The 72,089-nt window shown below is 31.1% G+C and overlaps 4 protein-coding genes across 6 annotated transcripts in view; 1 reads left to right on the forward strand and 3 right to left on the reverse strand.

Annotated features, from left to right (window-relative positions):
- LOC18106260 (uncharacterized) overlaps positions 1–1,866 on the reverse strand; it is a 5,608-nt gene extending 3,742 nt beyond the window's left edge. Inside the window, exons 1-2 of the mRNA XM_006373864.3 lie at positions 1,586–1,866; positions 1,337–1,506 (exon numbers count right to left, since the gene is read on the reverse strand). Coding sequence (XP_006373926.2) covers positions 1,337–1,506; positions 1,586–1,737 — 322 coding nt within the window. The 5' untranslated portion in view covers positions 1,738–1,866. The remainder of the gene's footprint in view (positions 1–1,336; positions 1,507–1,585) is intronic.
- Positions 1,867–30,343: 28,477 nt separating this feature from the next.
- Positions 30,344–33,837, forward strand: LOC7468797 (ras-related protein RABC2a). Of its 2 annotated transcripts, XM_002322873.4 has the most exons (6): positions 30,346–30,823; positions 31,278–31,346; positions 31,708–31,773; positions 32,499–32,620; positions 32,786–32,914; positions 33,314–33,837. In XM_002322873.4, exons 1-6 carry the CDS (start codon positions 30,694–30,696, stop codon positions 33,422–33,424), a joined length of 627 nt encoding a protein of 208 aa, XP_002322909.1. In that variant the 5' UTR covers positions 30,346–30,693; the 3' UTR covers positions 33,425–33,837. The 2 variants fall into 2 exon arrangements, with proteins under 2 accessions (XP_024443244.1, XP_002322909.1); XM_024587476.2 differs by lacking the exon at positions 31,708–31,773 and having other exon boundaries at positions 30,344–30,823.
- Positions 33,838–41,159: 7,322 nt separating this feature from the next.
- LOC7486512 (uncharacterized) lies at positions 41,160–43,946 on the reverse strand. Of its 2 annotated transcripts, XM_024587467.2 has the most exons (7): positions 43,616–43,946; positions 42,345–42,436; positions 42,173–42,251; positions 41,958–42,052; positions 41,551–41,646; positions 41,414–41,469; positions 41,160–41,347 (listed from the first exon to the last, which is right to left on the reverse strand). In XM_024587467.2, the coding sequence occupies exons 1-7, from the start codon at positions 43,782–43,784 to the stop codon at positions 41,341–41,343; spliced, it is 594 nt and encodes a 197-aa protein (XP_024443235.1). In that variant the 5' UTR covers positions 43,785–43,946; the 3' UTR covers positions 41,160–41,340. The 2 variants fall into 2 exon arrangements, with proteins under 2 accessions (XP_024443235.1, XP_002323496.1); XM_002323460.4 differs by having other exon boundaries at positions 41,160–41,469; positions 43,616–43,945.
- A 12,160-nt stretch (positions 43,947–56,106) lies between these two features.
- LOC7468798 (zinc finger protein ZAT5) lies at positions 56,107–57,350 on the reverse strand. The gene has a single exon (XM_002323461.4). The coding sequence runs from the start codon at positions 57,163–57,165 to the stop codon at positions 56,278–56,280; it is 888 nt and encodes a 295-aa protein (XP_002323497.2). The 5' UTR covers positions 57,166–57,350; the 3' UTR covers positions 56,107–56,277.
- Between the last annotated feature and the right edge of the window lie 14,739 nt (positions 57,351–72,089).

Below are 72,089 nucleotides of genomic sequence, written 5' to 3' on the forward strand. Positions count from 1 at the left end.
ATGGTTGGTTGGGATGATGGGTGCCAATATAGAGAATAATATTGTACAAGATGATGAATTGGTGTTAGATGGAGACACTTTAACTTGGGGTGACGTGGCAAGGGCAACTGGAGCTGGAGAACCAAGAACCAATACTAGACAACAAACGAAGTTGAGAAGTATAGGAACATCAAGTGCTAGAACTACACAAAAAAAGGGATTAAGTTCTAGTTTTAAACAAGTGCAATATGGTTTAAAAGATGAAGATTTGGATTATAATCATGAAATGGAGGATATAGAGGACTTAAGTGAAGGACAGGAAAGCATGGATGAAGATGTTTTTGAAGATTAATGAACAATAATGATGATATTTAAGTTTGCGTTTTAATCTATTTGGCTACTTGCTACTTTAAATTATCTTATTTTGTTTTAAGGGTGAAAAATGTAACTTTATATTTGGTATTTTATATTTTGAATCAAAATGATCTAATCTTAATTGGTATATATTTTAGATTTATATATTATAATATAATATTATATTACATGTAATTTTTAAAATCATATAGGTTGAGCACCTTGGTTCATTCGGGTGAGCATCTAGGCATGCGCCTAGCGCCTCGGGCATTTTCCAGGCTTGGCGTGTTTTAGCGCCTTTCGCCTTTGACAACACTGCCTGAGACAGCAACCAAACACCAAGGATGGACAGTTTTAAGTTGAATGGAAAGTTTGAGCCCTAGACAACTCATAAACAACAACTTCCACAATACCCTTGACCTAATAAAGCTATAACAACTGCGAGCTAAACCATATATGAAGATACAGTACCACTGGATATTTTCCTTTCCACCAAACAGCATTACTGTCGGCATAGGTTTGAAGTATAACTAAACCCAAGTTCCAAATTGAATATTTCTAGTCAAGCCATGCAATATGTGTAGCAGAAACAAATCCTAAGAAACCACTTTTGGTTCTAAATCGAAGCCTTTAACTTGTCACCTAAAACCACAAACAATCAATCTCAAGAACTTGACCCATTTGCTTTCATTCACAATCTTTTTTAACCTTTGGCCTCAACAAGCTACCACTGTTTATTTTCCAAAGCCCTTTCATTAGATCTTAATCTTATAAGAATCAACATAGTCCATGCAATATGTTTTACTTTGAACTCAAAATATCAGATTAAGGAGATTAATCAGATGTATACTATTCCATTTTTCAGCACCAAACCAGTCAACATAGTTTCTATCAACTACATGTAAAAACGGAAATTAGAAAAAAAACTCAGCACAACCTAGAAAACCCTATATATATATATATATATAAAAGAGAGAGTCAAAAGGGATAGAGAGGGAGAAACCTGTCTTGCGAATGTTAACTTTGCGCTTATTAGGCTGAGGAAGAGCAGGAGCATCCTTAGCCTCGCGAGCAGCTCTCTTAGCCAAATTGGTCTGATGCCGCTTCCCTTGAGTGTGAGCCAAGTAGTTCCCTTCATTGTTGTGCAAAGTCAGACACAGCTTACACTCATAACTACAAATACCTCAAACAAACAATTAATCAATCATGTTAAAAAAAAATACAATAAAAAATTACAAAACTTTTACTATACCTGCCGAGGTGGTTGCGCATGAAATAGGGATCTTTTGCCAGATCGATTGTCTCCAGGGCAAGACGTCGGAGACGCTCGCGGCGGTCGATTGCCTCGTTCTGGGCGGAGGCGGCGCCTCCGCTGCCTGGCTTCGAACCCCATTCTCTATCCATTGATTGTTCTGATGTCTGCTTCCTCTCTTCACTTCTCGGAGCGTGAGATAATGAAGGTCTTATTGACGCCTTTTCTCCCGCTCCCAAGCCGAACTTATGACACCTGCTATTTCTTCCCCCCTCTTCTGTTTTTTATTCCCGTATTATATAGTTTGGAATAAACAAATCAATCCTTTTATTATAATAATTATTATAATTATTTTCTATATATAAAAAAAAACCTTCACTTTGGTGTCTAATACCTTATTTTTCTTAAAGCGTTTCCACTAATTTTAATTCTAATTTTAATTCTAAATCTAATTTTAATTATAGTTCTAATTATATGTAAAACTGGTTTTATAACATATCTTTTTATATAATAATGAGGGTATTCAATTAACTAACTAAACTTTTTTTAACCATCAAAGTTGTTTTAGGTCAATTTTCTATACAAAATTAAGTTCTTAACTTCTCATTAAATGCAAAAAATGTTGCAAAATATTAATTAATATGAATTAATATTTAAAATATTAATATATATTTGTTGTATGATTAGTTATACTTTATGGTTATGATACGGTAACTCCTATAATTAATGATAATAATATTAGTTTAAATACAGCTCATTAAATTATTAATTGACAAGCTCATGTTGCGCGTATCTGTATACATATAAAAAAAAAAAACAATGAACAATGTCTTTTCTTCTCTCTTTTTGTTATTTCAAGGTTTAGGTGTTTTTTTTTTTAATTTATCATTCAATTGTTTTGCTTATACCAATCTCATTATCTAAGTTATTAGTTTGATAAATTAATTTAGGTTTTTCAGTTAATTTTATTTTTAAAATTTATCCTTCTATATATAATTGATTTTCAATTAAACTTCATAAAAAATCTTATTTGCTTTATGTGAAGTTATTTTGGTCTTATTACTTGGATTACAGGTTTAGTGGGCTAACCTAGTTTGACTCGGGTATTGTTTATGTCTTTTATTTATTTGATTTTTTTTTAATTTTATCATTTAACATTAGGTTTGTTGGAAATTGAGCTTCATAATTTATTTTGATTTATTTCATAATCACAGTCACATAAATCAGGTTGTGGGTTTGATAGGTTAATTTAGGTTGACTCGAGTTATTTGTTATTTGGTCTTTTTTAAAATAGATTTTTTTTTTCAATTTCATCCTTCAATATTGGGTTGATTGGAAATTGAGTTTCATAATTTATTTCGATTTGTTTTTTATAGGATTATCTTGGTCTCATGATTTGGATCGCGAATTTGATAGGTTAACTCGGGTTAACTGGCCCAATCTAATATATATATATATATATATATTAGACCAAGTCAGATCGGGTCACTCCCACATAGTTTAAATTTTTTTCTACTAGAAAACACGTTAGCAACACTTAGTTTTTTTATGTTAAAAAAATGATCTGACCTGTAGTGTAGTGCGGGTAACTGGTTTTTATTTGCTTTCGATAGGGTTTTTTTTGTCTCAAACAAATGTCTCGGCATGAGGTTGGTGCTCAATTTTATGAAAGTCTAATTTTTTTATTATATAATTAAATAAAAAATAGTTTAAAAAAATAAAGTTATTAAACTTTATGAAATCCATGACTTGGATTGCGAGTTTGATTGGATAAGCTATAAAGTGAAGTCGATCCAATATATCTTGGTCTCAATAAATTTTTTAAAAAATATATGTTATCTTGAAATTCTTTTAAGGTTAAACCATATTTTTATCAATTGTCCAAGTTGTCTTTTAATCTGTTGAGTTAAGTGGGTCATGTCAAAACAACCTCCGCATGGTTCATTTTAAAACATGTTGGCCTATTAGGCCAAGTTTAATAACAATATAAAAAAAATTCATGTGGGCAAGAAATTTATTTACATTTAAAAAAATTTCTCATAGTGAAGTAGTTCCTTATTTGGTCCACGTTCTTACGCTTAATTTGAAACTTCTATTTAAGGTAATACAAGTTATATCAACCTTATATTTGTGTAGGCTACATGATTTTTTTTACATATAAATATCTACCCTGCATTCATGAGCGTCCATCATATCAAAATCAATTCGTAATCTTTAGGGTTTACCTATTTATTTAGTTTCACAATCTTTTAATTGTTAAGATATTTTTGAATTGGGACTTCACATGTTAAAAAAATGCATAAAGGATATTATAGATTTTTATTAATCGAAACAATAAGAGCTTACACAAATGGGTTGCATGGCTTATAAAAGTTGAAGAATATTCAAAGAAACAATGGAGTTCAAAGTGCTGAAAAATTAGTGGTTTTCTAAAAGTTAATATTAGGTGAAGTGAGAGCAACATTGAATCCATCACTATGAACATTGCTACTACTCATTAAGATCTTGGCGCTTTTCAAATCCATCACCATGAACAATGCTACTACTCATTAACAAACACTACTCGTTGTGAAAAGTGAGATAAAAAAAAAAAAAACCTAGTTTAATAACTATAAACATTGAGTAATTATCAATTTAGCGATCTCTTAACTATCACATAAGAGATCTAACTATTGATGTTTCTTACAAGAAAAAAGTGTATTGTTGTCTTAAATATCCTCTCGTGCAAGAGGGGTGTTTCCTCTCTAATGATATCAGTTTAGCATGCCTTAATCTCTTTGAAATTTATTCTTTATGACATGATATTTTTTTTTATCAGGTGAAATAGTCTTGATGATCGATCATCATCAATCTTTTAATCAATCATTGATTTCTTAATAAATATATTATTTATTCTTCATTTTTTCATTTCAATGATAAGAAACTATAATTAGGAATTTAATCCTGAATAAAAGCAAATAATGACCTCGTTAGTCAAACAAAATGTGGAGTTCTAAACTTAACCCTAATAGGTTTAGAATAAAATAGGGTTTGCTTCAAAACTATTAGTAAACAACTATTATTCTTAATCATACGAATGATGGATAAATTATTTTTTTATATAAATAATGTTTCTTAAATTCCTTTATTTAAGATAAGTAAAGGAATATTGACTTATCTTTTTATGTTTAAATCCATTAACAAATCGACCATGAATGACATAAATATCAAGCATTATTCTTTCAAAATATCAACCATATTTCACTTTCTAACATGTCCACTAATTAAACAATTTCAAAATGAAATATTTTCTGGTTTTAGGTGCAACGTTTAGGATTACAAGAACTATAACGTTTAAGTTATAATGAATTCACCAATTCTTTAATTAATAAACAACACTCTTTTTTTCTTATCAAATCCTCAATTCTTCTCAACAAACACCAAGTGTTTCCCAAACAAAGAAGAGAATCAAGAACCTTAAACTTCCATTACTCTTTAAACATTAAAAACAACATCTTCAAGCTCTACTCATCAAAATCTTTCCCTTATCACCCATTTTCAAAACTATATTGATTGTATCCCCTACGTAAACTGGTCTATAATCATTAATGCACTAATAAAATATGATAGAAGAATATCTTTATCCATACTAAGAAGAAATCCCACAAGAAGGAGATAATATATCCCTTGGAAGTTGTTGCTACCTAATTTTTTACTTAATTTTTGATAATTTTTTGAAAAAAACCTAAAAATATATTTTTAACATATTTGCGTCGATTGCGACGTCTTTTCCTAAGAATTTAAAATTAAAAAAAATTCATTTAATTTTTTTAATGATCTAATTGTAATTGTGGAATGGAGAGGACCAATTTGAAAATTGAAAACCCTCTCACCAAGCAATTCATCTTTTTTAAATCAAATGGTCTACAATCAATTATTGAAATTAGCAAATGAATAGTTGTGATTTACTCTTGAAATCCAATTGTTGATCTTGATTTGTTTTGCCTTCAAGCCAAAGAAACTTTTCACTTATAAATAGGTGGTTACAAAAGCAAAAGGAAGGGAGGGCAAAATTTTGGAGAAATTATACGAGAGACCAGAAAATAAAAGAAAAACAAAACAAAATTCACATATTCCACACTTTCGCAGCTCACACACTTTCCTATAAAAAAAACACAATACAAAAAACCCTAGACCCAAGTAATCTAGACCAGTCGTTGTCAAAACTAAGGAACCAATCACACCAGTCAATCAAACCCCCCCATCATCTTCCTCAATGCTAAGCCACCAAGAAACCAAAAAAAAAAAAAAACAGGCCACACCCTCCTCCACTACACGCCAGCTTACCATTCACCACCCATTGTGTCCCTCGCCAACACCTATCTCTTTCTCAAAACCAACAAACCCAGCAAATCACCATCAGGAGAAGACCCAATCATCATTGGAACAAACCTCTCTAACCTTTCCCAAAAACCACCAAAACTATAGCTTCCCTAGCAGAAGCCTTTCCTCATAAGCTGTCAGCACCACCATCATCAACCTTAACATCAGTTTCCCCTCTCGGTTACCACCAACCCAGCTTAAAAAAAGCAGTAACAAACCCAACTATCATACCCTGCCATAGGCCTTAGCCTCTTCTCTGGTTCCCCCAAAATGACACCCATTTTCTATCATCCTTCATTCATGATGTTTTCCTCTGTCTTTCTTTTTCAACTTCTACCGAGAACCGTACATGACAGCTCCTCCACATCTCAACCGATGCTGCCTCAGCTCGTCTAGTTGACTATAACCAAGTAAGATCAATAACACCAGATGACATAACAATCGTAGTTGATCACCAAACTATCCTCTGCCATCCATAGCAACAATAATGATGATATATCCTCCTGCAACCCACAACAAACACCACAACACTAGACAACCTCCATAACAGACCCGTAGCGGTGTACAATAGAAAAGAATAGTAGATGAAAAAACCAGTAATGAAGAAGAAAGAAACAAATCTGAAAGAAAAAGAAAAAGCCTAGAGAACCAAAACTTTGCTTATGGATTTTTCTATCTTTACAGATGACGGTGAACTTCACCGCTAGTATAGTAAAAAAAAAAGAGGTAACACTGCTCTAGATCCACTAGGCATGGGCCTTCCATGAGCGGTGGTGTGTGAACTCATACACCTCCAGTAGCAGTGGCACGTGGAACCCACGCGTCGCTACTGTTTCTCCATTTTTAGTATCGTGTAGCAACCTCTCCAAGCTATCCTCAGCATTTAAAAGGTCCATTTTGGGATTTAGATTATTTTTTTGTCTTTTTGTTATGATTTATGGTTAATTACAATGTTGTGTAAATATTTGTAATTTGTATAGGTGAAAGGGTTCATTAGTAAAAAAAAGATGGGTGTGTATGTTTGTATTTTCTTATATGTTTTTGAATGTATAAAACTAAAAAGTCAAAAGGAATTGAAAGTTTTAATTGCATATGGCCAAGTCTCTTAAAAATATAAAAAATCATATCGTTTAGTATTTCTATATGAAAATTCAAAAATAAATACTTGCATGTATTTTGGGATTTAATAACTAGTTTACTGAATCCATGAGAATTTGACCAATATTTCAATACTCAAATTTTAATTCATAAGAATTAATGGTTAATATTCTGGTATAGAATGTTGGATCTACAAGTGAGGCTGATATTGGAAATATCAGTAGTTGATTGGAAAAATCTCAAAATTATTCTAAATATACACCAATTTTAATTGGAAATATTTTTCACCATAATATACAAATTACAAAAAACTTTTTTTCATAAGAATTTATTTAGGTACACGAGCCCGTGATAAATTCTTAACACTAAATTTATTCACGCGAATAAATCTCAATCCTAAGCCACAGATAGACCATCGATCAGAAAATCATCAAAACCTTTAAACCATATCAAACCACATTAAACACTAATCTCAGGCAAGGTGCGTTAAGGGTGTTAATACCTTCCCTAGCCACAACCAGTCTCTTATCCTCAAAATCTCTAATAAAACCAATACTCGGGTTTCCTAACGACCCTAAACCAAATAACTAGGCGGCGACTCTAATGACCCCCTTCGACGTCGTGCGCCCACAAGCGACAGAAGTTAAGAGAGAGACTTCCACTCAATGATGACCATGTGAATCTTAACATATGAGGAAAAAAAATCTATTTGACTTGTTATAACATTTTCATTCTAGATTATGTCAAATGGCTTGATAGAATGCAATAACACTTTGGCAAAGAATAAAAATATTATAGGTTTTCTAAGCAATCTAATTATCCAGGATTTTTACCAAGCTGAATAAAGAATTTCTTACCCTTGCTCACTTATGGTCAAAGTCCACTAATTTATTCTTATTCTAGTATGAGATGCAAACCATCTTTTTATTTGATTTGGTATTAATAAGAGGTATATACCTAACATATGGGAAGATTTGTGCCTCTATATAAGTAGTTACAAGTCAATTTGATACTCCTAAATATAATGCATTATTTATGAGAAAAAAGAAAGAAACAATTTTTCCCTCATAAAGAGAATATATAGCCTTTTTATTGTACTAGGATAATATAGATATCTAATATGTTTTAGGTTTAAGAAGCCAACCAAGACTTATTTAAATATGACAATACCTTAGTTGAGGATAGAATATTTGCTTTAGAAACTTTTATACCAAGTGATGTAACTATATTATTCGATAGTTTCACCCATATCTACCTAATGTTTTGTCCATGTTTTATATATAAAATGCCTTGATATTCTTTGTTTTATGTTTTGAAGGCACTTTTGGATGAAAGATGCAAAAAGGAGTAAATTGGAGGTAATTGGCAGATTTGACGTTCAGTCGATGTTTTGTGCAGAGCGTGAGTTCTAGAGATCGAAATGAAGCGATTCCAGTGGCACTAAAAAGCTAACATCCATACCTTTCTGGAAATTTAATGCAAGAAAAGTAAAAAGAGAAAGATCATGGAAATCACATCCTGCAAAGTCAAATCTCGCATTCTGACAGTGTTGACCTTTGGCCATTCAAAATTTAATATCTGGAGCAACAGAAGTCCAATTGATGCAAACACAATTGTTTTGGATTCCTAACGCAAAGACCTATCAACGTTCCAAATATCAGCCAAAAACGATGTCATATGAGGGAGATATGATTTTTCAAAGATGACAACTGAATTCTGCCAGCAAACAGGTTTCGTGAAGAAACGAGTTCAAATTACATTTCGAAGCATCTAAACCGACATCCAAGTTTTTATATCAGCAATTTAGCTCCTCTAAGTCAGAGCTTGAAGATTTCATGCAAGGCTATTTCTCCTCTTTAGGGAAAATAGTTATTGAAGTACTTAAATGTAAACTGCCAACTTAAGGAAGGACTATTTTGTAAAATAGAGACTAGGGTTTCTTAGCATATAAAAAGAAAGAGAGAAGGGGCTGGCAGTCAGCAGAAAAGAGGGAGAGTAGAGGGAGGCAGCAGCCAGTAGAGAATAAACACAAATTCTCTCCTCTACAAACCCAAAAATCATGCTCTCTTCAATCTTTAGAAGTAGTTGTTCAATAGTTATGCAAGGCTAAGCTCTTTTCTTGGTTGCAAGGACGCAAAAATCTTCAGATTTCAAGAACCGTGAGAGTTATTCTTCCTTTTATTTTCAGTTTATGTTATGAATGAGTATGATTGTTTTCCTATGCATATTTCCTATGATTGTTGTTGATGATTGCTAGAGCGGACTCTAAGTTATTGTTGTGAACAATCTATTGCTAAGTTTAATATCAAAACCGCAGTTGTGATATATGAACTTGTGAAGCAACTAAGCTTGATAATTGTGGCGGAACTACGTTATTGAACTTAGGGAGAACATTTGAACAAAGTGACACAAGCTGCGGACAACTTGTATGTTAATCTTGATGAAATTATCTAGTTCTTAAAGCTGCCATTAAATTGAATCATTAGTGCGGACACTTTGATTGTTTGCTAGTTAGGATTAGTTATACGGCGGATCTGTTAATTAATCAACGTTAAGAAAAGATAAAATTTCAGAACATAAACTGCAATTTTCGTTTCAAGGATCGGTTCTAATATTCGTAGGTGGATGTGTGCTTGCGACCAAGATTTGTTTTCTTGATAAGTTTTGGTTTTAATTGATTTTGTTTGCTAGTTTAATTGCTGCAATAGTTTAGATAATCACAAACCAAATCCCCCCAATTACATAACGTACAACATAAAAATCTGACTTGAAACTTCCTCGTGGGATCGACCCCTTGCTTACTCTATACTATCTTGTGTGTTGTGTTTTAAGCTAGGGTAATTAATTTGTGCGACCGTGACATCGTAACACCAAGTCACACATATAGGCCATAAGGAGAATGCAAGCAAAAAGTGAGGATTACCCTTTTATGATGAAGGGTAATATTTATAAAATCTTATGGTGCGTTGAGCTACCTATTTTCAAGAGTTTAGTAATATTCAATTAAACTTAGACCCATAATTAATTTATATAGGGGAAAGTTTGATGAGGACCCTTTTCTATGACTTTTTTTATAAGGTATATAGAGACCTTTCTAGCCATGATAAGTAGGAGTGATTTATTCATGGATCACATAACATTATTGAAACAAGAAATAGGTGGTTATTGATTCCTTAACATCAAAAGACCAATGTTGAAGGGGAAGATAACATTATATTTTCGAGAAGTATTCTAAACTATAAGGATCTACATTTTAGGCTAGTAATAAATCTAGTTTAAAAAAACAATTATTGTTCTTGTGAGCACTAAAACCTCTATTTCATATCTATATAATTGGGATTTGTACAATGTATTTCATTCTAAATGTATTATACCATGAATAAAGATGGTCTAGATAGAGAGATTTTTTAGAATTTAAAAGAAATGGAGGATTTAACAACAGTGGTAGAACATGAATTGAGACACTATAAAGTGAGGAATTTCTCCATAGATATGGATCATTAGTTTGGGTTCTTCTTCTTATACAAGTGATGCTCTTACTTTCTAATTGATAAAAAGATCAAGGTTAAGTGTCTTGTTTAAATTAAATTCTTATTCTTATGTTACTTCTTTGATACTTGTACTTATCATTTTCCCTCCTTGCTTTTAGGTACCAACTCTTGCATTTGTTACCATTCATACCGCTACTTCTACTACTTTACCATTACTTCTTTTACTCTACCATATGTTAAAGTTAGATCTTTTTTATTATTTTTAAATAAATCTTTATAACCTATAATTGCTTTCCTTTCAATCCATGAAGAGCTTATGAGATGCGTCTATTACCCACTAATTACCCGCATCCCAACATGGATGCAATCTTAGAAAGACAATCCTTTTTAATTAGTGACTTTGGCATGAATAAGGATGATGAAAAAGAAGTCCAATGTGCTAACATCAATGCGACTTCTAAAATAGAAATTATAGAAGGTGTTTCTTATATTGATAAAGTCCCTTTGATACATGAAACTCTGTATTATTATTATCTTAACATGAGATGGACTTGGAAGGAAATCTAATATTATAAGAAGAACTTATATTGGTTGTTATTTCACCCCTTATTAATCAAGAAATAACTATTTATTATAAAGATGTTAGTCCTTATACTGTGTTCAAGCAAGGCTTAGTTATGGGTGTTAAGAAAATTGTTATGGATTCCCCTTTCCCAAGTCAAACATAATCTACTTTTATTAGTCGAGTTTACTCTTACTTAGTTATAAGTAATTTTTTGAATTAAAACATCTTCTTTTCAAATACTCTAAATGACTTGATGGATCTTCTATCTTTTACAGCTAGATGGGAGATGTACATCCTATAAGCAAATTCTAAAGATGAGCAGTACAAGAAAAATCTACTAAGGACTGCTAAGGAGGTTTAAAGCTCTTAAAATAAAGAGTGACATCTTTAATGACTAGAACATTATAGAGCATCTACAATAACTTTTAAACAAAATTATATCCTAAAGATTTAAAATTTCAATAAGTCAAGATACATAAAAGAGCTTGAAATAAATTCAAGAAGACCCAATTTTTCTCAAGTCCATAAAGTTTATATACTAGAGTTACTAATTAGTAATAAAGCATTATAAGATTTAATATTGTTGTAGAAACATTTATAGGGGGAAGAATGTACTATTTCTTAATAGACCCATCTTATTATGAAGAAACTCTCAAAGAATATAGAATCTTATGAAGTTGAAGCAACTTAGTTGAGATAAAGACTAATAAAAATTTAAGGGCTAACTGTAAACACCCAACAAAAAAAAAGTAAAACCAGAAATGAGTTCACCATCGTTGCCGATTTCTGATTTGGGAGCGATACAGTTTTTAGTTGTCGATTTCTTAATCGGTAGCGACACAGTTTGACTGTCGATTTCTGAATCAACAGTGACACAGTTTTTGCTGCTGATTTCTAAATCGGTAGCGACATTGTAAAACCCAACAAAAATTAGTGTTGGACCGGCCTATCCTAGGGGAGAATTGGAACAGAAACTAGCCCAAGAATAATCCAAAAAAAGGATAAGAACGGCCTTGTCCAACACCCAAACACCCCCACCTCATTTAAGAGGGGGAATAAATGCAAGGGAGAGAGAGAGAAAGTGACTTTTCCTCTCCCCAAGGTCCAGCTGCAGGCTGCTAGAACCGCCCCTCTCTTCTTTCTAAAAGAAAACTAAATTGAACAGCTGCATGCCCACCTTTCTTGAGAGTAGAGTGAGAAGAGATTAGAGGGGAAGAGAAGTGACGCAACTTAAAGGAGGAAAAAGCCTAGACCTCCTCCCAGAATCAGCTGCAACCATTGCTGCAACACAACCCCTTCTTTTCAAGAAGAAAAACTAAACAGAACCAGCCTGCATGCAATCTTCCTTGAGAGTTGAGTGAGAAGTGAGCTAAGTGAAGAAGAAAAAAACAAAAAAAATAGAGAATGAAGAGCCTAGAGGGCCGACTAGACAATAGGTGAGAGAAGGAAGAAACTTGACTGAACGAGAAGAATAGACCACCAAACCTCTTCATAGAGCTATTAAGAACCGTGAGGTATGAACCAAAACTCTTCTCCACCATTCTTGTGATTTTGAGACCATCAAGAAAGATGAAAACCCCAATTAAATGACCTAGAATTTTCCAGCAACTGCTAAGGAAAATTTGAATAGGAAGAGGGATGAAAATGGGACTGAATATGGGACCTAATTCCAGAACATACAACTAAAGAAATGAACAATTTTGATTGAATGCAAAAAAAAAAAAAACTTGGAGAGATGGCCGACCATAGTGAGGGCTAGACAAAACATGGATTAAAGGGATAAAATGCAAAAATGATGACCTTGTTAGAGTTGCTTAATTATGTGAAACTAAAATAGAACTTATGCTTATGTTTATGATAGAATTTCTGCATATGTGAATGATGAAATTACGTGAAAATATGTTAGAAAGTGTTATGAACAAAATTGTACTATTATTTGAATCTTAGAAGTATATGGAAATCAGAATTGAATTCACTCTATGTTGATGCCTTGAGTTTGTGTGTGTAATGGATGAACTTGTTTAATTAGGAAGCAAATGGTTATATGTATAAGTATGATATATTGTTGGCTATACTATTATGTTAAACTTGATGAAATGCATACGAACGATTGGATGAAAGAGGCATATATGCTTCGACCAAGAATAGAAACATTGACAAAATCTCACATGATGAACCTCTATAAGTTGGTGTGAAATAACATGAATGTGGGACTTGTTTATGTGTCGTTGAATTGCTATAAATTGTACTGATGAGTTTTAGATAATACCATTGAGGACTTAAAGTGATGTTGGAAGGGATGAATTGGGGAAAACCTTGCTAAATGAATATGTGTTGATGTTTGTGTTCTTTGGTGATGAGTAATTAATGGAGTGTGATTTGATGAGGTTTTATGCCCATCTAGGGTAAGAAACATTGGTAGAGGGAAGCCTAGCGTAAGCCTTACGCTTGGCGAAAGGGAGTGAAACCAGAAACAACTTCATCGTCATTGCTAATTTCTAAATCGGCAGCAACAAAGGTTGCATTGATGATTTCTGAGTCGGCAGCGACTCAGTTTCATCAGTAATTTTTGCTTTGGCCGTAAACCATATGCGCTGATGATTTCAGCGTTAGCCAAGAAACTATGTTGCGTTGATGATTTCTAACTCGGTTTTTGTCAATAATTTCTGAGTCAGCGGTAGCCCATGTGGGCTGGTGATTTCTGCCAAGTAGGTTGCTCCCAGCGAATCAGTTTCGCTACCAAATTATGGTGTCAGCAGCGAATCAATTTTTGTTATAGTGTTAACAGTGAATCAGTTTTGCTGCTACATTGTGATGTCACTAGTGAATCAGTTTTCGCTGCCGAATTTATGGAGTCAACAGAAATCAGTTTTCGCTGTCGAATTTACGAAGTCAGCAGTGAATCAGTTTCGCTGCCAAATTATAGAGTCAGCAACGAACCAGGTTTCGCTATCGAACTGTGTTGCCAGTAGCGAACTTGTTTTCACTGCTGAACTATGTTGTTAGTAGCGAATCAGTTTTCGCTGTTGAATTCTGTGTTCTAGCGAATCAGTTCGCTAACGAGTTTGCATCACCAGCGAACCAGTTTCGCCGATGATTCTGTATTCCAGCGAATCAATTCGCTGACGAATCTGCGGCACTATTGAACCAGTTTCGCTGACGAAGTTCTGCGGCAAATTACATACCAAAACTTGTTCAATGATTAAAATGATTGCATTGTATGATTGTAATATATAAACGCTAGCATGTGAACACGTGTGTTCTTGAAATTTGTATAGTGATGAGTTGTTTGATTACCAAAATGCAAATGTACTGATTTGTGACTATTGATATGTTAGGTGGTGCGAACATGACCCGATCTGCGACCGGACAAAGACATCACACGGAAGGAGCAGGTAGGTGACGTCCACCTTCTTCTAGCATAACGTTAGTTTCTGAAGTGAATTTATTACGAAGGATCTATTGTTGTGCTATATGAAATGCTAAACTGTCACGAATGGTTGTATGACTATTACAAAGGATTTATTGTTGTATTGTACTGAACATTAACTATCATGAATAGTTGTATGAATATTACGAAGGATCTATCATTGTATTATACTGAATGTTAATTGTCACAAATGTTTGTATGAGTATTGCGAAGGATTTATTGTTGTGTTATACAAAATGCTAATTTGTTATGAAATGCTTGTTTGAGTATTACAAAGGATCTACTATTGAGTTATACTGAATGTTAAACTATTATAAAATGTTTGTTTGAATATTACAAAGGATCTATTGTTGTGTTATATAAAATGATATATTGTTATAATATTTGTATGAGTATTACGAATGATCTATTATTGTATTGTATTGAACATTAACTATCATGAATAGTCATATAAGTATTATAAATGATTTATCGTTGTATTATAATGAGTGTTAATTGTCATGAATATTTGTATGAGTATTGCAAAGGATTTAATGTTGTGTTATGCAAAATGCTTGTTTGAGTATTACAAAGGATCTGTTGTTGTGTTATACTGAACGCTAAACTATTACATAATGTTTGTATGAGTATTACGAAGGGTCTAATATTATGTTTTAGTGAAGGTCAAATTGTTACAAAAAGTTTGAAAATGCATTACAAAGGATATATTATCACGTTATAGCGATTTCATAAACCGTCTATGAAATGTTTGATTGGTTGATGATTAGCTTTGGTTAATGGCATCCGAGATGAATGACTGGGTTATGATTGCTGATTAGCTTCGGCTAATGGCATCCTAGAAGAATGATCGGGTTGCGTTTGATGATTAGCTTCGGCTAATGGCATCTGAGACGGATGACCGAGTTATGGTTGTTGATTAGCTTCAGCTAATGGCATTTTAGAAGGATGAACGGTTTGAGTTTGATGATTAGCTTTGGCTAATGACATCCTAGAAGGATGACCGGGTTGTGTTTGATGATTATCTTCGGCTAATGGCATCCGAGACGAATGGTTGGGTTATAGTTGTTGATTAGCTTCGGCTAATGGCATCCTAGATGTGCCAACTAACTTCAGCTAAGGGAATCTTGGAGTGATGACTGGTTTGAATTTGAGGGATAGTTTCAGTTAACAGTATTTGAGATGGATGACCGAGTTTGATTATTGTAATTAACCTCGGTAATAGACGAATTATTAAGGATGGTATTACGTAAGTAAGGAGAAATGAAAGAATTGTACTCTTTTGGGCCATAAATGAAAAGTAACATTAATATTCCTTTAATTATCCATTTCTATGCTTTTAAATTATTTATAACACTTGAAATTATCTTGTGTTGTAACAGAAACGTCACACCAACAAGGTGTGTAAGGAAATTTGTTCCATGACTCACCTTCTGAAAAGAATTATATTCGCTTGTTATCGGCGTTATGTATTTTGTAGGAATAGATGTACTAGTTGTATAGTTACCATTCGACACTTTTGAAATGACTAGTATTGATAGTTGTAATGGAACATTAACGCGAATGTATGGATGTGTAAACATGATGTTATGAATTCATGTATGTGGTATTCCTTTTTTGAGGATGTTGTATGGTGAAATTACTTGAGTATTGTACTACACTAAGAAATAAATTCTATTACGATAAACCCCTAAATACTGTTGCAAGAATGTGTACTATCATTATTTATAGGATGTTGATTTACATTACCCTATGTGGGTTGTGCCTTACAAATAAATGGAACACATTTATAAATTCACAAAATGATATTGTTAAAGCATCAATAACCTGATGAAAAAAAAAAAAAAAAACTTCACCACCAATTTTGGCTTGGAAAAAACGAGGTTGTTACACTAATGTTTGATACTAGAGCTTCTACAAGTAAAACAAAGATAAAAGTCATATGTCATATAATGAAGTTCATTTTCCTTCGAGCATCCAAGGATATTACAACGGTTAACTTAAGACAACAACAAGCATTAAGGAAGAAAGCTATACAAAACTTTCAACATGTAATTTCATCTTTAAGAGACTTAAGGCTAGATTTAAAAGGAATCTGTCTTAGGCTTTTGAAAGTGTAATGGATAATTTTTATTATATTAAATAATATTTGTTTTATTTTTCAAGATTTTGACAACTTCATGTATGTAACTAAAATTCTTATTTCGATAAATATAAATTTATTTATGTATGAAATCTAAATTTATAGTTATCCATTTCTTAATAATTATTCTTTCTCTTTTGCACTGTTGAAAAACGTTTGTTCTCTAACCATCTAACTATTTGTACTTAATAATCAATTTAGATTTTTGTTATTGAGAACCAATAATAAAAAAGTTAATTATATAACAAGAATAACTTAATTATAAAGCCCTCGAACAATATAGAGATAGAGTATTTTCACACTTATGATCTTCAGGACAATCCCTAGTTTCCTTAGGAATCTTAGATATTATTGTATTTCTTATATACGAGTAATATATTTTGGTTGTCAACCATTGATCGATAAAAATAATGCAACTCTTCATCTTAGTTTGCTAAATGAGATGCACCACCTTTGAGAATTTTTGTAATGACGAATGGATCTTTCCTAATTAGTAATATAGTATTCCACTTCAGATCACCTTCAAATAAGCTTTTTTATCAAACATGTCTATTATTTACCCTTTCAGCCCTCTATTTTGTGAGTTAACAAGTGATCTAATACATGGAGTTTTACCACTTTAAAATCCTTTAATTCTACAACATTGCATCATAACTATAAGTTAAAATATGAAGTTTCTAAGATAATCTTCTATGAAGGCTTGTATGCTTGTAACACTTTTGATCATACATTATTCCAAGTCTTAGGATTAATTTTTTACTAATTTCTCTATATTGAGGATTAGAGTTTTATTGGTCGACCATGTTTACTTATTGGTCTAGGCATAATAAGAAGTAGAATGAATTATTCTAATTTCATACTCATGCGCAAATGTTTTCATATCCTCCCTAGTTAATATTGTCTCTTAATCAATACTACTTGTTTCTAGGAGTCCAAATCTATGGATAATTTATTCTTTAGTGAATTTGATCGTAGTTTCTTGATTGATGGATTGATAAAGGGATTGCTTCAACTTACTTAATAAAGTAATATGTTACAACTAAGATATAATAATACTTTTTTCAATGATGTCCTTTGTTTAGCCTATGAAAGACAATTATTTGACTGTAATATTAAGAGTAGTTGATAGCAAATGCTATATTGAGCCAAACTATTGGTATGATTGATATCCTTTTGCATAACTAATTTAATCTTTAGTTATGTCTAACCAATGAAAGTTATAGTTCATGATTAGCCATCTCATCTTGATTCCACATTGATGATCTTTACATGGTCTTTTATGAACTTCATTTATGATTAATATTTTTTTTATTCCAAAATATTTGAGTAAAACACTAGTTTTATATCTCTTATATAATATGTTTTCTAGGACAACATAATTCATCGCTTTTAATCTAAAAGATCTTGATATTTTCTGTGAAAGGTCATTTAAATAACAAAATATTTAGGCAAAATCATGCATCAAGATGAGTTTAAGATATGATAAGGCTTTAATTAATATATTTCACGTAAGAGAAAGAGTTCAGAAAGCCTAGTAACACAAGGTTATGTGGTTTTGGGCTTAGTGTTTCTAATGCATAGTTTTACTCTAACAAGCATACCTTTCAATTAGACTATTAGATCAAGCTAAAATTTTACTATAAGATTCTAAAGGCCTTATTTCCTATAGGATTAAATTTTTATAGTGATAGGACATTACAAAGGCTTTGTGATAAAGCCCAAATGCTACTGTGTAAGAATTTCATTGTTTACCAGGTTGGTTTAGGATTATTTTTCCTATTTTATTTAAAAATTTAATGTTATTTTTAAGCCTTGTATATGATGTTTTACAAATAGAGTTATTTAGATTGTATTTAGTTTTTTTAGACTTAGTTTTATTTTAGAATAATATTATGTGAGTGCAAGGTTGCTCATACTCTTGGTTTTTCATCGAACTCTTCAAGACTTATTAAAGATTAATTGCCTTTATGGAATTCAGTCTTATAATTTCAGTTCTTGATTCTTTATAATCAATAGGTTGAAGTCTTTCATCCAATAACTTTGACTTATTTGTTCAAGTTGCTTTCTATCTTCATTCTTATAATTGGGTCAAGTTTTCTATCAATATGATTTTAGTTTTCTTAGGATGTTTTCTATCTTCATCGTGGGTTCTAGGGTTCTTACCCTCCAGTTTTGCATCACCTTAATGATTAACTTCTTAGTGTAATTATTATTATTTAATTAAAAAAGTTATGATTTAGACACTCGAGCATGGAATATATATATACTCAAATCATGTTTAATACCATAGTCATTTATTCATTGAATAAAATTTGAAACTCTTTTCAAATCTTATTCCACCTTTTGCAAGAGTTTCCCAATCAATACTATCTAAGAACACGGGAAGCATTTTTCATAACTCACTTAGGATGATGAATTCTCTCTTAATCACTCAAATACCTTTATATAATTCATGTTATATCCAATATTTGTTTGTTTATTACCATTGATTAAGGCAACATATAGTCAAGATTATAACATAACATTCTCTATATAAGATAAGTTAGTGATCTCAAGTCTATAAATTATTTACACAACTGTCACGTGAACTTTTCTATAGACATATTTGATCTCTTCACATAGAATCCTTATATGGGTCAGTGTACATGTCATTAGGAAATCACCTACATATTAGTTATGAGTCTCTCATACATTGGCTTATGAGAACAATTGTTTTCTTTCACAAGGAAAAAAATATAATATATACTAGTCTCAACAACTCTAATAAATGTTTTATCTTAATACAACATTGATCAATAATATTTAGAAATAATGCTTTAATGCAAAAAGAATCTCATAATTATAATCACTTTATAATTTTCTTTGTAAAATACTTGTCACAATGACTTTATCTTTATTATAGACTCACTAATCAAACATTAATGAATATTAGAGATAAATAATGTCTTTACTAATAATAAATATGTTCTTACATGAATAAAGTTAGTGTCACATATAACCAATTGATTGGCTACCAAACATATACATTAACATTGTCTAGGCTAGGTTTCTCATCATAACTCCAAACAAAATAGTCTTTATGAGTATCAGTAATGATACCAGATTTTGAATATATTCTTCTAGGAAATAGTCTTATATAAGTTGGTTTAGGCTCGTCTTACTTTCCAAGTTGATTTATGTTAACAAATCCTAAACTTTAGCTTTTCCATCACCAATATTTGACCGTGCTCCGGTGTTAAAGGAAGACTTGTTATATCAAGCATGATTGATTGATCATCTTTACTAAACTTTAATGAATAAATTTTGTTCTTATATATGATATTGTTGTTGTTAACCTTCCTCAAAGACTTTATATGGGTAAATAAGTCATCGTGACTCATTTAATCCTCTATTTCAAACTCTTGACCAATGTTTTGCAATTATAAAGCACTTGACCTAGAAAGTCAATTGTTAATGGTCGTATTCAAAAAAAATTTCTGCTTATAGAAAAAATCAATAGACAACTCATATGGTCGATGCCCGTGAGCTATACTGCACTAACATCTACCCTGTAGAGCAATGCATCTACCATTTCTAAAATCACCATGAATGGCTTATGATTAGCTTTGAAAATTTTAATAGATCTATTAGGTAGCAAAAATATTAAGACTTGATGTAGTGAAGATGACATGTATCCAATCTCACATAAGTAAGGTGTTATAGTTTGTCTTTATTTCGACCATGAAGAAAGTTATACTAGAAGTCCTGGACAACTATTAAATCCATTTTTTGTACTCTTGTAGTATCCCTAACTCTTGTAAAATCTGACATTACTACTTTAGAAGGAAACATATCAGCTTTTCTATAACCAGTATTCTTGATTAATGATAAATGTATTATGTTGAGCATTACACAATTATCAACCAATACCCTACCCATTATATTAATACACTATTGAAACTGGTTGTTTTATACAAAGGTTTAATATGCTTGCCCATGACCATTGTTAGCTTAAGGAATGTTATACTTAACCCCTAATTGACCGCATGTTCTAACTAGTTGATTTTATAATTTTTACTTTTTATCTACACTATCTTCACAATCACTATCAAGATAGAATAATTGGTTACTAGAGTGAAAATACTTTCTTGATACAATATCATTATAGTCACTCATCTCTATTGTAGAAGGGATTTCCACCATGTCAACTTCTTTTATTGCATCCTAGTCATTTATTTATTACATCTAAATTGCAAACTCATTGACTTCTTTATTTTCACATTGTACACTTCTTTTAGAAAGGATGGTTGTTCTTTTTTCTAATATATCTCATTCTAAGAAGGCATCATTGTCATTTATAAGATCAACTTATTTATTAGGTTGTGCATCTTTGTCTGTATAAACTTTCGTTGATGCAAATTTAGACTCTAAAAAGTTAATTTGGATAGTACTGTTGTCCTTAATTTTATTACCTTGTTTAACTGTTACTATACTTATGATAACATGAAATTCTTCTTTAGTTTAGGTAAGTTCCCCAATTCTTTTAATATGAATGCCTCCCTTTTACTTCTTATAAGTGATCTTATAGCTTGGGTGGCATGGTTTTAGGTCATTGTTATACTAATTATTTTCTTTGCTCTAGTTTCTAAGCTATTAGCCTAGTATGCTGAACAATTTTATATTGTTTTTCAAGCTCAATATTTGGATTACCTTGTATATATAACCAATACCTTTGTTTTTTTTTTTTGTCATGGTCGGTCACTTCTTTCATAATTTTTTATTATTTTCATGATGATCTACCTTCTGGGAAATTTTCTTAGAAATTTATCTCTTAATCTGTTGAGGATTTGAAACGACCTTCTAGGTGGACGAAGATGACATTTGACTTGACATCTTCCCTACCTTTTCTGCCAAAGGCTTTTGCTACATAGTTATCATGTTCTTAGCATAAATTAACCACTGCACATTATTGTTGGCTTGTTTTGGTGCAAGTTTAGGCTTATTTTTTTTAACACTGATTGTTTATGTGGTCGATAATAAATATCACATTTTAGAAATTTAACAAATATTTGATTTTGACCACATATTAAAAAAAAAAGACTCGTTTGACTTTAAATTATGAAAACATACCATTATTTTATGTATTATTTTTAGGCATTGTTTGATTACTAGAAAGTATTTTTTCTTGGAAATAACTTTCTTGATTTTCTCATGTTTGACTACATTAAGGAAACTAGTTAATGAACACTTTTCGATTAAAGAAAAGCATATGCTTTAGGTGGAGGAAGATGTTTTCTAGTTTAAGAGATTGGAAAACATTACATACACATATAATATTATAGAAAATAATAATTTATAAATATATTTATATATGAAATAATATATTAGGATATATTAATAGATAATATAAAATTATATTAATTTGATATATTGGAGCATATAATACTTTAATTTAAATAATATTGCTAAAAAATACATTTAAATAATACTTTCCTTAATTTAGTTTAATTTGAAAGAATATTTATTCATAGATTTGATATCTTGAATACTTATAATCAAAGGAGCACATTATCAAGAACGCACAGGTGAGGATACCGAGGGACGGGTTCCTCTTATTGTACACAGAAGCATATAAATAATTATATGCATGCATATAAATAATTTGATGACTAATTTCATAAGCATGGCCAGCGTATTCTTCACAGAAGCAGGGACAAAAAGAAAATGGGCAGTGGTTCCACACACATGGCCAAGGATCCCAAGCACCAAACTTGGTCTGCAATCTTGAAGAACACAGCAATGTTGAACGTGCAAACATGGAGTCCACAATTTTAGGCCAAAAGCTTATGAAATTACAGATTTTTTGAGGAATAATACAAAATTCAAAGGTGTGATTGTGGTAACTGTTGCTATCGTCATGTTGGTGAGGTGCTGCCTTCTTCGATTCTTGAAGAAAGAGACGCCCAACAAACTCAGCCCACCGAAGGGACCAAAGCATCTGGGTTCTTCTTTCCATCCTCCGTTTAGCTTTGTTCTGTGAAGGAAGCAAGACAATCAAGTGTGGTAGAATCGACGCAAAGGTTTTGGTATCTAACCCAAAGCCATCGTCAAGCTGTAAAGCAATCAATTGAAAACTTTTTGGGTTGAGCCCATAAACAAAACTCGCATTCCAATTGCTAATTTTAGTTCAAAAGAAAAGGATATGCTATCAATAAAGTTGTGGGCAGGCGCTTCTTTATTAAATTAAAAATTAAAAAATATAAAAAAAAAATGAGAAGTTACTATATCACCAGAGATATTTAACAATTTATTGAAATAGTCATACGATAAAATTGTACCTAACTCAAAAAAATTTAATTCCCCTTTTACTATTACTATGACATAATTATCTTTTACAAATTATATATCCAAACTATGACTATGACATAATTATCTTTTACAAATTATATAACTTTATATTGGTTATTTTATTTTTTTATTACACAGTACAATCATTAATACAACCCTCAATTAAAAAAATATATAATGCCTACTACTAAGGTCTGTTTTGATTTTTTTTTAATTTTTTTTAAAATAAGGTATTTACTTTGATGCTTTAAAATTAAAAAATAAAATAACTCTCAAAAGGTTTTTTTTTATCATTTTATATTGGTTTTATTATAGATTTTAAGATTAGTTATAGGTATTTTGATAATTGACATATATTAAATATTATTAAAAAAATAATCTGTTGGCGTGTGCAATGTATGCACTAGCATATGGACGACCCCCTCATCGTTTGAGCAATGCTTGTGGGGTCGTCCAGCAATCAAACACCACCTTTCAAGGCGATGTTTAAAAGGTCTCGGTGCTCTTTACGTGTTAAGGTGGTGCGTGTTTCAAGATTTCTAGTTGTTTGGCATCGACGATCTTTTTTTTCTCTCCCCTTCTTCTCTCTCTCCCCACCTAGATTTTCACACCAGCCCCTTAAAAAACCCATTACAGCCCTTTAATTTTTTGATTCTTCATATTTGGTTCCTTTTCATTTTATTATATTTTTTTTTATCTTGAATAGTTTATAAAATTGGTATGCTTTTTAAATTTCAGCCCTTAATTTTTTTATCTTCAAATTTGATTCCTATTCTTTTGATTTCTATTTGTTTTGTTTGAAATCATTTTTTAAATTGATTTTGTTTTACGATTCCACCCTCCTTTGTTTTTTTTTCCTATCAAATTCGATCATCATTCTTTTGATTGTTATTTTTTTTCTTTGACAAGTTTTTAAAATTCATATTCTTAAATTGGTTTGTCAAAAACCTTTTTATTAGACCTAGATCCAGGGTTTCATGGATTACGAGTTTTAAAGATTTGATCAGGTTGAAGATGTTTGCCCTAATTTGCTTGGTTTTTTATTTTCCTTTGTCCAAGCTAATTTTTTTCTTGTTTCATCCTTTAATATTTATTCAATAAAACACTGTGTTTTATTTTTTCTTTAGCTTGCTTTATGTGGAATTTTTTATTGGTCTTGCAAATGACTTGGTTATCTCGGGACTTTTTATTTATTATTTTTGTTGGTTTTTTTATAATTCTTTAAATTGATATTTTTTTCTTGATGTCATCATTCAATATTTGAAATAATGTTTTTTTAAAAAAATTGTAAGGTTAAAAGTCTTTCTCTATTTCATCCCCCTTTATTTTTTTTCTTTTGAATTTAGTTCTTTTTTTTATTGCTATTTGTTTTATATAAAATCAATTTTTGAATTTTTATTTAGTTATTTGCTTTTTCTAGGATTTTTCACTAATTTTAAAAATAACCTGGATTTTCTCGAGTCTTTTTAATTGTTGTTTTATGTTAGATTTATTTGGCTAATCAATATTAAATTGGCTGAGAATTGAGTTTTTTAATCTAGCTTGGGTCTGGTATTTAATGGTTTGCGAGTTTGAAATAAATTAACTGTTTTTTTTTTATCATTTCTTAAAATTTATTTATTTCAATTTCATCATTTAACATGTGATGTATTGAAAAATAATCTTCGTGCTTTTTTTTCCTTTCCTTTCAAGTGATCCTTTTTTTTTTTTGCTTTTTTTTTCTATGATATTATCTCAATTTTATATCCAAAGTCATGGAGTTTGTGAGTTAACCCGGTTTAACTGAGTTTTATTTTTTATTTTTTTTTAGTTTCACCCTATAACATTGAGTTTTTTTATGCTCTGGATGGGCTCATGTTAGGTTCTGTTTAACTTTTTTTCATTGCTATTTTTTTATCATTTTATTTTTTGTTATTGTATTTTTTTAATTTGTATTATTTAAATTACCAATTGATTCAATAATTCAAATCTCTTTTTTTAGCATTTCTTTTACATCGAAAAAAATTAACCGGCCCGCAGCAAAGTGCAATCCACAAATCTAATGATTCTACACAAATTATAAAATTGCACAGGTTAATGATGTAGTCTTATTACTCCTTTTTAATACTTATGTTTTGTTTGGTAATATAGTTCAACTCGTTTTTAAAATGTTATTTGTCTAAATAAATATCAAATTGATGTTTTTAATTTTTTTTGATAATTTTAATATGATGATGATAAAAATTAAAAAACATTCTCTAATGGAGTGCTATTATTATTATTATTATTATTATTATTATTATTATTTAAGCTTGTCACATTTCTTTGAAAAAAATAACAAAACTAATTTTCTTGGATAAGAAAAATTAAAAAAAAAAGATTTCTTTTGAAAAAAGAGTCCAAAAAAAGGGACCACCAATCCCTAAAATAAATTCAGCAAACGGGATACATGGAAATGAATTTTATTTATTTATGGCTTCGAGGGCACTCCCCTCCATAGCTTTGAACGGACCCTTGTTGTGTAGCCCATAAGTGAACTTAACACTTTGCCTAATCACCCATGACAAGACCCCGTCACCTGACGGTCGGAGCGTGTAACCACGCTCGTTGGATGGGAGACAAACTCCACGTGCGACCGAGTTTAGACACAACACGGTGTTCCGCGAAAACGGCATCGCATCTCGGGACAATAACTGAGAAAATGAGCAAATTATACCGTGGCCCCTAATTTGCAAACCTGATTATAACCTGGTCCCTAATCCGCAAAAACGACCTGATTATAACTTAGATTTTAATGAAATTTTATGTGTGGAAAAAATTTTATTGTTCAGAATTGAATTCTAAATAAATTTAATCTCTAAAAATACTACAAAAATAAATTAGAGATCAACTCCCCTTTTTTACAACTCCAAATAAAAAAATTTTAATATTAAAACTGACTTTTTAAAAATACCCATCTTTTTTTTAGAAACCTTTAAAAAAATGAGATAAATTAACTAGAGTAATATATAAAACAAAATGAATTTTATCTCTCTATTTATCAATTAAATTCAAATTAAACACTGTAATTGAATTAATTACAGTAGTGAATTGGTCCAAACAAACTGTAAAATATTCATTTATTTTATTTTTAAATTGCAAATGTACCTCTCCAAATTTAATTTCTTAGAGAAAAAGCAACACATTAGAGGTATATATAAAAAAAAAACTAATGCTTTCTATGATTATTTGAAGTCTTTATAAATATAATTTTTCAATTTTTTGAAATAATATAAGATATGTATTGGAATAAATACATGTATATATTAGTTTGTAATCATTAAAAATGGTTTTTATTTTTGTGAAGTAAATAATTTATTTTCCTCTCTTTTCTTTCCTATGGTAACAAGCTACCCCTTTTTTATTTTTTATTTTTTTTTATTGAAGTTGCACTTCAATAGCCTACCTATGACAATTGTAGAGAAATTAATCAAATTATAAAAAAAGTAAGATAATTTTTTGCAACATAATAAATGATTTAATTTAATAATTCGTAATCACTTACTTTTTTATTTAATAATTAACATCAATTTATTTATATATATATATATAAAAAAAAACAATGCACTTTGAGCTGTAATTATATAATAGTTTTAGTAACTAATATGACTAGAGTAAATGGTTAACTGACTAAAAAAAGATGAATTGTTACACGACAACACATTTTTAAATTATGAAATCCAAAAGGATATTATTATACATCAATTTGGGGGGGGGGGGGGGGGGGGGGGGGGGGGGGGGGGGTGTTTTTTTTATTTTTTTTACATTTATTTTTTATTTTTTTAAAATTATTTTTGTTGATTTTACGTTTTAAATATTGAGTTGGTTAAAAATTTCATTTTGTAATTTTTTTTTAAAATACTGTGGATTGCTGCGGTGTTTTCCCACATAGTTTTTATATTTTATTATTTTATTTTTCAAAATTATATTTGTCGATTTTTTTAATATTGAGCTGATTTAAAATTTTACTTTGTAATTTTTTTCCTTTAAAATACTGTGGATTGCAGCGGTGTTTTCCCACATAGTTTTTCTATTTTATTTTTAAATTTTTCAAAATTATATTTATCGATTTTTTTTAATATTGAGCTTATTAAAAATTTAGTTTTGGAATTTTTTTTCTTTAAAACATTGTTAATTGTTACAATGTTTTTCCGCATGGTTTTTTTTATGACACTAAATGATTGCAGCGGTGTTTTTTTTTTTTGCTTTATAATTTTTTTTCTTTAAAATACTGTGGATTGTTGCGGTGTTTTCCCACATAGCTTTTCTATTCTATTTTTTTATTTTTCAAAATTATATTTGTCGATTTCTCCGCATGGTTTTTTTTTTATTTTCTTCGAAATTATCTTTTTTGATTTTATATTTTAATATTGAGCTGGTTAAAAATTATAGTTACAATATGTGAGAAAAACACTGTAACTTTCTTCACAAATTACTGTGGATTGCTACAATGTTTTTTCCCACATGGTTTCTTTATGTTTTGTTATGTTTTTTCCTAAAATTATCTTTGTCAATTTTATTTTTAAATATTAAGCTGGTTAAGAATTACAATTACAAGTAAATACAAGTTTTTCCTCACAAAACACAATGGATTGATACAGTTTTTCCTCACATGGTTTTTTTTCAATTTCTTTTGTTTTTTCTTTTTTTGTAATATTTTTTTCTAAAATTATCTTCGTCAATTTTTTTTTCATATTGAGTTGGTTAGAATTTAAATTTGTAATAAAACTTAATCATGTTGGGAAAGCATTGTAGCTTTTCTCACAAAACATTGTGGATTGCTACAGTGTCTTTCCACATGTTTTTTTTTCTTATAATTTTTTCCAAATTATCTTTGTCAATTTTATTTTTTTAATATTGAATTGTTTGAGAATTACAATTACAAGCCATTACAAATAAGGCTAAATCATGTGGGAAAGCACTGTTGCTTTCATCATAAAACACTGTGAATTGCTATAGTGTTTCCAACATAATGTTTTTCCTTTTTTTTGGTGTTTTTTTTGTTATTTTTTTCTAAAATTGTCTCTGTCGATTTTTTTTTAATTTTGAGCTAATTAAGAATTTAGTTTTGTAATTTTTAAAAAAAAAACACTGTGAATTGTTGCAGTGTTTTCCCATATGATTTTTTTACGATTTTTTCCAAAATTATCTTTGTCGATTTTTTTTTTAATATTGAGTTGGTTAAGAATTATAATTACAATAAAGTTAAATCATATGAGAAAAGCGTTGTAGTTTTTCTCACAAAACACTGTGGATTGTTACAATATTTCTCTAAATGGTTTTTTATTTTATTTTATTGAGAAAAACACTGTAGTTTTCCTCACAAAACATTGTCAATTGCTACAACATTTTTTCTCATGGGTGTTTTTTCCTTCCAAAATTATCTTTGTTGGTTTTTTTTTTAATATTAAGTTGGTAGAGAATTTAGCTTTGTAATTTTTTTTTTACTTTTTATTAACAGAAAAGCTAAATTATGTGGCGAAAGCACTGTATCTTTCCTCACAAAACACTGTAGATTGTTACAAATCATTTTGTTCAGTCTCTAAGTTTTTGATCACCAACACAATTTTTTTTTTCCGTCATGAAATATTTCTCCATCATACCTTTAGTTTCTATTACTTATCTAGCGCTGGTTCACAATTATAACATTATCAAATGCATTTGTTTTATAAGCCCGCGGCAGCGCGCGAGCATGTCATCTCGTACTATAACTTAAAACACGTGGGTTTGTTTTTCTACTATAAAGTCAATTATTGTTCATATATATACAAATAATTGTGGATGGCATTGTCATACACTGTGCATTTGTTAAAAATTCATTTTGGTACTCAAAGTTTTTTTTTCTTTTGCTATTTAGTTCTTATTGAAAAACAATTAATTGTGATTTCTTAGGAAAAATTGGGGTTGAAAGAAGAGCTACTTGAATGAAAAATGTATCAAACTAGGGTGGCATGTCATAAGTTTCAGCAACAAATACACTTTGGTTCCCGAACTTAAACAATAACACAAAATATACAATTTCGGTATCTCAATATTTTTTAAGTTCAATTTTGATACAAATAGTTTATTTTTATTATTTTCCAATTCCTAGATAGAGAGATGAGAGAAAGAGACCACCGGATTCCAGTATTAGAGAGAGAAAAATATCATTAATACTGATTTAGACCACTAAAACAGTCGATATTTGAGTCAAATAGTTTCATTTGATCAGGGGAGTTTATATTAGGTTTTTTTTTACCCTGAAAGTCCTTGAAAAAATATATATGAGCTTCGTTTGATTTTTTATTTTGGTTTTTGGGGTGGTTTTTTAGCTTTTTAAGGTAATTGATAGGTTTATCACGGTTCTTAAAATGTTTTCTTACTGTTTTGGGTCAAAAATAGGTTAAAAATGGGTTTTGGGTAGTAAACATTTAAAGCTTGATTTTCCACCCACCATAGTGGTTGGAATTTGACAACATCAAACGACGCATCATCTGATTTTATTCAAAAACATTTGACCCCAATCGCCCGGGCTTTCCAGGAAGTACCGAGTGCGGGCCCTGAAGAAATGGGCTAGGCAGGCTAGCCTGGTTCACCAAGGTCCAACATTGCTTGACCTTTATTGTTTTGTTTTCTATTTTTTTCAATTAATGTTTTTTTATATATTTTTTTCAAAATTTTATTTTATTTGTATTTATATTAATACCTTTTTTTTTTGTTCTTTTAGGAAGTCTCTTTTAAATGAAATTTATTTTTTGATTATGCATTTAATTTTTGAAAAGATTTTTCTTATCCATCTATAATATTTTTTTCTTTTTTGTATAGATGAACTTTGTTTTGGAGAGGAGAAAAAAATTATTTACTGATAATAATTTTAATATATGCAGGCTTGTATACTATTTTTTATTTTATTTAATCAATTAATATGTGTCTATTTCTATTATTATTGGATTGAATAAAAAAATTATTTTAATAAATAAATATAGCAAACACAACTAGATAATATATCTCGTCTTGTAAGATTAAATATATTAATCTATATTTCTTAATTTTTTATTTTTATTTTAGTTATTATTTATCGTTTGTTTTTTTCACTTATTAATACATATCATGCTAGATTTATCTAATTACATATGCATAAATTTTTTAATTGTCATTTAAATTTTTTTAACTACAAAAACATATTGAAAAAACATATATATATATATATATATATATTATTGAAAACAATTAACAAATATCTAGTTATAATTATAACACCTTTAAATAACTATAAAAATTGGCTTAGAAAAAGACTTTGGTCAATGATGTATTTTGCTATAAAAAAAAAAGAAAAGAATAACGTTGGTGTCAGTCAGCTGTTCTGTTTCTCTCCAGTGCGCTAGCCGTTTTGTTTAGCCCCTCTCTCTCTCAAATAACCAACATTGATGCCATTACCTTTCTCTCCTCAATTTCTTCTATAAATTCAACTCAGGCATTTCTTTCTTTTTTACTCCGTACTTTTCAAGAGAGAAAAAACAAGAACAACAGTTTTGATCATCATTATAGACAACGCAGATACAGTCTATATATTTTTTTTCTGAAAGGAATTTTTAGTTTAAAATTGTTTTCAAACAAAGTATACTTAATACTTAAAAAAGAAAAAAGAAAAAAAGAGAGACAATAAAGGGCTTTGTTTTTCGGATTGGAATAATAAGAATGGGATCCTCTTCAGGATCATATGATCTATCATTCAAGATCTTGTTGATCGGTGATTCTGGGGTTGGCAAAAGTAGTCTTCTTGTCAGTTTCATTTCCAGTTCTGTTGAGGATCTTGCACCAACTATTGGTATTAATTAAAAACTTCTCTATCATTATTTTGCTTTCTCTTTACTGTTACATGGTTTCTTAGCTAGCTAACAGTGTGTAATGCCTTTGGATCTATCTTCATGGGTTGAAACTTGTTCAGTGATTATGAAACATGGTACCCAGTTTTGAGTTTCTGCTTTTTGTTAATTGCTCTCAATTAGCGATATTAAGTTCTCTTTATTTCTTATGATTTATTAGATGGTGACTGTTATTTAGTAAAACCTGTCTTTGTCGACTACAAGTAGCTGGGGCCTTATTTTTATGTTGACTCCTTCAATGCTTAACCAAGTCAATGTGTGATTAGATGTTAATCATTACATAGAAAAGGGAGTCTCGTGATTTCTGCCTGTAACTTCAATTGAGTGATCAACTGAATAATTGAGTTCTCTATGAGAATATGCATTGAGATTCTTTGTCTCTGTTTTTTTATGAAGGTGTGGATTTTAAGATCAAGCAGCTAACAGTCGGAGGAAAGCGATTGAAGCTGACAATTTGGGATACTGGTAAGTAATGAAATCACAGTATTCTCTTCTTTCTGTTTATATATGTTTCCTGTTGTCTCTGTAAAACTTTTTTGTCTCTATATTTTGACCTTATGAGCTGAGTGATGGAGCCAACAATGTCAAAGGATTCTTAAATATTGATCTCACTAATTTGTAAGTTGCTAGCAATGTAACAGTGGGATATCAATTATAACACAGAAAATTTAGAAAAACTGTTTTCTGTTGAGACATGGAGTGGCTTTTCTGGCTTCAATAAATAGAATTTTGTTTTTAACCCATGTTTCTGTTAACAGTAATGATATCAGCCATTTATGTTCCAGTATGTGTAATTTGATTCATAAAACCATTATGGTTCTTGCAGCTGGACAGGAGAGGTTCCGAACACTGACTAGTTCTTACTACAGAAATGCCCAAGGGATCATTCTTGGTATGAAACAAACACTATCCATCATGTGATTTTGTGATGCTGCTTGCAACTTTCCTTTAATCATCAATTGGCATTAGTGCAAATTCCTTTTATGGGCATGAAAGTCTGATAGCAATATTTGAATCTAGCTGTCATGTTAACTTCATTTCTAAGATGAAATCTATATGTCTATGTTGTTCAAATTTTTTATATTGCTGTACATATATCATGCTAAATATAGAATATCATATTTCAATTTTTTAGGAGATTGCCTTAAAATTTAAAGCAATTCATGCAGCTTACAAGTAAGATAGATGGAAATTTTTAACCCAGCGCATCCCAAACAAGTCTACAAAGGAGGGGGGATGTGGTGCTTTCATCTTTTCCTTTAAATCTCTTTAACGTAGTAGCATACTGATGGCTTTGTCAAATGTATCATGAATTGATCATACAACCAGCTTCTGCACATGCGTCATCCCAGCCTACCAGAATTTCTGTTATACCATCTAGCTCATTTAGGGAATCTACTTTTATGGTCTTGCTCGTCATTGTGGTTGGACAAATTAATATGAATTTCAGCATGCTGAAACTCATTTGATTGTTTCTGTCATAAACATGCTAGTGACTATAACTCCCACCAGTGCTCTTCCAATTATTAACTGATTATTGTTTTGAGATAATCTTTGGAAGCAAACTCCCATTGTTTTGACTGCCCAATCAATAACTGATATCTTCTCTGATTACAGTTTATGATGTGACAAGGAGAGAAACCTTTACAAACTTATCAGACGTGTGGGGTAAAGAAGTTGAGCTCTTCTCCACAAATCAAGACTGTGTCAAGATGCTCGTTGGAAATAAAGTTGATAAAGTAAGTTTTTGGTTTTTATTTTCTCAAGAGGGATAAACTAGTTAACAGAAGGTGATAATATAACTTTGATGCAAGCTTAATGTAGACCAATGCAGTATAATGAGTGCCCTACAACTCCCTTTTATTTCTCTTGATATTATTGTTCCATTTTTTCCATGATTTCAGGAGTCTGGAAGGGATGTAACTAAAGATGAGGGGATGGCTCTTGCTAAACAGCATGGTTGTCTGTTTCTTGAATGCAGTGCGAAAACTAGAGAAAATGTGGAGCAATGCTTTGAAGAGCTGGCATTGAAGGTACTATTGAAGACTGCATGCTCTGTCTGGCAAATATCATTCCATGCCATAATCACAATTTAGATTTTTGCCACCGTAAAAGAGTAAATGATTTGTTAAAATAAGCAGAATTAATATAGTATATTGGTTTTGCAATTGGAGCTTTCATGCAACGTAAATTCATGCTTGACTGTCTGGTATACATGTCCATTTTCATTTATTAGTGTAAAATATTAGTCAGATAGGTTGATGTCTCCTAATGAAAACATTTATTAAATTATTTCCTTGTTGCCATTTCTCTGATAGAAGGATTGGTCCACTTTATCTATGGGCAGGATGCCTGGGAAAACAATCCCAAGGGAAGCTTCTCATGTACCTTTTCTGTTCTCGAAACTGAAATTTAATGATTTTGTGTTTTAGATAATGGAGGTCCCTAGTCTTTTGGAAGAAGGATCTACGGCCGTGAAGAGAAACATTTTAAAGCAGAAACCAGAACACCATGTAGCTTCTAATGGTGGCTGTTGCTCTTAAAGGCTGTAACAGAAGTGGCCTCTACATGAGAATCATGACTTACACATCAATAAAAGTCACAAATAGCACTTCTGATGGCGCCTGTACATTGAATTTCCACCTTAACAAATCATGGACAGATCGTGTATATGGTAATTGCTTTCCTTGTTTCTTTGTGTGTGTGCTGTTCCAGTTTTTAATGAGTTGCCTTAGCCACTACTGTACCATTTCATTGTGGAAATTCAGGCACTGAAATAACATATATTAGCTCGTGTAAATTTGTTTGCCTTTGTTTTTATTGGCCAATCTTTACTCATGTCTAAAAGAACAGTCTATGTTCTATTGATTCAGTTATTGTGAGTTTGTATCTTTGTATTCAGGTGGTTACAATGATCATAATATAAGTAATATGATCAAACATAATTTTAGACCTAGCCAATTATCTCTTATATTATTAGTACTGTATTTATTATATTAGGGTCTATTATGTAAAGTCTATTAGAGTTGGCTAATGTTAGTTGTCTACGTCCTTGTATATATGTATATTTATTATTTAAGAGAATAAATATTGACAATTGTATATAGCTAATGAATTAGTTATATATGACATTAACTTTGTTAATCAATATATATTTAATTTATTAATAAAATTTTATTTATCTTTAATATTCATCAAATACTTGATTAATGAATCCAGAGTAAAGATAAAGTCTTTGCGATAAAAATTCTTTGCAAAGAAATTATAAAGTTATAATTGTGAGATTCTTATTGTATCAAAGCATGCTCCTAAAATATTTCTAGTCAATGTTCTATTAAAATTTAATATTAATTAGAGCTGTTGAGACTAATACATATTATGTCATTTTCTTTGTGAAATGAAACAGTTGTTCTCATAAGTTGATGTATGATGGATACCTAGAACTAATATGTAGGTGCTTGTAAGATAACATGTTGACTGAATTGACTCGCATGAGAATTTCATACGAAGAGATCACATGTATCTATAGAAAGACTCACGTGATAGTTGTGCAAATGATTCTTAAACTTGAAATCATTAAGTTATCTCATAATGTTATGTTTTCATCTTGCTACACATTGTCCTAATCAAGTGTAACAAGACGGCTATATATTGGGTATAATATGAATATATGAAGGTATTTAAGTAATCAAGAGAAGATTCATCACTTTAGATAAATTAGAGAAAATGTTTCATCTGTTCTTAAATAATATTGATTTGATTGTAAATTCTTACGCAAGGAGGAATGAGATTTGTAAAAAATTTCAAATTTTATTTAAAGAATAAATGATTATAGTGTTGTGAACAAATATAATTTGATATACTAGACACACTCTTTGTTATAATGTTTAAATTGGAATATTGTTGATGAATGGATAAAATTACACTAAGAAATTAGTCACTGAAAGGTTAAGTCAAACCACTTATAACTTTCTTAATATTTAGGGGATCATGACATTGTACTTGATCCTCAAATATAAATCAATCAGTTATTGAATTGATAATAAATTAATTTATTTAATTTTATTTTATTTAGGATTGTGATTTATATTTGAGCCAACTTATTAGGGAACATAATGAGTCACACACATAAGAACCATTGGTTATAAATTAAAATGGGCTTATTAATAAAGTATAAATAAGTTTTTGAAATTGAAGACTAAAGTGTAATTTATATAGAGAATTACAATTCTAGACCTAGAAAAATCAAGTAGGACTTAATTGAATAAATTTCTAAAATTAGCCAAAAATAATAAATATGATATTATTTAAGAGACAAATTGATATTTTGTTATTTATAGGGATTTTAGGTTTCCCTATAAATAGAAAGTTATGCCTCTTATTTTTAGTGGATGGTGAAAAAGTTGAGTAGAGTATAATATTGAAATACTTAAAACACAAAAGAAAAGAACTAAGGTATAACAATTCCTCTCTCTAAAAAGGGTTCAAGAGATTTCAACTGGTTGATTTGTGTGGATTACTGTTAGAAGTCGAACAATTAGACGACTTGTGGTTTATAGCAACCCATCATTTCAAGCAAATATTCAAAGCTGAAAATAATATTTGATCTTTAAGTAATTTTCACATAAAATTCTAAAACAACTTTAGATTTATCTAATGGAATCATTGGGAATCCTAAATAATTTTAAATTTAATATTTTCGCTGCATCTATATATTTTAGGAAACCAACAACAAGTACAAGAATATAGTTCACAACAATTCTTCCTTTTCTCTCAAACTAATTCTCTTCATTGTTCTATTATGGTATCAAAGCCTATTGCATAATTGCATCCATTATTATTTCAGAAAATCAATCTCCTACACGAATCTCTTTTATATCACAACCCACGACAAATCCTACTTTAGTTCCACCACCCTCTTACAATTATAATGGTGTCAACTCCATACCACTAAACCATGATAGTCATAACTTTCAACACACTAATCACTATCTCTTTTTGAAACTTACAAACAACATTAATATCTTTTGAAAAGCACAAGTTTAACACTTTCTGATAAGTCATGGCTTATTGAAATTCATTGATGGTAGTGACCATGTCCTACCAAAATCACCATCTTTGATAATACCATAGAAATCAATCTAGCTTATACCATATAAGTACAACAAGATCAATTACTTAAGAGCCCACTAATTGCCTCTATCTCTATTGAGGTACCGTGTTTAATTACAGGTTGTGCCATATCTTATGTCGTTTTAACCACTCTAGCATTAACACTACCTTTTCCTCTACTACACCTACTATGTCTATACATTTTGCCTTGATTGAACTATGTTAGAAACCTAATGAAAGTGTCATAGCCTACTTTCAACATGGAAAGACCTATAATGATGAACTTATAACTGTTGGTAAACCTCGTAACTGTTGGTAAACCTCTTTATCCTTTAGATTTAACATTTACCTCTTCAAAGAGCTTCATGTAGAGTTTAAAAATCTTGTAACTACTCTTACGACTCAAGCATAACCTATATATTTTACTAAACTACAATATTTACTATTAAGCTGTGAGTTTATCAATAAAACTTTTCATCAACTTTCTACTTTGATAATAATTTCTTCGTGATAATGAGGGGTTTAACCATCGTGGAAGAGGTCATCAATAGTGTGGTCATGGTCCAACCTAGGGCTGAGCATTTCCGGTTCGGTCCGGTTTTGAACCAAAATAAACAACCAAACCGATTTTATTTTTTTTTAATTTTTTGAACCGAACCGAACCGAAAACCGGTTCAAACCGATTAATTTCGGTTCGGTTCGGTTTGGTTTTTTTCTCTTCCAAACCGGTTCAAACCGAAATTATTCCAACTTGTTCACAGTCCCAAAAAAATCCCTAATCCCTGCGTCGAAGAAGGCAACTAAAAATCTTCCTTGTTTGGGCATTTTAATGCTCTGTGCCCCGACCGCCCACAATTAAACACAAGAGCTTCCAAATCCAAAGCTTCTGCTACACATAATAAAGAAAAGATGTCATGTTTGTTTGCTGAAACTTGTATGAACAAATTGTCCAAACTAGCAGCCACACAAGCCAGCAAAAGATAACAGGGAAAAAAAAGGAGGGGAATGAAAGGAAAAAAAATCCACAACTTGGCACTTACCCATATCATGCATGCACCCCATAAAGCTTGTAACTTTAGGTTTACAAAGAGTAAAGAGAGGGGAGAAAAATCAAAGCAAAGGAGAGTAAAGGAAAGGGAGAGGTATATGTAGAGAAGGGGGAGGGATATTATGCAGAGAAGGAGGGGCTAAAAGGGATATACAGAGAAAGGAGAGGGAGGGATATGCAGAGAAGGGGAAGGGGGGGATTAATGGAGGGAGGGATATGCAGAGAAGGGAGATATGCAGAGAAGGGAGGGATATGCAGAGAAGGGGAAGGGAGGGCTAAAGGGAGGGAAGGGGCGGCTGATGGCTAAAGTGATTTTAGGGTTAGAAAATGTTGTATTTATACTTACTTTTTTTTTAAGTGTTGGCTGGTTGAACCGGTTCGGTTCAATCGGTTTCAGACTTTAGAAACCGAAACCGAACCGAACTGGAATTTTTTTGTGATTTTTTAATCGGTTAATTCGGTTTTTTTTTTCGGTTCGGTTTTTTCGGTTAATTTTTTCTCGGTTTTCTCGGTTTATTCGGTTTTCCGGTTTTTTTGCACACCCCTAGTCCAACCAATAATACTTATCAAAATCTTGGATCACAACAATTTTGGAATTAGTCCAACTCGCAACCACATTTATGATGTCAATTATATGGTAGTTAGGATCACTTGGCCACCTCTTGCTCTCTTTGGATCAATCATAGAGGCAACAATAATGATCAATCTGGGGGTGGTAAAAGATTGTAGTCAATTGGCTTAGTAAACTCAATCGTGTAAATAGATTTGACTAGTAGTTTTAATGGTTCTGACTCTCTTGATTGGCACCCAGATATTAGAGTTACCCATCATGTCCCTTCAAATAATATTATTATGGTTCACCTTAATGTGGGGGCTGGTAAGTGTTTTTTAATTTATGCTATTGGTTATTCTAACATTCTTACACTTGTTTGTATCTTAAATTTATCATTTATTTTATAAGTTAATGATATAATAAAGTATTCACTTTTTGTGCTTTAATTTGCTATTAATAATAATTTCTTTTTTGAATTTCATGATCATTTTTATCTTGTCAGGATTGCACTTCAAAGGATATCATTCTTTTGACACTAATAAAGATGTTCTTTACATCCTTCATGTTTCTTCTTCTTTACCCAATCCTTGTACCTTTCCTGTCGTCTTTAAAACATGCGAGCACTACTTCTTTAGATTTAATATTTAATGATGTTTGGGGGTTTTCCTCCATTTTCTTAGTTGAAAGGTACCATTATTTTGTTGTTTTGTGGACTATTTTGCCAAATTCTTTTGGTTTTACACTATACATGTTAAATTAAAAGTTTTTGAAATTTTAATTTAGTTTTAAGAACTTACTAAGATTCAATTTTGTACTTGTATCAAAATCTTACAAATTGATTAGGGTGGTGAATTTCAAAAACTTCACATCTTTGTTTTCTCCATAATTCTAGCATCTTTATCATGTCACTTGCCCTCACACTCATGAGTAAAATAGAATTATTGAATGTCGTCATCATAATATCATTAAAATAAGACTTGCACTTATTGCTTAAGCATCCTTGCCATTTAAGTTTTGGTCATATAACTTTAAAACTGTTGTATATCTTATTAATCGCATGCTAACTCCAATTCTATGTTTTAACTCTTCGTTTAAAATGTTATTTTGTTTTCATTATGAATATAGTTTCTTTAAAGTTTTTGGATGCTTATGTTTTCACTTTTTTTTTATATATAATCATAATAAAATGACTTTTCGTTCCTTACTGTGTCTTCCTAGTTCACTCTATGTTTATTATTAAGTATGGACATTCATTCTCATTATATCTACATTGTTCGTCATTATACTTTTCTTGAGTCATTCTTTTTATTTTTCAATTCCTTTAGTCCAAATAAATTTTTTTTTTTTTAATCTTCTTCATAGTGGATTTTTACTTCTTCGATTAGGTCACCCTATCTTTTATTAAGCTTTTTTCTAATATTGCTTGTTAGTTTGTCTCTTTTCTGCCCATTTTGCAATAAAAACCAGTATGTTGTAAGTCTCCTTACTCTTCTTCGCAGTCTCTTATATCCCCTTCTTCTCCCTCTCGTTGTGTTATCACTCACTTACTCATGTCTTTTTCACCCTTATCCTATCACCCTTGGCTTGAATCTTCTTGCTAATGTAAGTTTTATTGCCATGTCGTCTACTTTTACTTCTATCTTTTTTTAGCGTTGAAAATCAACACCATATGATTTTACAACCTCATCCTACTCGTCCCCTAAAAAACTATTAGCATCCTCCAATTTTGTCGTCGAATCATCTTCTTTTATTGAGGTCAAATGATATGATGAGTGGCAATCTGTTATGATTGCTAACATTTATGCATTTGCTTCTAATGACACTTCGTCCCATATGATTTGACTATGAATATGGTGGGTTGTAAACAAGTATACAAGATTAAAAGCAAGGCAAATGAGACTTTAAGCTCTACAAAGCATGTTTGGTGGCTAAAGGTTATCATTAATAAGAAGAGGTTGATTTTTAGAAAATATTTAGTTTAGTGGTAAAGTCTTAAACTTTTTAAACAGTGCTTTGTATTAGTATTACTCAGAGTTAGTCGACTCATTGTCTTGATGTACACAATGTTTTCCTTAATGGATTTCTTGATACAAATGTGTTTATGGCTCAACCTTATATCTTTTGTAATCCTCAATTCCCAAACCATGTTTGCAAATTGAAACATTCTCTTTATGATCTAAAATAGTCACCTTATGCATGGTTTGATTGGCCCAATCAATTTTCACTTTCTTTGGGATTTCAGAACTGATACTTGTTCATTCTTTGTTTTATTGAGGCTACAATATTTCTATTTGTTTATGTTGATGAAATTTTACTTACAAATGATAATCTTGTCTTTCTTCAGTATTTTATTTCTATTTCTTTGATTCTCCTCTATCCAAATCAATTGGTTACTCCACTCAAACCCTACCCAATTCAAACAATTATGGGTACTCTTCAATATCTTACATTTACACAATCTAGCATATGTTTTTCAATTAATAAGGTATGTCAGTTCATCCATTCTCTCATTGATATTAATTGGTAGGCAGTTAAGTGCATCTTACACTATCTACTTGGTACTTGTTTTTTGGTTTACACTTGACTTATTATAGTGATCTCTCTTAGTGGCTTTAACGATTCTAAATAGAATGATAGTGTTGATGACTGAAAGTATACTATGGTTATGCTATTTTGCTGGACCAAAACTTTAGCTTTTGAAAAACTAGCAAACAATGCTTTGTTGCTCGGTTTTCTACAAAGTCAGAGTATAAAGCCATTGCTAATGGTGTTGTAGAATTACTATAGATCAAGTCTTTATTTCTTGAACTTATTTGATAGCCAATCCAGTTTTCCATGCTTGGATGAACATGTGGAGATTAGTTTTCACTTAGTTCGTGACATTATCTCTAGCAATTATATTAGGTTCAATTTATTGTTTCTAATAAGCAGATTGACTATGTTTTTTATGTTTCTGATTATCAAATTGATGTTCACACTAAACCCCTCTTATCATCTCAATTTATTTTTCTACAATCCAAGTTGAATATTATACCTTACCCATTCAACTTTTCAAGGGAGTATTGAAGCAATATGATCAAATATAATTTTAGAAACCGGCCCAATTATGTGTTGCATTATTAGTCTTGTGTCTATTATATTCGAATCCTTTAGAGAAAGCCAATTAAAGTTAGTTGCCGTGCGCGCGCGCGTATTCACGCTCACATGTACAAAGTTATTATTTGAAAAAAATACAAGACAACAGCTACAAGATTATAGCTCATCAATTTCTTCCCTTTCTCTCTCTCAAACTAACTTTTCCTTTCTCCCAAACTAATTCTCTTTATTGTACGATTACATAATTCTTTAGCCAACCATGTAAACATCGAATGGGAGAGCTAATAATCGGGATTTCTTGATCCTCTTCGTTACTTTGGGGTCACTGCAGTGACTTATGTAGTATATATGATATTCCATGTACTATAGATACTTCCAGTTTTTCCTCAACCATTCCTTTCCCTCGTGTCTCGCCCAACAAAACATTGCATGATAGGCATGTAATGTTCAAAAATACACGTATTGTCACTTTCTGGTAACTTAAAGCTATATCACTTGCCTTAGGAGTGCATACATTATATGCTTTAGATGGAAACCTTGTAATGTTATAATCTGAAATGGGTTCTCCAACAAGAAGCTGTTCCAAGATTAAGTAGCTAGACTCTAAAGAAGCCAACAAATGCAAAATGCAGAGCCAACGAAAGAAAGTTTCATCCAACAACCATTAGGTATAACTTGTGTTTGGGCAAGGAAGCTGAAGATGGTCATGAAGAAGCTCATCCGGCCGATTCCAAAATTCTGTGCGCTTCAGTATCTGGTTCAGGTAGTTCGCTTGGAGTCTGCCATAGCAATTAATTAGTAACAGGTACAAGACAGAGATGAGAAACATAATTTTCATAATGAAATCAATGGTTACTAACCTTTCCATATGAGTTTGCTGTTGTAGCGGAGGCACCAGAAGCCAGCAGCAATCTAATAACATCGGCATGTTCACCTCTTGCTGCATGGTGAAGAGGCTGCAAAAGGGTTTTAATATCAGTAATCACGAGGAAGTAGAAAATGGTTGTTGGGGTGGGGTGGGGGGTTACAACACAGCTAACAGCTATAGGTCCAAATTATACAGTCATTCTTGGAACCCTCGTCAGCTCCCACTAGATGAAGGACCAGGCAAAGCCAGCAATGGCATCAGCTGGCCCAACACAGCATCCCCGAAGAGATTAAAAAGAAAAGGAAACAGAAATGATATAATTTCTTTTGCAACCTATTTTCTAAGAATGAGGCCTCCAACCGAAACACAAAAACCATTCAATTTATTATTGGAACTTACAGTATCACCCTCATCATCAACTATCTCTAGCATCCTTTTCACACGCTCTGCACTATTAGCACTGTTCACCAGAAGTTGGACTATCTCAGTAAATCCTGCAGCATAGAACAAGGGAGGTGAGGTGGAAAAAAGAAAAGAAAAATCAACATTAGTTTAAATAATTTCATCGTGAAAGAATACGGAACATGTTGATGGTAATTATTTCTTGTTCTTACCCCCTGCGCAGGCATCATGCAAAGGAATCGCCCCTTCTTCATCCTTGGCCTCCAAGTTTGCTCCCCTTTCCAGGAGTAGCTACAAAGGAAAGTGTAAATAATTTGTACTACTGTTTAACATTATAAAGCACCACTGAAAAGCAGCAAGAGAGAATAAATTGAGTCAACTAACCTGGACACAGGGACAATAGCCATACAGGCATGTCAAATGGAGAGCCGTGTCCCCATCTTCCACTGGTTCATCAATGCTGCCATTCAGGTTATCTGAATCAGAAACTAAAGCATGAGCGAGAAAGATCCTATTTGACTCTGTTGGCATTTCATTGTCACGCGATGATGAAAACGAATGAAATGGAAGTTGGAAACTTTAAATAAAACATTTGTACTTTCAAAGTTCTGATTTCTAACTTGTATAGTGGAATGGGTTCTGCAAACATCCTCCCTAATTCTAGAGATTTCTAGACAAAACTTGTAATTTCCATTCTTCCATTACTTTCTACTTCAACAAGAGAAAAGGCTACCCTTTCACATTTTGTATAAAATAGCTACTCTCAAAGCCTTGAACCGACAGCCTCTTGGCTGGAAATCCAAAAGATTTTTATCATTTTACAAGTCAATGCCATTCTACAATATTGTTTTATAACCTCTAAATTATGTAACAAACCATCATCAATCAGACATTTTGGAGAAACTTAAACATCCTGCATAGAGAAGCTAAGAAAAGATCTCCATCACCAGCAATATACTCCTTTAATCTCATGAAAAATCAAAGAATGAAATGTTTGATGTTTGATCATGCTCAAGTTCAAACTCCAAATCTTTACGAATCCCATATTCCAAATATTCAATTATGCAGCTTCGCTTTTGGGGTTTAGCTTTGTCAAGTTCTAGCATTATAAACACTATTGGCGAGCAAATGAACCCATTATCGAACTCTTTCATAAAGTTATTTCCATTATTATCGAAACAATGAACCCAAAAATCTATCTATCAGATACAGAAACAGAAATTCAAAGCCACAAGTTAAGGTAGCCTAAATGCAGGCAGCAGACTAGTATTTTTTTGCAAGAACATGACCACCGAAGGAGATCATTTATATCATACAGCGTCTTCAGCAGATCAAAAGTCGGAATATAGACGCGCAAAGGAAAATTTTTTTTTATTCAATTTATAAGCAACAGCACTATTGCTGAATGGCATTCAATAGAGATTGCTATTACTGCTCAGCTTACTCAAAATCTTCCAAACTCACCAATAACTAATCCAAATATTAGAACAAAAACTCGGCCTAGATGGCTTCTTTTGTCACACCAATCCCAATTAACAAGTAAACTCTTGAGAAGAAAAAAAAAGAAAAACAGTTCATCTAAATTCCAAGAACTAGAATTTCAAGCAAATAATAGAAAAGGAAAAGAGAGAAGAAGAGAAGGATATTCATTTCACCTAGAGCATAGCGAAGAGCGTCGACGTCACCGGTCTGAGCGGCGCGGGCAAGGTCACGGAGGTGAGGAGGAATATCGGAATCTTGGTCAACTAAGCCGTCTCCCTCAAACAGAGCATTGTCTTCTTCGTTCTCTTCTTCTTCCAGTAGATTGTCGCGGTGTACTGCCATTTCTTCTTCTTTCTGTTGTTTGTTATGGCAAACCCTCCGTGTCTATGGTGTTGTTTATCTCTGCCCCTCGCGTCTGTGAAACATACACTGGAAGGTGGAAGCAGACGATTAATATAAGAAGAAGGGCTTCAAATTCAATAAATAAAGTTAATTAAATTAACAAAAAAAAAAGGTGGCATTGAATTTATTTGTGTTGTAAGTGGCCAAGAGATCAACAAAAGTGGGCCTTCTCACTGGGACTGGGAAATCGATGGGCACCGAAACCACCTTCTCATTGGGCAATTAATGGGCCTAAGAACATATAGAAGAAGATCGGAACTCAATTACTTTTGGTGGTCGCTATGAAAGGATCCCTAACCTCACCTTTGTGTATGGTTCTCCACAGTCAAGTTTAAGTATATTTCCCTTCTATACTTCTCATGCCGATGGGCATCGATTTTATTAAGGACGAATACACTAAAGAAAGTACATGAGATATTAAAAACCCGTTTGGTTACGTGGTAGCGTCCACGTTTCCTGCAGTTTTATTTTACAGTTTTATTTTGCAAGCTGTTTGGTTAACAACTGCCCACGGTTTCAAGCACCTGGGGCCCACACAAAGTTGCGTTTCAAACGCAGGATTAGCAAAAACAACTCTGCTTTGCTTTTGCCGTGGCTGCTATTCAGAAAACGCTGCAATTTTCTTTACCAAAAAAAATTAATTAGCCCTATATGTCCTCCTCAACTATCGTCTCTCCTCCTCCACATTCGCCTCCCAAGCAACTAAGCTCTCCTCCACCACAGCTTCCTTCGTCTCCTAAAATTCGTCCTCCTCCTCGCAGCTTCGCTGTGTCAAATACACCTACACACACTATTCCATGCTCTCACAAAGACCGAACCCAGTCACCAGTGTTTGTAACCGAGTGTAGATCAAGCCCATCTGCCACCGATCTGCTGCCCTGATGAACTCCTTTCGCGGTTGAAGAAGACACACACTCACCAAGGTAATTATCTTGTCATTGTACCCAAACAATTGTATATATCATGCCTTATCTGCTGCCACAAACATACAAAACGGCTTTCTCTAACTATAATTTCCTCTTCACACCGTTTTCTTTGCCAGAACCAAAAAGGGCATTGAAATCAGTCTCCTGGAAAGTTCAAGCACAAGCATCTTACCAATCTTTGTGGCGGTTACACAAGTAAATTCAAGGTCAGTTGCTCTGTTTCGGTTGCACAAGTACTTAATCTTTAATTTTCAGTTGCTGTGTGTTTTCTGAGAATTAACATGTCTGTAATTGTTACATTTTATTATGTCTGTTTCGGTTGAACATTTTTGTGTTTAATTGAACATTTTCTGAGAATTTCCAGGTTTTACATTTGTGTTATTGTTAGATTTTTAATCTCTGTTTCGGTTCAACAATTATCATCAGTGTCAATTAATGTGCTTTACATGTGTTTAATTGTTAGTTTTATTATCTTAGTTGAATGGGTATAAACATAAAACCTGTGTGAATATCAAGCTGCTAAAAATGGGACTGAAGCCAGTTATCTGCTCTATACAATGTCTGATTATGTAGTTAAACACATGAGAAAATTATATCTAAGAAATCTCAGCATATAATGTAATATTACATAATTGACAGATTATGCTTAGGAAATGAAAACATTGGCTTGTAGAAACATAAATGTAAATAAACCTAGCAATTAAAGTGTGAAGCTGATTATGTTAAGTCTATGTTCTTAAATTGTATGTTTTATTTAAGTTGGCGATTTAATTAAGATAGATTGTGCATTCCATGTCCTTTACATTGCCTCTAGAAAATTAACCTGTTAATTGTATATTAGACAAAACATTTTAACCGAGAACATGGACGATTCTCAATCACAAGATAAGGCTTGTTGGACTAGAGAGATGTTGCACGCTTTTTGTGACATATATATTAAAGCAATTGAGCAAGGTATGCGACCCAACACATATTTCGACAAAACTGGGTGGAAATATGTTATGAATTGCTTTAAGGATCAAACTGGCCATGCATTAACGAAAGCACAATTAAAGAATAAGTGGGATGGAATTAAAAAAGATTGGAGAATATGGAAAATGTTGATTTCTGAAATAGGAGTAGGCTGAAGTGCTGAACTTGGAACAATTTCGGCACCTGATGAATGGTGGAAAGCTAAAAAACCATGTCTGTTTTTTTTTCAGTATGTTTAAAGCTGTAATAAACTGTTTGATTGAGTGCTGGTACATTATTTTTTGATGCATTTTTATCTTAATTGTCCATTGTTGTAGGAGATACGCGGAGTAAGAAAGTTTAGGCATGCTGGAATCGATCCCACATTGTGTTGTAAATATGATATCATGTTTACAAACACTGTTGCTACCGGTCAGTATGCTTGGGCTCCATCATAAGGTCTGAATTCTGATGAAGATAGTGTCGGTGAAAGGCAAACTAACGCAGTTACTGAGGACCCTCATATTAAGGAAGGTAGTGGAGATTATGAGGAGGATAGTCTACCAAATTTTGTTGCCGATGTCAGTAATATGGTTGCTGGTGTCACTTTTTCCAACAGCACAAGCAATCCCACTGGTAGTAGTGGGAAGAGAAAAGGTGTGCAACAAAGTTCCCAAAAAAATGAGGAAAAAAAAGGGGTGCTGGAAGGGGATCGTAATTGTTTTCGCATTTAGATAAGTTAGTTGATAGTGTGTCTACCAAGAGTGAATGCACGTCAAGTGGTTTTGATAAAAAAAAGGATGTAGCATAGAAGAGGTGATGAAGGAGTTTCACTCCATTGAGGAAGTGGTGTTCGACAGTGAGCTGTATTGTTTTGCAACTGAGTTTTTTTATGGTTAGAAGTAGGAGGGAAATGTGGGCAGCAATTGGTGATATGGACCGAAAATTTCAATGGCTGAAATTAATGTTCGATCGAAGGGCAGACTACAGACCTTGATGTAAGTGTACATTTGATATAGGGAACACTTACAGTTATGTATATTATTGTGTGTTATATGTAGCAGCAAGTAAATTTTGTTGTGTGTTATATGTTTTGGTAAGTATTGCATGCATTTCATATTTGAAGTGTTGTTTTAATGTTTAGCACACTTATCATGTTTGGTTTTTATGTCAATGAGTCGTTAACATATTGTATGGTTATGTGTTTTTCGCAGTTAAAAGATTACAATACCAATCCTTATGGTGAGGTGCACTGCATGAGGTGTTGCTGCGGCTGTATTGTTGCCAAATGGTTGATGCAAACGGTTCTGCCGTTGCTGATTTTTCCCAGGTTTCTAATTTGTAACGTATGATATGTTGAGCACTTTCTTTGTATTTGTAGCTGTAGGCTAATTGGTTATGCTTGAGATGTCTGTAACAGTTGTTGTTGTACCTGTTACAAGCTGTAATTTTAGGTTTCATGTTGACTTCTATAGACTTGTTTGAATGGCTGAAAAACTTTGTGTTGAGTTTGCTTTTTCAGCCTTGAATTGGATATTGTAATTTAACGGCTTTGATAGTTGTTTCTGAGTTGAATGGCTGCTAATTTATTGAATGTTAGTTACTGTTGTGCATGATTGTTGTTGACTTGAATGGCTGAAACTGCTGTGCATGCTTGTTGCTCACTTGAATGGCTGATACTGCTGTGAATTATTGTTGCTGACTTGAATGGCTGATAATGGTTTGAATGGGAGTTGCTGGGTTGAATAGTTGTTCATGGTACAAGTTCGGGTTGTTGATGGGTATGGCAGTCAAGAGTAGTGGTTTGTGTTGTGTGTGTGTTTCTATTTAAGCTGCATTGTCATTCCAAAACATTTTCATTGGCTGCCCACAAATATTGCAAGCATTCCCACGTGTATTGCAAGTTGTTTTGAGAAGGTTTTGTTGTTGTTTTACACTGCCATGTCAAGTTCATTGAATTTAGAAGGTTAGTTGTTGATTTGAGGGCTGCTGTTTAGTTAATAAAGCTTGATCTTTATGTTTTGTAAACAAATTAAGAGAGTAAATCTGATAGGGCTGCTGTTTATAGTCCATAAAGCAAGTTCATTTATGTGTTTTTCAATTTATAAGCTGAATGATAAGTTTGCTAAAGTTTTTATACTTTTCTGAGATGGACAACAAACACGCTACTAGACAAAAGTGTGTACACAACAGTCCCTTTTCCTTAGTTTTTATTCTCATGAAACCTTAATTGGCTGCCAACAAATATTTCAAGCATTCCCACGTGTATGAATAATGTTTTGAGAATTAAAATTATGGTTGTACTGTAAAATATTGAATGTGTTACTTATAAGTAAAATATGTTCGATTATTAGGGATTGCTCCAATTTAAATGTTTTGGCTTAAGTTAATGTCGCCATTAATATGTTCGATTATTAGGGATTGCTGCAATGTAGATGTTTTGGGTTAAGTTAATGTCGCCATTAACGTTAAAAATATTCTAAACAAATTCCGCAATGAACAATGTTTTGTTACCGTTACGTTGCAGGTTGAAAATTGCTATTATTGTTGTGTTTAAAATATTGAATGAGTTACGTATAAGTAAAATATGTTCGATAATTAGCGCTTGCTCAAACGTAAATGTTTTATGTTAAGGCCACCATTAACGTCAAAAATATTCAAAACATATTATTCCATGAACATGTATTTTTACCGGTACTCTGCAGGTTCAAAATTGATATTAAGTTGTGTTTGTAGATATGGATGCGAATTGGTTTAATGCGCTTTTTTATGACCATTATGAAAATGTTATGAATAATGTTGGTCGGTATGTGTCTGATGGGTTTGCTGGTACAAGTTCTGGAAGTGGTTTTGGAGGTAGTTTCGGTGCTGGTTATGGGAACAATAACAATGAGATGCAGGACGACGACCAAAATCAACAGGATGACGATGACAGTGGCGATTTATTTTGGTATAGAGAGTATGATTGCACTAAATTAGTCATATGCACTGCTGGAGCACTGGCTTTGTATCACAATACATATATTTATAAAGAATCATGTATGGTTTCTTACAACACTAGAATGCGATGGTTGATTGAAATTTTAAATGGGCATTGGGTGCGTTGTGTGAACATGTTTCGGATGGATGCAGACACATTAAAGAGTTTGTCTTATGAGTTGGAAACGATGTACGGGTTGAAACCGTCTAGACGGATGAGTGTTATTGAGAAGGTAGGCATGTTTCTCTACACTTTAGCTCTAGGCGCTTCGAACAGGGAAGTTCAGGAGAGATTTCAACATTCAGGTGAAACCGTGTCCAGAAATTTCAACGAAGTTCTTCATTCTGTGTGCGTGCTAGCTGCTGATTTAATCAGACCAGTAGATCCAGAATTCACAGCAACACCACTGGAAATTGCAATGAATCCGAGATACATGCCCCATTTCAAGGTAAAAAATGCTTTTTAGAAGTTAAATATTTCAAAAGGTTACAATCAAATATTTAAGTACAATTAAATTGATTCGGCAAAATTTTTTTTGTTTTTGTAGAATTGTATTGGAGCGATTGATGGAACACATATATGTGCATGTGTATCACAAGAAAATCAAATCCCATTTATTGGTAGAAAATGTGTACCGACGCAAAATATAATGGCAGCATGTAGATTTGACATGCAATTTACATTTGTTTGGGCTGGGTGGGAAGGTAGTGCACACGATACAAGAATATTTTATGAGGCGATTGGAAATACAAATATACAATTTCCGAGGCCACCGGAAGGTATTCACCCGTAAAAAATAGGGTTGTTGTTCAGCTGGTCTAATTATTTTTTCTATGAAATAGGAAGTAAGCGTTAAACAATAATTAATTTTATGCAGGGAAGTATTATCTCGTTGATTCGGGATATCCGAATGAGTACGGTTACTTGGGTCCATTTAGAGGGGAGAGATATCATCTTCCAGAATTTCATCGACGAGGACAACCGCGAAGTCGGGAGGAACTATTCAACCGAGTCCATTCATCCTTACGATGTGTAATCAAACGTACATTTGGAGTTTGGAAGAAAAGATGGTGAATCTTACAAAACATGCCTGAGTTTCCTTACGAATCACAGGTTAAAATTGTTGTCGCATCAATGGCGCTGCATAACTACATTCGGCGGAAATCGGGCCAAGATGTTGCATTCAACGAGTTTGATAGTCATCCTGATTTTGTTCCTCCTGATACTTTTCCCGATGTCGTTACACAATCACAACCACGAGGGCACCAGAAGGCGTCGCGTATGGATTATATTCGTGATGGCATTGTAAATAGTTTGATGGGGCAATAATGTTTATTTTGTAATAACAAATAACGATTTTATTTTTTTTCCGGTATGTATTTGGACAAAATGTTTTATTTCCTCTTAACACAAAGAATTATTTAATTTATGTCATTTTTAGTCATTTTAGGTACAATATCAACCGCAACCACAGTTTTAACCAAACATGTTTTTACCACAATAAAGTCAAACCACACTTTTAACTAAACACACAAAATATATACACAAACCACAGAAAAAGTACTTTTTTTAAAATCACTTTTTTCCAACCACAACCACAACAACTACAGCAAAAACAAACACTCTAACAAGAAGCCTTAAAAGAGGGTTGGGTTAGTGAAGAAGCAGCAATTTGCTCTTCCATCTTCACTCAATAATACAAATCAGTTCAATCATTCTACTTATGTTATAGCTTCCATTATCAATATTCTTAATGGCAAATCAATTACTCTATCTATAGAGTTTGTTTCCAAAAATACAAAGACATAATTATTGTCATTTTTTGATCAACAACTTAAAAATTACTAAATATGCTGAAAACTTAGAGAAACATGAAGTAAATGTGAAATTCAAAAGACAATATAAAGTCAGTGAATATACTGAGATTAAACTAACTAAAATAAAGTTAGAACAAGTTGGAATTGCATAGAAGGTTGAAGTTGATATCAAAGATGATGTGGACTTGTCCCTTAGATTGCTAATTTGAGGTTTGAAAAAAAAAATTGCAACTTGACCCAACAAGAACCTTATCTTAAAATCAAAGTTATATGCAATTGATCATCCCTACCCTATGCTTATAACGAGATGCGAATAAGAAGTATAAATCACAACGAAGTTGATCAATCTTTCGAAGAATTTGCAAATTCAATCAAGAACGTAGTATGAAAATCACTCAACCACACAAAGAGAAAAGGACGCATAATATGCGGCAACCTTAGATAAAACTTCAGCAATCCTAAAATAATGTTAACAATTAATTTATATAGTAGAAAGCTAACTCTAATTTGACTTAATGGACCAAAACTTGATAAATATGCCTTAACGCATTAAAATCTCAAAATAACTAAAATAATAAAATAAAACATAACCCAAATAACCCTTAAAATGTTGCAGGCCCTATAAAAAACTAAAAGATAAATAAATAATAACTCAACTAATCAAAACAAGTCCAAAGTTGAATTTTAAAATTTGTTAGCAGAATTGAAGCCCAACTTCAAACGAATGGTTCTCCCTCGTTTTGATAGATTAGAATATCTATCATATGTCACTAGAAATGTATGAATGTCTACTTTTCAATGCAACTAGTCAAAATTCATTTTGTAGCTCTAGTTATGACAAAACAATAGTAAAAGGTCAAAACTGGCATATTTGAATCTTTTTATTCCATTATTTTTGTAGTGTCTTGAAGCTCCCATACAAGCTTTTGTTGACATAAATCAAATTAATTAAGACTTGTTATTTATTCTTTGATATCATCTTGAAGCCCATCTTAGCCTATATATCTTAAATAAGTCCATTAATTGAATCTTGAAACCTCTTTGTTCTAAGTCTCGTGATCGAACCCAATGGAACTTCTAATGGATCTCTTGATGTTGAAGTGATTGCATCATTCTCTCTCTTCTAAAAAGGATTCGTCCTTGAATCATCATCTACATCAAATAAAAAAAGATTAGATATGTAGTACTATTACTATACTCACCTGATAATTCCATCATCACCATCACCACCACCACCGCCCTCAATTACATTTAGACATGACACACTTTTTAGTTATTAGGAGAATCCAAGTATTATTTTTCAAATCCAGGAAAAGCTATTGGAGATATTTTAAGAAGAGATAAAAGATCAAGGAAAACGTGTTTTGATTAAAGAAATATAAATTTTTCTTCTTAAATAAAATTATTTAATTTTTATGTATATTTATTTTAATGAACTTTAGTTTTTATTCAAAAAAATATACTACTGATAAAAAAAACATGTTTTTATAATAAAAAAAACAATTATATTAAAAAGAAAATGAAAATTCACCTAATAAATTATATTCAATTTTAAGAATTTGAATCTTATATCTTACAAATATTTATTTTAATTATAATAAAATTAAATAAAAAATGATTTTAAAAACTATATCTCGAAATTGATTTTAAAAATTGTCACAACGCGCTAATCTTGCGGTAGTTTTCAAACTCAATTTTTATTTGCGTAAAAAAAAAAAAAAACAGTAGTTACTATAGGACTTTTGCAAGGAGAAAACATATTGAATCTAAGGTTTTATATTAAAATTCAACTTGCATATGTATATTTGATTAATTCCCTTTCTGAACAAACCCCCAACTTGCTGAATCATTACCTCCATAATTAAAAGACTTGGATTTTCTTACGGAGCTTCATGAAGCTCAAAAAAAAAAAAAAAACATTTTTGGTGACATGATCTAGCATCTTGTTGGATGAATATCAACAGGCCAATAATCATCCTCACATAAGTAAAAAAATCAAAAAAACCGATTAAATCGAGAAAACTGAAAAAAAAAAATTGAAAAAACCAAACCGTGAAAAAAAACTGATTAAAATTTTAAAAAAACCGACCGGTTCGGTTTCGGTTTTATAGGCCTGAAACCAAAAAAACCAAACCGAACCGAACCCAAACCGAAAAAAATCAAGCCAAACCGGAAAAAACCGAGCCAAAACCGAGCCAAACCGGAAAAAACCGAGCCAAACCGGTTTGAATCGGTTTTTGTCCTAAAAACCAAACCAAAACTGGTCGGTTTGAACCGGTTTTGGTTTTTCTAAAAAAAATTCAATTTAGTTATTGTTTTTAATAAAAACCGAACCGAACAAAAAATAATCACCTCTACATATCCATAATAAAAATACAATAATATATAGAAATAGTATTATTAATTCATTAGCAGAAAAAAATATATTCAATAAAAACGAAACATTAAGCAAAGAACAAATTTTAAAACAAAAAATTACAAAGAAACAAGAAAAAAATAATGTAATGAGAATTTAAAGAATAGTATGAAACGGTATAGAGCGAGCATGCTCTCTTCAATCTCCTTTACGACCAACAGGGCTAGAGCCAACCTGGCTCTAATTTACATAGCTTTGTAAGCTTGTACCCATCTTGAGAAATATAAGAGAAACCCATACGAGGAAACAAGGGGGATTAATTGCAAGAAATGTTTGATTTCTTAAGAAAACTTTGAGACCCAAAAAAAGAATAAAGAGGAATTTCTTAATTAGAGAGATTAATTTGATTACGGTATTATATATATATATATATATATATATATATATATATATATATTAATTTGCATTAACAATCATAAAATATTTTTTAAAATAGTAATTACAATTAAAAAACAGGCTTTCTCTAAAATAATTAAGAGATATTAACGTTAATAGTAAAATTAAATTTAGATTTAAGAAATATATGTTTTCTAATCATTTCAAATAGCTTTAATTTTTAACAAATCTTTATTTTAATTATTGCTCTTTTTAATAGAAAAGATGTGCTCATAATAAAAAAAAATGTCATTGTTTCTCAGATGTTTAAAGCTTTTTTACAATAATATTGTTGATTACTTTATGGATTATTATGTTTTAGCTTGACACAACATCTTGATAATAATATGAGAATAAAATATCTAGATTTATTATAATTATTTTGGTTTTTTTTTATCAAATTAAGAACCCATGGCATAAACTATATGTTTTTTTGTTGAAAAAAATATATTAATAAGAAAATAAAAAATATACTAGAATATTTTTGATGGAGTTTTATTATTATATAATTAAATAAAAAAATATTTGAAGAGCTACCCACAACATGAGATCATATATCTTAATATGTATATTTATCTCATATTTCCAATTCAATCTTTAATTGAAATTAACAAATTTATTATCATTTATTAATATATATAATTATTTATTTATTTTATTAAATATACATATAAATTATTTACATTGTTGTGAAAAAAAATCTTCAAAAATTATTTTGGTTTTTTGTTTATCAAATTAAGAATCCATGACATAAAATATATATTAATAAGAAAATAAAAATTATACTAGAATCTTTTTAATGGAGTTTTATTATTGTATAATTAAATAAAAAATATTTGAAGAGCTACCCATTATACGAGATCATATATCTTAATATGTATATTTATACATCTTTTCAACTCAATCTTTAATTGAAATTAACAAATTTATTATTATTTATTAACATATATAATTATTTATTTATTTTATTAAATATACATATAAATTATTTACATTGTAGTAAAAAAAATCTTAATGGTAAATTTTTTAGTATTAAATATACATATAAAAATTTCTCCCGGAGAATAAATTAGTACACAGCACTTATTAATAGTTGGAAAGTGGAAGCAGAAGACAGAAGACACCGTCTTGTGGGTAGCTCCATAGTCCTCTTTGGTCTTATCATGAATGGTGGCGTTATATCCTCCTTTATGACAACCCATGTCATGTTGACTCTTGAAAAGGGTTGACTCTTGAAAAATAATTAATGGAATATGCCACAAATTACTAAAAGTGGAGCGAGCACCTTTACACTTTGGAAATTCAGCTATCAACATATTCTATGCGTTTTATGGCACCGCCCATTATCTAAAGACACCCACCATAATGCCGAGATTAAAATGCTGTTTTGGGTGGGGCAGTTGTTGTTTTTATTTTTAAAAAAAAATATTATTTTTTTATTTTTAAAAATTATTTTTGATATTAAAATAATAATAAAAATTTATTAATTTTAAATAACAAAATTACTTTAAAAAAAATTAGTTAAGGTGTGTTTACGATTGTGTTAGTAGTGGTGGTTTAAAGTGTTTTTTGTTTAGAAATAAATTAAAATAATTTTTTTTATTTTTTAAATATTATTTTTAAACATCAAAACAATATGAAAATATAAAAAAAATTATTTATTTTAAAAAATTTAAAATTTAAAAATTATTTGTACACATGAATCTCATAAGGGATTTTTAAAGTAAAGACGCTCATAGTTGTTAGAAAGTTTGGTTTATGTAGTAGAAGTGAGGTGAACCAATCAAAAAGTGCATCCTGGAAAAGTAAAAAGTATTAAATGTCGGTGAACCAATCAATACAGTGCAATTGTAAATGTGATCGCATGTGACAAATTGAGAACATATACGCACTTCACTTCCTAACATATAATTAATAGTTAACCATATATATTATTATTATCATTATTAATCCTCTTCTCACGTAGTATTGTTAATTAAAATATTTTTTTAATTTTAAATGAGATGATTATCTCAGTTTTATAATCTAGATTATGAGTTTTATTGATTAAACTGGTTGACTCGGAACTTTTTGAGTTATTTTTTGCAATGAATAATATTTTTTTTTTAATTATATCATTTAATATTAGATTTATTGGAAATTAAACTTTATAATTTATTTGAGTTTGCTTTCTATGAGCTTATTTCAGTCTCAAGATCTGAATCATGAGTTTTGCGAGTTAACCTTGTAGACTCAGGGTTTTTTGTAATTAATTTTTTTTCAATTTTATTTTTCAACACTTGTGTTAATTGAGAATTAAGTTTCATAATTTATTTTGGTTTACTTTCGATGAGATTATCCTACTCTTATGATCCAAGTTAAAAGTTTGGTGGGTTAACATGAGTTTATTCAGGTTTCTTTTTATTTTCAATTTCATATTTATTAAAAATTAACTATTATAATTTCTTTAATTTCTTTTGACTTTATTTTTTAGGTTATCCTGATTTATTTATAATCATAAAGAGTATTAATCTTTGAACTTGTAAAATTAACTGTTTATATCAAGCCAATTCTTATATTATTTTTTAATATTATTAATCATATTCATAAAACAGGTAGGCAGATAGGCGAGCTTTAGCTTTCCTGCAAACCTAATACACCACTTTCGGTTGTGATAGTGGTGGCCGCAAACTCATGCAAAGCTTAATTTTCTTATCAATTTCCCACATTTTCCTTTCAAGCCAAACAAAGAAAAAAAATCCTTTTTTCGCGAAGTGAATGCCACCATGAACAAGCCAGCCAAAATTAGTGACTCAGATAATCCAACTTAATTCAAGAATTGCGATCAAAATGAAAAACATTTCAAAGAATGAAACATTGAACAAATATGAATTACAATAGTAAAACTGAAGTTAAGAAGTTCGTCCATTAAATTTGGGGTGAAAATCATCCCAAACGATAAAACAACAGTAGCTTGTTTTTATTGTGATTAGTAATGGCAATCAACCAAGGAAGAAGCTGTGAAGACAAGAACTTGTTCCTTGGACGCAAAGTGAAACTTTGATTCTCGGAGATCATCTTCTGCTGCTGGAAGATTAAGATCCAGTAGTTGGATATCTCTTGGTTTCTTGGATTCTTCGGACTCATGATCAGGCTTACTTCTTTCCAAACTTCTAGATGTTAACGTTGTTGCGGTTGCGGTTGTGGTGGGAGCGAACGCCCTGTGCCGTCTCATATGACCACCTAAAGCCTGACCAGACGAAAACTCATCACCGCATATGGAGCACTCATGGACCTTATTAGATTTAACATTGTTACTACATAGAACCCCATCATTTACTATTTGCAATGAAAGGGCGGTGCTCATATCATTATCATTTCCATTTTCCTCTTGATCACCCATCCGTACTGTCACTGCCAACGCTTTCTTGTCTTCACTAATATTACCCTGTCTTGATTTCTTGTGACTCGCTCTATGTCCACCAAGCGCTTGAAATGAAGGGAAACGCCTGTTGCAGATCTTGCACTCATAAGCATATAAACCTGCGTCCTTGTTGGTAAACGTAATAGTTGTTGCTGCAGTAGTCACGGGCTTAGATAATTTGAAGTTTTGGCGATTGCCTTGAGCCAAAAGAATCAAACAATTGGCCATGTCTTCTTCCTCGTCTGTCCTTCCCGTGAATTTAACTGAGGTGGTAGGATCAGACGATGATGAGTTGTTGTAGATTCTTTGACCACGTTCACCTCCGTTTTCCCCGACGCTAGCTGAGCTACAAGTTATGGCTAACGTTAGTGGCGAAGATGGCCTTTGTCGCTTGGCACGCTTGCCTTTGATGATTTGTGATAGTTCCTTAGACACCATTGCTTGAGAACCCATCGTCAATTAATTTGATGATCTTAATATTAATTTCACCAGGAGGAAGACAGAGGAATAGAGAGAAAGAAGGGTAGGAGAGTACGTGGGAGTTAATCTTGTATTTAAGAAATAAAAAGGTACGAAATTAGGAAGTGAATGTTCTCAAGGGAGGGAGGGGGTTTAAGTAGAGCCGTAACCCTTGGACAGTTACCGTGAATTTTCCTTGCTTGCAAGTCTTGAGTTTTGCTAACTTGGAAGTTAGTTATATATATATAAATATAGACATATTTTATTTTTTAAATAAAAATACACACACATACAGAGAATATAAATTAAAGAACGCAAGGATGCGGAGGTGATGGAACCAATGAGATTCGGTTGGCTTCGAAGCAAACCCATTACTTTTTCTAAGTGATTGGATTGTCTTGCAAGCCTGGAACCACAGAATTTCGGCTTCTATCCCTTTCTCTTCTTCTTTATTTGCTTTTCTTGATCTTGTTTCGCTAGTTTTTTATAGTATATTAATCTTTCAATATGCTGAATCAAAAAAACAGTACTAGTTAAATTAATTTGTAATTTTATATTAACTCTTAATTAACCACTAATTAACTAATGAGTAAGCCATAAGATATATATAATTAATAGCCCCATTAAGTGGAGAAAGTGCTAACCATTTGTGAGAAAGGGATTATTAGCCCTAGAAATGGGAGATTGTATGTATATGAACCATGGGATAATAGCCTTTTATGAGAGGCTTCATGTGGAGTTGACCCACATCTACTTCACCTTCACATTGTAAGCAGTGATAACTTCTTAGACGGACAATGACCCAAAAATCACGCCGGCCAACATGACTTGATGTTTTTTTTATCATTTTTATGATTGTGCTTTTCCAATCATAAGGTTTGGTGTCAGCATGAAATTGTGACAGCTCTCTCATTACGGTAATTGAGAATTAAAATGGTTTCTCAAATATCTGAATTAGTTTGCTCATAATATTTGCACTATGATATCAATGTGAATAGCCACTTCTTCTTTCTCAATTAATAGATATTGAGTACGTACTTTCTCCATTAAATCCATGTGTTAATTCTGAAAGAGCTCAATGAAAGCTTGCCAATGATTATAAATGGGTGTCTAAATTAGCACGTAGTATTTAGTTTTGGTGAACACTATGAAGAACATGATTGTCGGTGTTTTACATGTAAAAAAATGTTCAGAGCTATGCAAATACACAGCACCGTCACCACCGTCAGCACCAGCTTTTTTATCTACAACTTCTTTATTCCTAACCATCTACTAGCTAGCTCTTTGTACATAGCGCTAGCTAGGCATAGTTTTGGTCCGTGGCCACATAACAAGGTTTCCACTTCCTACAAGGTAGAGTGTTCTGTAATTAAAGAGTATTTTATGGTGTGAAGAGATTCTTAGCGTCAGGAATTATTTGGAAGGTGTAGTGAGAAGCACGTAAGGGCTAACACCAGCATGCATCAGCTGTACGTAGTTCTCCAAAGTAAAGCATCATTTTAATTTTGTGGATTTTGTTGGTGGATTTAATTAAACAGATCCCTTAATTATATTGTTCTTTACTTCCCAATTGCCCCTTTTATATATACTCTTCTTGTTTTCTTCAAAAAGATTATGTACTCTTCTGCAACCACTGCACTTATTTGGCTTCAAATATACCTTGTAGATTGTATAAATAAGCTATTAATGTTTATTATTTAATTCAGGCTCTAGCTAGATGACAGAGGAACAAGCCTGCCAGCGCTGATAGAGCTGCAATATTTTATGCCATATATATATATTTCTTTACATTATTGAATACAAAATTCACTTCTCGGTAAAATCGTCATCATCCTTGGGAAATTGATATCTAGATATATAGTTGGCATAGGCACAGATAAAATAAACAGAGACGTATTTATTATTTTCTTTTTTTAAAAGAAAAAAGAAATGGAATTGAAAAGGTCTGATCAGGGTCATTAAAGCTCGCCCTTTGAAATCTTAATGCTGCATGAGGGTTCCAGATGCTTGTTTATCATGATAATTCACGAGAACAAATTAATTGATTAATTAATTATATTATAAAATTATAACCTTCTCCCTTTAAATATAGAGGATGGATGTTTCGTATGGTGCATATGAGTGCAGAATTAAATGCGCAGGTCGGCAAAAGAGGTTGAAGAGTAGCGATGCAAAATCAAAGTAAACTTTGGGAGAGACTTTCAAAGTTTCAATTATGACGGAGCTTTCCCTTTTTAACGTTTCCGGAAATAGCTTTGGATATTTATATCTTGGATACAGTGTCAGTAAAAAAACCGAATTGATTCGATTTAGGTTTTATAAGCTTGAAACTAAAAATACAAAAAAAACCAGAAAAAAACCAAGTTAAACCGGAAAAAACCAAGCCAAAATGAAAAAATCAAGCCAAACCAGTTTAAACCGGTTTTTGTTCTAAAAAACCGAACCAAACTAAAACCAATCGGTTTAAACCGGTTTTAATTTTTTTTATAAAAACTTTCGGTTTAATTATCTTTTTTAATAAAAATTCAACCGAAAAAAAAAAAACCAACCCTACTTAAACATATTTTACTAGCGCGCTTATGTTTTTATGGCAATTGGCAGCCTCTCATTAACGTCTTTTTTTTTTAATCCAAAAAAAGCCTGCTTATATATGAAAGAATAAACTAAAAGGGGATGGAGTTTAAACAATATTTTACTGTAGTACAAGATTAATTTTGCTTTAGATTATAACAATAAATTGACTATTTTACATTTAAATTGAAAAATATTTGTCCATGGAGGTAGAGGTCTTAAAATGCCCCTAGATAGAAATAAAAAAAATATATGTTTGGTGTCTAGGGATAGTATCTGTATTTTAATTTTGGATGCACAATTAAATTACTTAAATGCTCTTAATTTTTTTTAAAAAAAAACCTTTTATCAAGGGTTATTTTTGCCTTTTCAAGTTCGGTTTTTTGTTATTTATTGATTTGTTGAGGATATTATGGTCTTTTAACACAAATAAAATAATATTAAATTTGAAAAGTTGTCAGCATATGGGAGGCACCCACCCACTTCGATCAGCGAGTGCAGTTCCTCCTTGTGGTGACACCTGCTCTTCTATCATATCGTTAGAAGTACCACCACATTCGACGCATGTCAGTGGCGGGGGTGGTTTGTCTGGGCTTTTTTTTTCTTGTTTTTTCTCTCCCCCTAAATTGTGCAAATTGGTCTTCTTGGTTGTTGACATTTCTTTTTTGATCTTTTTTCTTTAATTTTTAATTTTGGTTCTTGAACCTTTTGTAAAAGTTTTATCTCTCTTCAATTTAGCCTTTCAATTCCAATTTATATATATTTAGATCTGGTCCTTATTTTTTTTATTTCTTATTTTCTTCATTAGCCCTTTTATAAAAGTTTTTATTAGTTTTCAATTACACCCCTTAATCCAAGGTTATAGTGTGTTATTGTTTCAATTTTATCCTTATTCTCTTAATTTTTTTTCTTTTTATTGAAGTTATTTTTCTTTTCAATTTAACCCTCTAATAAAAAATTATTTGTTATTTTTTTTCCTTGGCCCTTTTATAGAATTTTTAATTGGAAAAAATCAAACGAATAAGGAATAAGTTGAAAAAATAATATATCATAAAATTGAATTGAAGGATGAAATTGAAGACAAATAGAAAATTCATAAAAAAGACAAGAAAAAAATAAAAATCAAAAGAATAAGGAACAAATCGAAAAAAATACATAATAAATCGGGATTGAAGGATGAAATTGAAAACAAATAAAAATTCTACAAATGGGCCAAAAATATCAACAACTAAGAGGACAACTCTGAAAATTTGAATGGCCAGTGTGATTTTCAAGGGAGGAGAGAAAAGAGGGGGGGCATTAATATAACTTGACAAAATGGACAATCGATAATAATGTGGCTTGGATTTATAAAAACTAAGATGATAAAAAACCATATAAAAAAATTGAAACAAATTAATCCAACAAAAACCAAAACAAAATATATCATGAAGACCAATTCAAATTAAAAAAAAAATGCTTATAAAAAATTCAGCATTGCCTTTCTTTTCAAAAAAAAAAAGAAACGAAAACATATTAGATTAATCTGAGTTTCATGACTTAATTACACCATAACAATTATGTAAAAATAAAATTTGAAAAAAGCAATCCCATATGAAAAAAGAAGAATTAAGAAGAAATACATCATGAAGACAAATTCAAATAAACCAAATTCTTAAAAAACAATTCAATTAGACATATTGTTTTTTTTTAAAATATCAAGATTATAAAATATTGTATTGACTTGGATGTTGTGGACTAACATGTTAAACTTGTGACTTAAATCATGAAGTTAAATAAATGGTTTTAATGATTTTTTAAAATCAATTTTGGAACTAAATATAAAATTAAAAAATTAAAAAAGATATGAGCGCAGGCGTATGGGCATTCTAAAAAAAAGAGCCCGGGCATGTGGATCTTCTTGCCTAGGCCATGCACCTAGGATTTTTCTATTATTTCTATTTCTTAAGGGGGAGGATGGCCTATCATCCACCTTTTTTACCAACAAAAATAGGCAGAAGATGTGTTGTCTTCTATTTGCAAAATTCAGCGCCGGAGGGTCACTGGAAAAATAAGGCTTTGATTTTTTTTTTACTTAAAAAAATTCATTTTCAATCTATTATTTATTTATAACACATAGAAAACATAGTAAAAAACTTGATAAATCTATTTATAACTTCAAACAACCTAAAAAACAACTCAAAAACTCGAAATCAATCCGAACATGAAAATATTTTCACGGTTAGATCTACCTCCTCATGCAAAGAAAATGAAAAAAAAACACCTTGGTGAAACTCCCCTCATCAAATGAAACTCATTGGCATGAAAACCGACCATTTAGGTGGTTGAAATAGGTGTAAACGACAACGTTCTCTATTTACATCAAAATCAAATTTAGGCTCAAAAGAGATCAATTGTGCAAAAAAAAATTTGATAACCAAATTGAACAGTTCTTTTAAAAAAACTGACTATTTCGATTCACAATGATTTGTGAAAGAGTATATAATGCACATTACATAGTAAAAACACCTCATGGCTTAGTTTTTTTTATAATATAATTGTAATCTAATGATTTTAAAAGATAAGTGCATAACCTGACATATCTTATTTATTACAAAGTTGATTTCAAGTAAATATTATAAATATCCTTCTATTTTTTTTTAACGAATATACCTTTTTGAATACTCCAATCACTAAACTTGAATTAAAGTTAATTGGCAATATAATTAAAATATGTATAATCAGATATTGAAACACAAATTTAACATAACTAATCTATTGGTTTTTCTAAATTTTTATTTTGATTATAATTATTTAGTAAACATCAATAGTTAAAAACTTGTGCTAAAGTTTGAGAGAATATACAACTTGATGAATCATTAGAAGTCATACACCAGTATTTAATTTTTAAAATAATGAAATTTAATGTATTCTTTCACAACAATTACACTTATTATTGTAGTACTTTATGATAGAGTTTTGTTTATGTAAGTTTTGTTTAATTGTTTAGATTTCTCATTATAGCAATTTGGGTTCATATGTTTTGTTTTGAATTTCATTTTGATAGTTGATGCTTCTTTTTAGGTTCTCTAAAAACAAGATGTTGGGATGTAAGATGAGTTGTGTGTCTTTAGTTTTTTATAGTGTTATTTATATGCTAATCTTGGTTACTATTTTGTTTCTTTGGATAAATGTGTGTTGTTTATTTTTGTTATTGTTTTTACTATTCTTCTGATAGATGTGTATTGGTTTACCTTAATCTTTATTAATTTGGTTATTATCAAGTGAATCTTGATACTAGTGTTTGGTTTTGGTAATTTATTGTGTATTCACTTTCCTTGATTCTTTGAATATTTAAAGAGGATTTCTTGATTAGGGGTTTTGGGTTTGTTTTCTTTTTAGATAATTTGTTTTCTTTTAAGATAAACTTGGTATGTCAATCTTGGTTGATATATTTGAATTTTGTTGTTTGGTTAATTTGTTTCTCTCTTTATGTTTTTTAGGGCTATAAAAAATGAAATATTCTTAAAGGAATTTATTGGATGTTATTGTTTGTAAGTGTATAAATGTGTCACAGTGAGCATAATACATGCATAAATTACAACAATAAATACATGAAAATAAAAAATTAAGACATGAGGGGAATTATTGCAACAATATATAGTTGATGTTTTGAAGAATTGTGAAAGGAAGGATAGGTAGATGGTTTTGATTATAGTGATTTTCTATTTCAAATTTTTAGTTGTAATTAATTAATTATTTTTGTTTTAATATTTTTGGGTGACAATGATATTTCCCATAAATTTTAAAGGTTTAAAATTGATTTGGTATATGGCAAGGTAGATTTCTAAAGATTTACTAGTTTTAGTAATATGTTGGAAATATAGAAAGTAATGGCAATAAAATCAATTGATCTATGACAACTTATTATTGATGTGTATTTAGAGGTAAAAAATTTTTGGTAATCTCCCGTATAGGAAAAGTGTTGCCGATTTTTTTTTTCAAATAGAAATGTTATTACCTTTGTCAATCATTTAATCTCTGTAGATGTCTAGGGGAAAGTCAGTAGCGCGTCGTACGAATGGATTGCCGTTAATTCTTCTAGCAGCGCTTCTAACAACCATGAGTCGTTAGGTGCCGATCATGAACAGGCACCTGAGACATAGGCAGCCTCTCTCAACGCTGGCTCGTTAAGTGTGATGTCACCATGTCGAGAGGGGATCCCTTCAGAGCAGGATCTAGGAAGTACGTTGCCTAGTGGTACCCGACCACTCAATGTAAGTTTGTTTTTCTTTCATGAACTATTTAAAAAAATAAAGAATAGTTAATAATTTTTGAAAAATTAATTTTAATTAACGAATGTCATTTCAGGTTTACAAATATTGAGGTTGTTCGAATGATAATATCAATGAAAAAATCATCGATAGAAGTGTCATTGTTTCAATAGAGTTAGATTTCTAAAAATCCTAAATGGAAACCCATGATTCATGCATGGTTCAAAAAGTTCAGGGTTAGTATATACTTAGACAATTTCTTTAACATGTTAATTATGTTATTTTATTAATATTAATGAATTAATTCTTTTACAAATTTGACGTGCAAATAAATGTTTTACTGGGATGTGGATGCCAACGTTGTTGCCATGAGGGTTTTGGAGAAACACAGTACAATTAGGTAAGATTAAAATCAAAATATTATTTTTTTATTTAAATGTTAAAATTTTATTTTTCATTTATTAACCGATATTTCATTTCTACCATATAGGTTGCGTGATTTTTGGTACGAGGCGTAGAAAAAGGCCAAAAAATATGCTAAATAAAAAGAGCTTTCAGGCTGGAAAGATGTGGCGATTTGAAAGGATTTCAAACCTCTGTACGTCTCGAAAGCTATGTAAGCAGAGTATATTCAACACGTGATGTTTGAGTGTTTCATGCAATGGTTACAATATGGTGTAGAGAACCAAAATAAAGAGATTCATGGTTCCATTACCACACACACCGGCAGATCTATTCCGTTTGTTTCGCATGTGAAGCACATGGTAAGATTCTTTTTTAATACATCTATTTTTTAAAATTATTGTTTTATATGAATATGTTTAACTAAAAATAATTTTCTCTTGCAGGCTATGATTTTTGAACGCAAACCAAGACTGATGGACCTTTTTGTAGAAACTCATATGCAAAATGATGACCGTCAGAAAGGGTGCAGCAGCTCATGGATATCCGAGCTCGGAAGTTCATGGTGTGTTTGATTTCAACAATTTATTTTCTTAACTTATTATTTTTACATAATTATAACCTTTTTTCAAGAAACGTATAACACCTGGTTGCAGGAGAGATACATGGATGATCATTCGACTCATCGAGAACTTGATCTGGAATTGTGGTTGGAGGTAGGATCGTCCAATGAACCTAATAGAAATTAAATTTACGGTATCGCAAACTCTATAGCCGAGGACTTGTAGACAACCCGAAGTGTTCCAACTTTTGGATAGTAACAATCAGTTCTAAACACTCAAAATCTAGAGTTCCATGCGATTTCAAAGCAACAAGTTAAAGCTCGAACAACCCCTCTTGCTATAAAGACATAACAATTTAGTGTTGAGATGACCGAACTCTGATGATTGTACATGGAACTGAAATCACACATGAGTGGTACATGCGCTCCTCTTTATCGCTCTCGGTCCTGGAAAAGACCTGTCTCCTTTTTATTCATCTCTTCTTTTCTAAATGAATTATATTTGAATCGATAAATTTTTAAATTTGTAATAAATATTAAATTTTAATTTTAATTTAATTTATTTTAATTATTCTCCATTCCTATGATTGGACACTAGGCATAAGATCATCACTTCTAGCAGGCCACTCAAAAAGATAGTTTACTGGGAGAAATATCGTCGAGCTCCAGTGATTGGTCTCCACCAACAACTTCTTCATCGCTTGCCTATCAAGATCATCAAGGATCCCACCTCCTCCAAATTGCCGGTCCCCGTACAATACTTCACCTCCACGATGACAGGCAAGCATATGGCCTGTTTGGAAATGTAGTTATGGTTGCTTTTCAAAGTGTTTTTCATGCTGAAATGTATCAAAATGATGTTTTTTATTTTAAAAAATTATTTTTGAGATCAACACATCAAAACGATCCAAAACATATTAAAAAATTAATTTTTCACAAAAAAATATTTTTTTTTTGAAAACACGGGTTAGCCCGCGTTTCCAAACGCTTCCTAAGCTATAAACTAGTCAGTTGCAACGAAGAACTTTTCAACAATGCTATTAAATTTTGTTAAGCCTACTAGGTTAGTTAATATAGTGTCCCATTTACTGGCCATTGAACTAGAATGTATTGGGTTTAAAGTAAACCTTGTGAAAATTAACTCAGGATTGCATTGCATAGCTGACATGATAGGTACACTCACAACTCAATCAACTTGGCCAAAATAGGTTTAATAATTTCAAAAAACTTAAAAACAACATTGATTTAACTTTTTATTATTAAAAAATATATAAAAGATAATATTTTAAATTAACTCAGGTAAAACTATATTAACCCGCCCAATCAATGGTTAACGTCAAATTATTGTAGAATGTTTTTAATGATTATAAAAATAAACATTTTCTTACAAGACAATGAATAAAATTATGAAGAAGAAATGTATTTCTTTCATCAAATTTGTCTTTTGATTCATTTAATTTTTTTTACAACAAAAATTATTTTTTATTAGTAGCATCGCTCATTCAATAAAAAGCTACAACAGATAAAAAAAAAGATGTTTGGAGAAAATACAAAAATGCAAAATAGAAAGAAAAAAGTGCATATTTTTTAATAAGAAAAAACTAGATTTATTTATTCAAGCATTTGTTTTTAATATTGATAGAAACATGATTTTTTTTTTATGAGATATGTTTTAAGAAGAAATTCATTTTGATCATGAAAGAAAGCTTTAATTAGAAAATAAAAAAATTATAAAATGATCATCTATTCATAATTATCTTACATAAAACAAGAGCAATAAATTTTAAAAAATATATATAAAAATTTTACAATTAAAAAATTATATATATATATATATATATATATATATATATATTATTCTCATTCAATATTATTGAACATATTATTTTAAACATTATGCATATTGGGCTAATATATAATCATCCATAAAGCCACTAATTCTTAGTATAAAAAAATCCTAATCTTCTTAAAAATAAAAATATAATGTTTTTGAAAAAAAAAGTGATAATTAAATTAAGGTTTGTCAAAAATTTCAACGTTTTGAAATAAATAATGTAACCTAAACTACATTTCCGTATTAATACATTTCTTTATTGTTTTAACGAAAACATATTTTTTTTAATTATAAGTATTGTTTTTAGATAAAAACATATCATGATGTTAAAAACAAATTTAAAATATATTAAAATAATATCTTAATATTTTGTACTAATTAAAGGCAAAAAAATAATAATTCATGTTATTAATATTAATATTCATGATCATTTATTTATTAATAGTCATAATCATTTATTTATTTATTTAATAGTCAACCGGGGCTCCTATTAAATCGAGGGGAAAGGTATATCGTGAAGAATTGAGAGTCGCTACCTCGTAATTAAAAAAAGTTAAAGATTCTAAAAATTAGCACTAGTTTCAGATATTCAAGTAAAGGGTTAGTTATACTTAAGAGAAGAACAACATCATCTTTATTGCATTTTTTTTTTTACAAAAAGTTACATTTATTATGAATTTTTCTTAATAAATTTATCTTTTAGAATGTTGTTAATCATCCCAATTACTTTTAGCTTTTCTAAAATTTATTTCTAATTATTTTTTAAAAAGATGTCGATCCTGAAAATAAAAGATTCATCAATTTGGTTATTTGCAAATATCGAATCTTGATATTGGTCTCTTTTAAGCAGAGACTTATGTGTGTGTGTGTGTGTGTGTGTGTGTGTGTGTGTGTGTGTGTGTGTGTGTATATATATATATATATATAAACTTGTTATTTAAGGATAGTAAAAATAGAATTAGGTTTTGACCCATTTATTTTGGTTGATTTTTAAAACAGTTCTAACTCAATGGATCTTGATGAGATCACATTGAACTGACCGACCCAAAGTATTATATCATATTTGCTCAAAATAAATTTACATCAATAAATTATTTTTTATATTAGTATTTATTTATTTTTAACCAAGGAATATGTTAATTGAGATTACAAAGGATGGTGGCTTGGGTTTTTTTTTGGGTATGGTGTCGAGGGTGAGGGAGACCATGGGTCAGTGTGGCCGGGGCTGAGTGTTTATTCGATGGTAAGGAAGAGAGCAAGTAGGGGTCCCGTTGCCAATACTGGTGGAGAGAAGAAAACCAATCTGCTTGTGTTTTTTATTGTTGTCGTGGGGATGACTGGTGCAAGGTCTGGCGGCTGGTGATGATGGCAGCGACCATGAGGATGTGGGGGGTTGTCTGTTTTATTGAAAAGAAGGAGAAAGGCAGTAAGGTTTGCTGATTGGAGGTATGATTAATTAATGGGTTGAGTTTCTTTTTTTTTTTTTTTAGAGAGGGCAATCTTCGGTAGTTGATGGTCTTGGTGATGAATGGCTTGGTTTAGGGAAGATGATGGGTTGTGGGCTGTTTCACCGGAGATGACGGTTTCAGTGGTAGATTTTGGAGTGATTTTTTTTGTTAGAGATGAGGTCTGTCGAGGGTATATTGGTTGAAGAGGACAGTAATGGATGGGCTTTTCCAGTGTTGTTCTTCCTTCCGAATGAATTAGGGGCTGACTTTTCCTAGAATTGCTCTTGATATTCTAGATATTAGTGGTGTTTCATTCAAGGGGCAGTAGCAACTAGTATGTTGTTTATCAGTTTTCGGTGGTTCGGTTTGAAAGGCTTGGTTATGGTGGATGAGAAACTGTTGAGAGGAGGCACAATTGGGGCAATGAAAGCGTTTGATCATGGAAGGCTGGAGGTTGTGTTTTGATAGAGGAGAGGAGTATGGTTGGGGTAGTATACGGTGGTTTGGGTTGATTATACCGAGAGAGAGATTGAGGGACAAGTGGAGGAGAAACAAGAAGATTTTCCAGTGTTCGTTGATGAGGAATAGAGGATGAAGTTCTTTTGATTGTTGATGAGGATGATGATGGTTTCTGACTCCCCCATGAATGAGAGGCTTGTCCCCAGTTTTCGGTCTTGTTGCCCTGGATTCATAGGCTGGTCTCCTGCTATATATGGCAACCTTTTGTTTTGCAGCTGCAATCATTGAGCGTGATTCTTGTTGGATCGATATGGAGAGTTCGGATATTTGATTGCTAGAGTTCTGGGACTTGATCTGATATGCTTGAATTTTGGGATTGAAGAGCTGAATTGATGGATTGAAATCTTGATTTTAATTGCTCGGATTGTTTGGTTCAATTATTTATTTGAACTAAATTGAATTAAATTGACAAAATTATTGGACTAAAGTGGGATTGAATTGAATCAATTGGAAACAGTTGGACTACAAATATAAATTAAATAAGCTGGTTTGAATTAATCCAATTCAATTGGACTGAAATAGAATTAATGAGACTGAATTGATTGGAATGAAACTGATGAGACTGAAACGAAGTTATATAAATACTCATTTGGTGCTTGGAATATTTTCTCCTTTTCATTAGTCTTTGCCTTTTAATTTTTCCAATTTTACTCAAACAAGGATAAATCTTAAATTTTCTTTCAATTTAATCCCTAAATTAATCTTTCTAATTTAGCTTCTTCTTTTTTTAATTTAGTTCTTGTTTTTCCAAATTCCTGCAATTTTAACGGAATTTGTTTTCTTTACTATTGCTTTCCTAACTGAATCAATTTAGATTTTTAGATTTAACCACTGGATTGCAAATTCATCCTGAGTTCCTAAGATTATACAATTTTACCAAATTAACTCCCAATTTTAATTTTCTTTCTCAAGTAAGCCTTCACTTAATTTATAACTTGGTTATTTGTTTCAAACTCATCCTTAGACTTTCAATTCCTTTCAATCTTAACCACATTAAACCAATTTAAATCAATTCTTCAATTCAACAACCAAATATGACCTAAAAATTCTAGAACTCTATTTTTACATGTGATACTTAATTATTGTTCTAATTTCCACCCCAACTACATTTTATTTTTTGTCTTTTTAATTTTATTTTTGTATTTTTTTGGTTTATATATGTATATTTTATTTTAAATTTTTTAACTCACAAAAATTAAATAAAAATTAAGCGACTAATGAAATTATAATGCTAACTAAATTTACTAAAAGACATATTTTTTGAATGTTTTTTCTAATTTTTGAAATATACAAAAATAGGGGTTAAAACCTGGGTTATGAAAAGGCACATAATGGTTGAATTTTTTTATTAACATTCCCATTTAAAAAAAAAAAAAAAACCAAAGGGGATCAGAATTTCACTTTACACAGAAAATCATTACACTATGAATTGAAACAATGTAATGATGGTTTTACCCTTCTAAAAAAGTTATTGGACTGTCTATTGGTGGTATTATGATCTTTTTGCAAGGTCCATTAGTCATTATTAGATTGATCGAGGATAACTTGGTCTTTTTATATTTTTAAAGCACAATAAAATATTTAAATTATTTTTAAAATCAGATTTTATTAAACTGGAGTCCAGAGACGTTCAAATCAGATTTTATTAAACTGGTGTTCAGAGTTTTTTTTTAATTTTTATTTTTTAAAAGCATAGTAAAATGACTAAATTACCCTTATTTTTTTCTTTAACTAGCATCTAGGAGCTTTTTGTATTTTCAATATGTTTTTTTAGTTATAATCAAGTTGAGTCAGAGGCAATTTGATATTTTAATATATATAAAATGTTATTAAAAAAAAACTAGTTGGTGCATGCATTGCATGCGACAGTACTTCCGCTACTTCGCCATTTTCATGCAACACTTGTGGTGGATTCCGACTGCCAAAGATGGCCTTCCCTTGACATTGTTAGAATCGTCTTGGCATCCCTCCCTTCCTAGGTGGTGTGTGTAGCTTACTGACTTCTAGTTTAGCACCGACAACCTTTTTTTCTTTTCACTCTTCTTCTAAATTTTCACGTTTAACAATCTAAATTTTCAAAACAGCCTTTCAATATTTTTTTCCTTCAAATTCGATCTTTATTTTTTTTATTACTATTTGTTATATTTCAAATCATTTAGAAAACCATATTTGTTTTTTCAATTTTGTTCATGTATCAAATTTAGTTTTTGTTCTTTTTATTGCTATTTATTATATTTGAGATAATTTTTAAAATTGGATTCTTTTAATGATTTCATCCTTATTTTTTTATTGCTTTTTTTTTTTACTTTCATAATTTTCTTAATTTGCTAAAAAAATTTCGATTTCATTCTTCAACATTAAATTAGTTGGGAAATGAGAATAATAATTGAGTCAGGGTCTAGAATTTCATGAGTTATGAGTGTGGGAGATTCATCCAGGTTTAGGAAATTCACCTAAGTTTGCTTTATTTTTGTTAAGCTTATGATTTTTCAGTTTCGTTCTTCAATATTTACTTAATAGGAGATTGGGCTCCATTATTATTGTTATTATTTGCTTTTTATAGGATTGTTTTTAGTAATTTTATAAAATATCTGGTTTATTGTGGGTCTTTTTATTTATCTTACTTTGTTAAATTTAGCTCTTTTTTTAAGAAATTTTGTTTTAAAATTAAATTAAATTGATTGATTAAATATAAGTATGAGATACTCACTTCATGATGTTTTATTTGGTTTGATTTTTGGGTCATTGCTCTAATGGCGTGTGTGACCTCTTTTAGTGTTGTCATGCAGCCTTTTACAGTGACATTATAATCGTCTCAATAAGTTCTTTTTGGTAATGAGACGGTGTCCACGGTAGAGTGACAATGAATCTCCAGTGGGATTTTCTTTCTTCTCCTCCCGAGTATAATATTGAAAGCTCGTTTTTTTATAGTTAATTATTGTTATTTTTTTTGTTCTCTTTATTTATTGTTAATGCTTTTTTTAATCATATTATAAAATTACCCGAGATTATTGAACCTAACCAAGTCAATAACCTAGGTCTCATATTTTTTTTGCTTCTTTTAAAAAGTTGGTGTCACTTGAACATCTTTTTTTAACATTAAAAAAGAAGAAGTTAACTTGGCCCATAACATAGCTCAGGTCACCTCTCTAGTAAAAACCTATAATATATTTTAAGAACCATAAAAAATAAAGATAATTTAAATTTCATGTTAAACATTTTTTAATATTGCATTTCAATCAAAATTCAAAAAACAATTGGAAAAAAATTTAGAAAGTGGCAAAGCATCCATACCAAAAAGATGGGACTTGTGGTTTTGAAAACAAAAT

Source organism: Populus trichocarpa, chromosome 16 (assembly GCF_000002775.5).
Source record: "Populus trichocarpa isolate Nisqually-1 chromosome 16, P.trichocarpa_v4.1, whole genome shotgun sequence".
NCBI lineage: Eukaryota > Viridiplantae > Streptophyta > Magnoliopsida > Malpighiales > Salicaceae > Populus > Populus trichocarpa.

Excerpts from the sequence above, each read along its gene's own strand:
- LOC7468797 (XM_002322873.4), top strand. The coding sequence starts at position 30,694 with ATGGGATCCTCTTCAGGATCATATGATCTATCATTCAAGATCTTGTTG. Across the intron at positions 31,774-32,498 it reads TGCCCAAGGGATCATTCTTG|TTTATGATGTGACAAGGAGA; the intron begins GTATGAAACAAA and ends CTCTGATTACAG. Across the intron at positions 32,621-32,785 it reads TTGGAAATAAAGTTGATAAA|GAGTCTGGAAGGGATGTAAC; the intron begins GTAAGTTTTTGG and ends CCATGATTTCAG.
- LOC7486512 (XM_024587467.2), bottom strand. The coding sequence starts at position 43,784 with ATGGCAGTACACCGCGACAATCTACTGGAAGAAGAAGAGAACGAAGAA. Across the intron at positions 42,053-42,172 it reads GCATGATGCCTGCGCAGGGG|GATTTACTGAGATAGTCCAA; the intron begins GTAAGAACAAGA and ends TCTATGCTGCAG. Across the intron at positions 41,647-41,957 it reads TTGATGATGAGGGTGATACT|CCTCTTCACCATGCAGCAAG; the intron begins GTAAGTTCCAAT and ends ACCCTTTTGCAG.
- LOC7468798 (XM_002323461.4), bottom strand. The coding sequence starts at position 57,165 with ATGGGTTCTCAAGCAATGGTGTCTAAGGAACTATCACAAATCATCAAA.